Source organism: Zosterops lateralis (genome assembly GCF_965231275.1).
Source record: "Zosterops lateralis genome assembly, chromosome: 6".
NCBI classification, from domain to species: Eukaryota; Metazoa; Chordata; class Aves; order Passeriformes; family Zosteropidae; genus Zosterops; species Zosterops lateralis.
In genome coordinates this window covers 13,810,115-13,882,203 of record NC_139761.1, presented here as the reverse complement: position 1 = coordinate 13,882,203, position 72,089 = coordinate 13,810,115, and the positions used below count along the sequence as shown (strand labels likewise).

The 72,089-nt window shown below is 37.2% G+C and overlaps 1 protein-coding gene across 1 annotated transcript; it reads left to right on the top strand.

Annotated features, from left to right (window-relative positions):
* The first annotated feature begins 22,699 nt into the window (after nt 1-22,699).
* On the top strand, nt 22,700-58,332 carry VRK1 (VRK serine/threonine kinase 1). Its single transcript, XM_083864180.1, has 13 exons — nt 22,700-22,787; nt 30,067-30,225; nt 31,670-31,725; nt 35,946-36,015; nt 36,413-36,500; nt 37,901-38,009; nt 38,151-38,243; nt 39,276-39,408; nt 40,605-40,725; nt 41,597-41,655; nt 42,503-42,681; nt 46,570-46,663; nt 56,747-58,332. Exons 2-13 carry the CDS (start codon nt 30,072-30,074, stop codon nt 56,827-56,829), a joined length of 1,239 nt encoding a protein of 412 aa, XP_083720306.1. The 5' UTR covers nt 22,700-22,787; nt 30,067-30,071; the 3' UTR covers nt 56,830-58,332.
* The last annotated feature ends 13,757 nt before the right edge of the window (nt 58,333-72,089 follow it).

Here is a 72,089-nt window from a genome sequence, read left to right as displayed (position 1 = left end):
AAAAAGTTTTGCTAACCTGTTTATGCAGCTAGCTGGGGTGGAAGAACTCTGGAGGGTTAACTGGACCTTCCAGGCAGGGTGTCTGGCCAAATGCTCCTGTGGACTCTGGTGATTACAGCTCTGAACTACTCCTAGGAACTACTCCTAGATACATACATATATATATATATATATACCCACATATATATACACTATGCTGATTCCTTGCTGTTCTCCCTTGGCTCATGTGCAGGACTGTGCTGATACAAGTGCCCACAGGGCAGCAGCACTAGCATATGTGCTATACAGACATACCCAGAACATTGCTAAAAGGCTGTGCTTCTTCCACCATGAATGAGGATATGGCCACTGAAACAAGTCTATCAAATCTGAAGTGGATCAGTTTGCATGCAAAGCTAAACACAGAGATTCTGGCACTGCAGAGTACAGTGGCCAAGGTCTCCACCATGACAAGTATGGAACATGTAGCAGGGCTGTGTACAGCCACTCTTTTCTCTAGGACTGTGTTTGGCATCAGCTTAGGCTTTGATCTGTAAATTCTCAGCTGATTAATGCTCCTCTATATGATTTCATCTTGGGGAGTGAGAGCCATGCACCTCTTCAATCATACAGGCAACTGCTCACTGGATGAATAGCAGGGGAAATGGACATAACCATTCTGGGTTATGATGAAGAACCTCTATCCCAGGACAGAACAGTTTTCCTTAGCAGAAAGTCTCACTCTGATCATACTGCAGCATGCCTTGTGGCTTTTTTACAGATCAATTATTGCTTGATTTACTGTTATAGGTAGTGGGAAACTGGGAGAAACACTGGGAGGTTTTGTGACATGGTAAATCTTGGAAGCTCTTTATCATAATTTATAAACTTTTTTTCCCTACTAATTGTGCACATTTCTTAGCTGCAGAGCTCCTGTCTGCAATACAAGCAGTGAAAAATGTTACCTGGATAAGAATATATTTACATAATCATGAGCTAATTACTGTTTGTCATAAGTAAAATCAAGGAATTATTACCATGCACAACTTGTTTAGTTGTACATGGATACAGTTGAACTGCTGCCTTGTCCTACCCTAGAACTGGTTATATTTGCAAACAGTGTGCAAAAAATCACTCTGCTAACAGCCAGATGCACTTTCTGTTTCAAGATGTGCTGCTCTCTCTCTTCACTCTGCTTTTTTTAGGTGGCATTCCTCCTGATTTAATGTAGTTTTCCTGTGGGTGGAATCTGGCATAAAAAATATGTAAAGAGCTTTATACCCATCTGCATCAAAGGTGCTGTATATATACCAATTAGCAATAATGACATTCAGGCACTTCAGGTGTATTTGAAAACAGTTGGCAGTGCTTGATGCTAGAAACACAGAACGACTCTATCCTCAGTTAGGTAAACTGGGATAGCCCTACTTGTTCCAGCTGAGCCATACCAGTTTATTTTAGCTGAGGATCTTGAGGATCTGACCCCTAAACTCAAGTCCCTCCTCAGCAGCAACTCAGGACCCAGCTAAATGCACACTGTAGCTCCTTGTTTTAATTAAAGAAGTGGAAATTATTTTCTGTTTTGGAAAGTTGTTGGGAATGATGTATGGATAACAGCTTGAGAATTCAAATTATGCCACAGATCAGCATGACCTGCAAGAAGCAAAAATGTTTTGACTACTACTCTAAGCAAAATCAGGATGGATGTCATAGATTATCCTTGCATGCACAAATCCATAGCTGCGTGTTTTATGCTGTTTATAAGTAGCTTTATTAACTGAAGTTGACTGCTAAATTTCCATGCTTGTTTGGGAAAATTTCAAAAGTAAACAGTGGCAAAGAGCACTGTGCTATTTTTCCACAGTTATAGTTTTGCACATTTTTTTGCATTTCAGAATTTTTTGTACCTATGATCAAGGTAAAAGAACAAATCTAAAAGAATTACAGTTAGTCTTTGACTTTCGGAAGCACTGTGTTATGTACAATGCACTGAAGCATCAATCACGCTGATATGATAAGAACAAGACATATAAAAGGATGATGTTCTCTGAGATTTTCTTAAATCACAGTGCTGCTAACTTCACTACATGCTTCATGTACATTATGAAAAGTCCCTATCAGCTGTATCCAAGTAACTGATATGTGTTAACACAGTTCTCTTGTCTTCTTTTCTTCCCTTTCTCTTCTTCCTTTCCCCCCCTTCCTTATTAAAGGCAATTTCTTTCCAGCTATCTGCAGGTTGTTATTAGAATCTTACCTTTAGCAGATTACAATTGCTAGAATCTGATGAGTTTTGATGGTCTTGGTTGTTTTCATGTAATGTCAGTGTCGTTTGAAATTAAAAATATTGAGACTGTTTCATAGTTACCTTGATTACTCTAAATGGACAAATTGGCAGTGCTTTACTTATGGTAGTGTAGATATAAGGAAAGAGAGCTCCACAAATTCAAGAGCTGTTCTAAAACAGTTGAAGATCTGATTATGCAGCTGACACATCTAGAGGGAATAATACTTCATTGCTGTTATTTCTCCCAGTGTTTTGTGTGTGGTAGAACTACGGAGATTTTTTATACTTGTCAAGCAACCAAAACCACAAATTCTGTTTAAAATTCTCTAATGCAGTTGATATGCTACTGGAAATCTAATCAAAGCTACTTTACTGAATATAGTTGGAAGACTTTTTAATCTAGAAAGGAAAAGAGATTCAGGTTAGGAGGCTGGGGGAAACAGGTGTTTTCCATTATGCTGCAAATTTTGTTCCTAAGGCTTCTTATGTTTTCTTCTGAGTTGTAGGACACAAATATCTCTCATGTATATATTGGTCACAGTTATGAGTATTTAATAGTGGTTCAGGAGAAAGCACGACACACAACTTCTTTTCAGGTCTAGTCTTCCTGTCAAAGGCATTACAGTGTTCAGGCTGTATACCTGCTTTTTTCCTAACAAGAAAGATTATTTCTCAAGCTAAGTATATATATTTTTTTCTGTGACATTATACAAGTAATAGTATTCTTTTGTACTTGTACAACAATTATGGGAACAAAAGCCTTACTAAGCACAACCCTCTTCAGCGCGAATTTGCTGTAGCACACAAAAGGAAATCAAAATAAAAGAAGATATTTATGTAATCAGTGGTAATATGCGATCAGCTCTGTGCCTCTGTGTTTTTAGGCTTCTGTTTGACACTTTCTTATGAAACAGTAGGATCACTTGTAATAACATCTTTGCCTAGCCATATTTGTATTGATATGTATAGAACAGCGTGTTGAAACTCCCCTCTAAGAAGATGCTTGAGGTCACATAAAATAAACAAACAAATAAACAGACAGACTTTTCTTCCTTAAGCTTATCTTGTTATGATCATGGAAGGTGGGACGTCCTTCTCCTGTTTGATTATCCTAGACTATTAAAATCAAAAGCCTGATATGTTAAGTACACATGTCCATTTAAAAATATGGGGCTTTTTCTCATAGGCGAGACACTTTTGGGAAATTATCCTTTTACTGAATATGTTTTCATTTCCTTGGAAAAGGTATTGGGGTGAGGAATGGGGTAGGGGGGAGGGAGAAAGAGAGAACCTTTTTTGTTAATCCTCTGCAGGAAACCACAACAATCAATCCCCCTTCGGCAGCTGTTTTGTTCTTCAAATATCCTATCACTTTTTAAACTGATGGTGAAGGAAAGAATGCATTAATTTTCAGCCAGATTGGGCTTCAGGAAAAAAGCAAGTTCTAATGCTGAAGAACAACATGGCATAATGTTGTTTTTCAAAACACCCCCAGATTTGTCTTTCTTTTTAATGTTCTTCACTTTGCTTCTTAGAAAAGGGGTTAAAATTAGTAGGCACATTTCATATTAGCGTATTTCATGCAATAAAGCATAAATTATTTAAAATAACACGACCTTTTATCTTGCACCTTTTGAAGGAAGCAAATTAAAAATGTAAATTGGGAGCTAATTAATATGCAAATGTATTCATTCGCAGTTAACAATTAGCAATTAAACCTGCAGTGTCTACAAAGAGCACGGACAAAATTAGTAACTTAATTTATCATTAAAAAATGAAAACGTACACAAAATTTTAATTGACTTTCAAAATATTTCCCCTGCTTTTTCCCTTTATTTTTAATACAAAAAATCATATTGAGCCTTAGATATATAGATGAAACTTGCTACCTACAGCTTTCTATTGAAGTTCATTACAAAAGACTGAAAGGGAATCATGTTAGGAAAAGTTTGGCTTTTACACGAGATGAATTAAAAAGACTGCTGATTTGTGTTAGTCACTCTCCAAAATGTAAGTATTTTGGGACATATAGCACATACCCTTAGTGTCTAACTAAGCACACAGAAAGTGTGTGTGTGTGTGTATTTATTAAACATGCAGAAGCAGTTTGAAGGTTTGTGCTTTGGTGTTTGATGCTTCAATAGAAGAACAGGAACACAGGATATTAACAGACAATAAATAGCTGAAAAATCTAAATAAGATACTGTGGACAGATAGTCACGCATGTTTATATTTAATGCTTGGTTTATTCCCCTTTTACCAGTTTTTCATTCCTTTTACTTTTAGAGGAGTTAAAAAAAACCCTCTGCATATATTACTGCATTTTATGTCCATTTTCTGTGTTTTCTCATAATTAGCGCTGCTCTTTCTGCAGATGTGAGCCTGTATTTTTAAATATTCTCTTTCTAATGTCATGCAGTGTATTATAAACAAGATGTGGTTAGTTTTACAGAAATACTCACAAACATTTGTTTGTGTAAGAGCCACAAGACTAGGATCACTCACATTTTTGCCCTCTTCTGTACATTTTTCACAAATACTTTCTCACCAAAATTTTGTTTGAAAATGTTGCTCGGAAATTAATATAGTGTGATGTTTCTAGATGTGCATACATGGAAATCTTCAGCTCTAGCAAGTCAAAGATCTTTGTGTGGCCATTTTGGGAGTCCTTTGTGGTGGAGAACATTATCCAACTGAGGGGCAGGAATAACAGCATATGGCCTAGGTGGCCAGGCATGCAGTGTGGTAGCACGGCTTCCAAGCCAGGCAGGATTTGCCAGCACCTTGGTTCAGGCTCTTTGTGAAGTACAACCAGCACATAATCAAATCAGCAATTGTAATAACGAGTTTGCAAGCAAGTCAAGAGCTAAAATATGTACGTACAAATTAATCATCATATCATTTTAAATTTCAATCAAAACACAACTTTGAATTTGTCAATCTGTATATGACAAAGAGGTAAAATAATCAAATAAATTAACTGAGAATGTGTAACTTTTCGTTTCCTATTAATCCCCACAAGATCTGTATTTGTTCTTTGTTTGCAGCGTTTTTACAATGTTATTTAAATAGCATCTGCTATATTCCACTTGCAATTACTCTGTTTTAATCAATTTAGAGTTAACTTTTTTTTTGTTAAATTCACTTTTATCGACAAAGCCCTTTGGTTGTTCCCTTCCTCTCGTTCTGTTGTTTCTTTTCAAAATACTCAGATTACAAGTGTTTGCACTTGTTTGAAATAGCCTCTTGTTTGATGAAGCCAGGTTTTGCTGCCAACAGGACACCTTTGTGTGCCACTGTAAAGCTGACAGGGAATTGTTGTTACTGGGATTTGTTCTCAGGCTGTTTGGTAACTTCTGGCTGCAGAGCTGGGAAGTGGGGAAGGCAGCAAGTGGGCGAGCTTTGCGAGAGCTGCCCGTGATAAGCGTGAGGCAAGAGACTCCCTTTTCTTCCTGTGCTCTGTCCTCGAAAATACTGCTTATGCAAGGTAACAATAAACCAGTTAATTTGGTTCGATGGGCAAAGGGACGCCTAATTCCATGTAGATTTCAGCAGTTCAATGTGCTGAATATTGTCACAGCTGACTTGAATTCTGAGATTGTTATTTTAACCCTTTACTCATTTTTGCACTGAGATTTTACATATAAGGAGTTAATCTAAGAGAAATGGTTACATCTTGTCTAGAAATTTGTGTGTATATATATTTGTATTATCCATTTTCGTATTTGTGGGGAGAAAAAAAAGACCATATAGGATGTGTGTGGAACAACTTTTTGCAGACCTTTCTAATAGATTCCAGTCCTTTCACATTAAAAAGATCAAAACAAGGAGTTTTAACTAGAAACATTATTTAGATTAAAAAAATATTTCAGGAACAACTCTTCCTAGCTTGTCTTGATAATTATATATTTTTTAATTTGTAAAAAATATCTACATATATATCTAAGTTGGAACATTATTAAAATGAGAAAAAGTTAGGAATTAAATGAGATGCTTTATACACACATGCAGCAATAGTTCAGGCATACTGCAAGGTTCCATTATTATAGACACTTCAGAGGCATGTATGTGCACACACTCACTTGCTCATTAGAAATATTGCATTTATATTTCATGTGATTTCTATTGTGTTCATGCGTCTTCTGAAACATTTATATTTATATGTTGGAAAAATATGAACAGAATGACATAGAGGACTATTTAAAAAAATATTTAAATATGCCAATGGACCTCTCATGGGTCTTTACTTTGCAGCTTCTCTAACTGGTAAATTAGCAGGGATTTTTTCAGGATGCACTTGTAGGATTTGAACGTATTTCTCTACTGGAAAAGTTATTTCATGGAAATAAAAATCTGAAGATAGCTGCACCTTTTTATCCAGTGCTGGGTTTTAAAGAACTTAATAGCCTCTCAGTATTTTTAATGCCTGTGATATTACACAGCTAACAAATAATTTCAGAATTCAGTTACCACAATTAGGAATTTGAAGCAGGTGGCTCAATAATGGGGCTTTTTCATTTCATTTATTAGAAGGGGGAGGAAAAAGCCCAGCAACGCAGAGCTTCATTTATTTTCATCAGCTCCACAGTAAGAGCATGGCAATTTGCAACACCAGAATCATTTCAAGTACAGCTTTGCATACATCATTCATTTCTTTAGTTTTAAAAGCTTCTTATCGTTCAACCAAAATTTGAAAAGATAATTTCCTGTCTAAAGTCCAATCTGGTCTGAGCATCCTGGCTGCTTTTTAACACTATGTTGGCTTTCTTGGTGAGCAGATGGAGTGTCGGTGTTACTGCTGCGTGACCCCCAGGTGAGTGTGACTTTGCCTGTGCGTGACACATCCGCAAGCGAGAGCCGCGCACGGCGTCCAATTTCCAGCTCCAAGTTTGCCTCACCTTCCCGTTCGCTGGGAAGAGAGTTTAATTTAATTTCGCTGCGGTCCCCAGGCCGGCAGCAGGAGCAGCAGGCTCCCGGCAGGAGGATGCGGTGTTCGCAGCCGCGGGTCGCACGCAGGGCAGCGCTCGGCGCGGCTCCGCCAGCTCGGGGCGCGCAGCATCCTCTGCACCGCGCCGCTCCTTACCCCGTGCTCTGTGTGTGTGTGTGTGGGGGGGATATGGGGGTCCGCACCCCGCACACAGCCCCTCTGCCGGTCAGGGAACGCCGCTCCTGATGCATTTGCCGGCCCAGGAGCCACTTTGCCGGGTTCTCCACTAACACGACGTGTTTATGCTGCTTTGAGAACAACAAAGCCCTGTTGTTCTTGTGCCAGAATAAAGGAGTTTCACACTGCGTGGAGGTGCCTCGATTTCTGCACGTATCGTGAGGGGTCCGGGCACCAAGGAAATGTGCTAATAGTCTAAGGCCAAGTGACAGGTCTTTCTTACAGTGCAAATAGCAGTTGCTCGGGTGTAAGTAAAACAGAGGCCTTAAAGTGGCCCCAGGCGCTGCCAGCGGTAGAATTTGCACCCTCAGAGTGTCTCACAATTTAGAGATCAATTCAATGCTTCAACCACCACTATATGCTCTGTTGCAGAGCATGGGTGGGCTATTGCTGTCCACTGTCTGTCTGAGAACATGCAGCCCCTTCTATCCTCAGCAATTCCCATTAGAAACCGCCCTCTAGTTTGGAATACAGGCAGAAACTTTGTTTGGAAGCAATCTCTCTGAAGACTTTGAAGCCCCCCTGCACTGTACCATGGGCCCTGTGAAGCTGAACCAGCTTGTGTTTGCTACTGGGCTTAGTGCCCAACAAAGAGCCCCTTACCATGGCAGAGAGAATCTGTTACACACGATACCATATTAAGCAATTAACAGGGTTGTGGGGCTGAGCCTAGTGCCTATCCTCTGCAGTTTAATCGTTTCTCTGTTTGCAAGGTTTCTAGCAAATAAGACATACATGTTCCTCGCATTAGCACATCAACAGTGTCTATGGGAAAGGCAGAGACACAATGTGCACTGCTGATCTGCTCAGGAACAGGGTCATATTGGGCAATACTAATCAGAGGAGGTGCAGCTTCTCAGCTGACTGCTCCTGTTCTGATTGCACAGTCAGCTGCCTGCAGACAGGATGCCTTCCTGGTAAGACCTTGTCCAAACACGTTCAGCTCCATGTGGAAATTTTGCAATTCCTTGTATGAATATGTTCTTGACAATAAGCATTGCTGAAAAGATTCTCCTTTTGCCCAGGTGTTATTGCTTTCAGATCAGGTAAGGAACATTGGTGATAATTAAAAAAAAAAAAAAAAAAAAAAAAAAAAAAAAAAAAAAAAAAAGAGGACATATGATTCTTAGCCTTAGAAGCTCTCTTCTGCAGGGGCATGGGAGGGCTACTTGGCTGCACAGGCACAGCCTTCAGGGCTGTTTGAACCAGCAGTTTCAACACAGCTCCACCTGCCCTTGCAGTAGGAGGGTGCCTCAGCCCCAGTCTCAAATTCTGCAGTCCCAGGGAGCAGTTGCCCACCCTTGGATCTCCTCCATGTAGTCACTCCTCCCACTGCTGGCACAGCTATCTGCTCTTTGACAGAAGCTCCATAATCCTGTATAAAATTGTTCTTTGCCATGCTGGAGGGAACATGAACCCCCTGATGTTTCAGTTTAGATTGACACAGTCCACAGTTAACATCAGCCCAGGATACTGTATGGTACTTCAGTGTAGTTCGCTGCAATACTCGGGGTAATGGTAGGATTCCACTGAAATGGGAATTGTGCAACTATGAAACTGGGAGACTGGATCAGTCCATTTACATTGAGGTATCTATGAATACCTTATATGCTGAATATCCAGAATAAAGTGAATTGACATGAAGAGGCAAACTCTGTAAACTGACTCACTCTGTGTACAGCCCACACAAAGAGGTAAATAGGGATCAGATAGGGAAAGATGCTGTAGAGGGTAAAGGAAGACTGTGCAGTGAGTGGAGAACTACTGCAGAAGGAATGGACACTACAGACTTGAGCCCCAGTCTGAAGGAAACACTGAAGCACTCCAGGCCTTTCATTTGCCATATATAAATGGAGATGATTTTATCAGTCATCTAATGAAATGATTTCTGAGTATAACTGAAATAGGGAGATATGTGTCTAAGATAGATGAATGGACAGATGGTTTACAGTCTCATCCTGCCCACCTGCTGCAGAACACAGCTAAGCCTACTACAACTGTGTCATTTCTGAAGCATAGGAACTGCTGGTCCAAAAAAACCCCAGTGAAAAATGCAGTGGCAGCAGTAATGAAGGCAGCTCTCACATTTGCACAACAGTTCATATTTCCAACCAGCTAACAATTACTTCAAAAAGATGTATCAATGTTATTTTTTTGCAGACAAAAACTTGAAATCCTGATGTGATCTATGCTACTGGTCTCTTCCAAACACTGGTTGCCTCAGTAAAACAGAGATCAAGACTCTACATTGTGACATGGAGTAAACCTGCTCCATCATCTGGACTTTGAACTGACTTGCTTACTTTAGAAAGGGAAACATTGACTAGTGCTTAGTTTGTTTCCAGAATAGAACACTTTTCATTCTTTATGACATCCTAAAGTAGCTATAGCCAGGTTCTGCAATGATCTATTTGACAGTAGGGAGTCCCATGAAGTCTACAATAGTTCTTACTGACTTACTACAATAAGTAGTATTGTGTCATGCCATAAATTTTACTAGAATGATAGAAGACTCACATTGCTTTTGTGATCAATGAAGCATTTCCTTATTAACCAGGGACACCAGTCCTGTCTTTTCTGAAGTTAGTGAGAAATAATATTGCTTACTATATATATATATATTATAAGGCCATACTACTACTTCCAGTGAATCAGTAATGAGTTAAATATTGGCATTAAAATTGTTTACTTCTGTTGAAAGGTTTGTTGGTTGCTAGAACCCAGATTGTAATTTCTGGCTATTCTCTGTTGTTATTGTTTCCCCTCAAAATTTAGGAAGAGGAATGTTGCTACAGCCTTAAATTTATCACTAAAAGCTGATGCATGTTGGTGCAATGGAAAGAGGCTGGTTTTATTTAGGCATTCAGAAAGTGATATCTAATTAAATTTTGAAATGAAATGTTAAAACCAGTGGGTGACAGACTGTCTGTAGGCGTGTCCCCTGAGGTGCTCCCTATTTTATTTGTTAATGATCTTTCTTCATTGGCCACACTAAGCCAAGCTCTACCAACAACTCCTATAGCACTATTATTCAGCATTTAATTTCTTACAATCTTTAAAAAAATTAAAATAATAAAAAAATCCACACTGTATTTAATTAGTTGCTCATTTAAACCCTCAATGGTTGGTTCTCTCCTGTGTACAGATACTTACCTCTACCTATTTAAAATACTAAAGTATTATGTTGCAATCACAAGATTCTGGCATTGACAAAAGTGAAGTGATATGGGATAAATTAATGAACTAAAACTGGTATGACAAGAATACGCAGGTGACCAAAGACTGCAATCTGATTTTAACTATTCTATTTAGAAAAGCATAGATGTGTAAAGAAATAACTTGAGGGCAGATATGCAGCCTCAACCCAGATTTTTAAACTTTTACTTTTTGCAATTTTTCATTTTTTCTTTAGTTTTTCCCTGACTCCCTTCTCTGTTAAATCAATGTCAAGAGGCTACTTCTGTCTGATCTTAAATGAATAGAAATGTTCATTTCCTTTAGGTCTTTGCAGTTATCACTAAAGAAAATATTTAATATTTTCTTCAGTTGCATTTTTATGTATTTGTTTGCTTGGATTTTTTTGGGGGGTGAAGGGTGTTGCTTTGTTTTGGGGTGGTTTTTTTTTGTCATCACTGATACATCTCTGATATAAAGCAAGGCACTGGAGAAATGCATTAAGTACATGCAGTAGTCTTTTCAGCCTGTGCCACTGGATGGCTCAATGTGTCACAAAAGAAATCTCTGTTAGCAGCATAAGTTAAATTCAGTTATTCAGTTTGTGAAGAAGATACTTCTCAAGGAGGATCTGAATATATTTTGCTAAAGGTATGAAGATCAGAGCAGCCATGGTGGTCATGTTATTGCAAACTGTAAAGTTTCCTTTATCTACAATTCTGCAATACCATTTTCAAAACCTCGTGTAAAAGATGGATATAAATTCTTCTCCACAGAGAGCAAAAATGGTGTTGGGCAGCTGAGTTTGTTTTTTGATACTAAGGAATCAAGAACAGTAGGTAAACACTAACTTGGTGGCTCAAAATTTGCCTGTTCATGGACTTGGTAAGAAGTGTTGTTTTGGCTGTTCCTTACCACTGGCTTAAACAGTGACCAAGTTAGGTATATGTTGGACCATGTGTCTGTAATTAAACCATAGAGACACACTTCAGAATAGTTCCCTGCTTCAACAAACTCTAACAGTTTGATGCACTTCTGTCTGCAATAATGACTTCAAAACACATGCAGCTATTTTTGTTATTTGTACCCTGTTTTTCTCTAGGAAATGTACTGAAAAAACACAAACTTTTTGCAGTTGCTTACATAAGCTGGCAATCATTGTTTTTTTATCAGCCTTGATACAGATCAATAGCTCAAATCCAGCCCAAGATTAGAAAGTAAAACTATCCATGTTCATGTCCCTGAGCTGTCCGGTCCTACGTGTTTTGGTTAGTAATGATGGCAGGAAAAAGGAACCAAACTCACTCTTTCTTGTCCTCTGCTGTGGATCTTGAAAAACATGATGCAGCTTGTTAATAATGCAAGTCTTTATTTAAGATATAGTTTGCTGTACCAGCCTGAAATTTCAACTGCTCTTTGAATGATGAGGTATTAAATTGTCTGCATTATAAATATGCTTTTGGAGCTGCACTGTTTTTTGTGATAACTGTGTTGGATTCTGAGTCATAAAGGTTATAAAACAGATACAATAGACTATATTCTGCCACAGAGGTGGCATAGTTCAGCATGACTGAGTCATTGCTCTGAAGAAAGACAGCACTGATTTTTATGCAGGGTATTGCAAGTCAAGCCTGAAGTGCATTGGCAGAGCTGCATTGTAGCAGGCAAAAAGCTGCTCCTTAATACATACCTAATTTTACTAGTACAATTCTCATTTTTCCAGATACTCATCATATAACATTCTAAACTACATTTTGATGCAAGTCACCCAGGATCATTTCAAGCAGTGAGAAGGGAACAAGTGAAATTCTGAACCATTATAAATGGTCAACTTGGCAGATGCCAAGAGTAGCATGTGTGACCATGCTAAACAAACTTGGCTGGGAAACTTGAAGTTGGCAAGTATCTTCTACCTGCTGCCTTGTCTGCTTCAGTTTCCCTCTTTCCTCAGCTGGAAAAATCTTACTTACTAGAGTAGTGGAAATCTTGCAAGAGTAAGGTTTTCCTTTTCCTCCTCCTGCCTCTGCTTGTCCTTTGCTTTACAATCTGTGTTGATTTGAAAAGGTTTTCCAGTTGGCCGTGTCTTCTCTCCAGTAACTCCAGTTTTGTTCCCCTTGCCCTCTTTTGTCTGGACTGTCTGCCCTCTTTGTGCTTTATCTATTTCCTGACAACTTTTGTGCCCAGAATACCAGGTGCAATTCTTTTCTCCTTGCCACCAGACCAAACCCCTCAGCTGCCCACTCCTACCTGCTGTCATCTCTGTCACTCATCTGTTAAATCCCCAGGCTTCTTTTATTCCTAGGCAAATGTCCCTTCTGGTTCTTTCTTGGAACATCTCCTATGGGTTTTCTGAATATTTTTGTGTGTATATTTCTCATTATAGTTTTGATATTTTTTGGTGTCATTTCCTCTGTTAGTATACAGTGGCGAACAAGACTATTTTAATGTTCTATTTTGTTTATTAGTACCCTGAAATGGTTTGCAGCTCATTATTGATGTAAAATATAAACTCAAAATGCATCAAAGGTGAATAAAATACTATTAGGCCACACCTTTAATGATTCATGGATGGATTCAATCCAGGACAATATTGCTCTGGTACAAATGACCACATAAGGGCAGATAGGTTGATTTGCATTATGCTATGTTGTTAATTTAAAAAAAAAACAACCCTTCATCTAAAAATGGGGTTTCACAAGGAACTCTTCAGATGTTCTATAATAATCTGCAATCCTTACCTTACGTTTAGCTTTCCATTGAGGGAAAAATAAAGCAACAACCTTGAGGCTGTGAGTTAAATATGTCATTCTATGAAGAAAATTATCCATATGTCCTTTCAGTCTTTTATGCTTTCCATCTTTTGAGTGTTTAGTAACTAAAGATTATTATACATAATAAATTAGAATCTTAATCAGTCATAAAACTTCAAATACTTCTACCCAGTATATTATACCTGTAATGTGAATTAATTGCTCACAAATGGCTTGTTTTAAAGACCAGGTACAAATTTTCAGGATATCTCTAGGAAGGTAGATACCTACACACACACACCTCTTCCTTCCATTCACCTTTGTGATTCTAGGATGATATAATAGTTTTATTATTTCCAGCAGATGCTCTGGCAATTCAGAGATGTGACAAACAACATTTGCAGGAAAAGGTTATGTATCCTATCTGACCAATTGCATATAGAAATGGCAAACTACCATGCACATGATTTCCCCTTTCAGTTTTTATATGAGAAACATTCCCAAACATAGCCTTTCTTTCTTTCATATGCCACAAAAATTGGTCACTAAAATATTACATTTTGAGCTTAATCTAAACAACAGAACAAAGATATCAGTGCTGAAGTGGCAGCAAGTCTATCTTTAGCTGCTTATACAGGACTATATTGTTTCTGGTTATATAGGTTATATTATTTGGGGTTTTCTGAAATTTCTGGAACAGTTGTTTTTTCATGCCTGGGGTGTGAGTGCTGAGTGCCATACCATGGGGTCTTGATTAAGAGTGAGAGGCAATGTAGCATCAATGTTGAATAGGTACTCCATGATAGCTGACTACAGGAAGGGAGCTATTCATTCCCAAACAAGAGCTTGAATAACATCCTACATGAGCAGGAGAGATAGACAGCATGTGCACTTTGGGATAATTCAGCTCTGTCTGCACGCAGGGTCGAGCAAACAGCACCAATGATTTCAAGCCTGTGCCAGGCAGAACTGTCCCTCTGCTTAGAAGGCTGTCTCATGCACAAACAATAAAAAGCCAAGTAAACAGCAAGCACTCGGGAAACATTTTCAACTTTAAATAAATAACTTAATAAAAAGGGTAAAACACCTCATCAGGCAATCTGCTGCTTTTAAAAGTAGTTGTACCCTCTCAAGTTTTTACAACTAGAAATGCAGGCAAAGCAGGCTCTATTTTGGGGCTCTGCAGAAAAATTATGCATTAAAAACATGCTCCTACTGTAATGATCATTCTCAAAAGGCTCTTTGAAAATGAAGGAAAAGCAAAGTTTACTTTGGTCAAGGAGACGGGACACAATTCTAAGAAATATTCAAGCATAAGTTATATAAAATTCATGAAGCTGAAATATTTACTCTTTTACCCATCAATTTTGACCCAGCTAAGTTACTTTCATCAGGAGAGATGGAATGCTTTATACTTATGGCCTTTCTAGCAGTCAATATAGTATTGACTGTATTGCAGCCAATGTAGCCAGTGTGGTGATGAGATACTGTAGTTTTCACAAGCTTTCATTAGGTTTGCTATGAAATGCCATGTTCTCATATTAGTCATCCTCTCTGCTTTATATCTTAGAAGATGCATTTCAAAACTGTTTTTAAAGTACATTATTATTCAGCTGTTCACCAAAATAGACCAATATACATTATAATATGTTTACGAGGTGGCAGTCTTACAATTCAACAATTTAAAACTTACATTCCATCTGACATAGCTACAAAATTGTTTCAAATGGCAGTGCTTACTTTTTGGAGCAAGCAGTTCTAAATGAAAAGGTTGATGGCTTCAATTTGATTATTAGCAAGTAAAAGAACACTGATAGAAATATTGCAGTCAGTATGTTGATATTCCAGGGAGAATGAAAAATGTTTAGTGGACAGTTTAGAATACTGTCAGTATACAGTGTCATAAAAACTGCTGAACTTGCTTCTTTATTTATATCATTGATGTAGGTTTAATACCATTTAAATATCTTCAAAGCCACGTCATTACTGAAAAAATTAGCTGCTTCAACAATAGATGGTAAACATTCCTAGTATGCTTCAACCAAATATGAGCTATAGGCAGCTGGAGAGGGACAAAGCTTAGCATCTCCTGTCAAAAAGCAGCCAGTCTGCAGGGAATGCAGAACTCCTCACCTCCACCATGAGACATGCAAGGTCATCTTTTTGTATGTGTGGATGGAGTCAGGTTCAAGTATGTGAAAGGAAAGGAGGTGGAGGAATGGAAGGAAAAGGCAGAAATTTAACCTATTGTCCCAATAACAAATCATAAAACAGAAAGCCCATCAGATTCTATACAGTTTTTCTCTGCCCTGGTAATTTCACTGTGGCAGAGTAAAACTGATTATCATGTTTTCCTAGTTGCTGCTACTACATTAATTAATTCAATGCTTTCAGCAGATGTCTGCATGAAAATACAGTAACTCAACTTGAAAAAACAGATCTTAAAAACAGAGGTCTTAGGAGGTGAGATAATACTCAAGTAAAACAGTAGTTCTCTGAATAACAGGGCCAGTGCCTGTGATATGGAAAATAAGCAAATGAGACCTCGAGGACAGAAAGAAGATGGAGAGGAGGAGCAGAGTTATAGTGTGTCTCCTGAAGTCGAGGTTGGAAAAAGTGCTGAGATTGTGTGTGAAGCTACATGTGTGTTTCTTCAGCTTCTTAAAAGCCTTGCATAACTCTTCAGTAAAAAATATGTTTGCAATTTTCCCCACCTACCACTGGAAAGAAAGCAATAATTAATTTATTATCAGACAAGAAGTTGTCCTAAGTTATCTAAGCACATTTGCATCAAGTTATTATAGAGGAATACCCATCTACAAATATCCAAACAAGTGGCCCTCAAAGCAAAGAGCGCTGGTTGCACAGATGATCTCTGCACTAACAGGACTGCACACTGAAAAGGCAGCACTGTCAGTGGGACTGCAAACATCCACCATCCCCACCTGCCTCTGTTTAGCCAGAGGATTCTCTCCTGTCTCCCTTCCATTCATCCTGAGCCTGTGCTGCTGCCAGCACATGTGACAACCATTGCCAACTGTGACAGTTGTTTTTGTGAAGGGGGACATCTGTCTACATAAAATCAGACTGGGGTCTGCAAACTCATTCACAGAGGACACGAAATAGTCATCAGATGGTAAAAATTACCTTCTTGGTTAAAACACAAACTGCTGTCCCAAAAGTGAGAAAGACTCTATCTGACTAACGCTCACCTGAGCCAGGCTGAAGTTTGTAACATATGTGTTCAGGGGAACCCTTGTAATTGCTGACAGATGGATCTCCACCTAAAGAACCTTCCACCTCTACTTGCATCTCTCATGTTTTGAAATATTAACAACAAAAATTACCTTCTCCACCATACATCAAAAAACAGGAACATGAAATTCTTGAAAAAGCTATCACTATATACTCTACATGTCCTATCAACGAGGTGTTTACAAAAGGCAATGAAATGGCCCATTGGCTTTGTGGCTTTTCATAGATGGGATTGTCTCTGAGGAATACCAACATCAGCCCAAGTCTCTCCTTGGCATCTCCTTTCTCCTCTGATTGTTTCTCTAAATCTTTTGCTGTAAGCCTAAAAGCAAAAAAGTTCTCTGTGCAGTTGGTTCCAATTAAGAAAATTAAAGTTATATATTTTTAAGCAAAAATAAAAATGACACAGACAGCATTTAAACATTTAAAGCATAAGAACAGTGAATGGGCAGGCAGTTATATTAACTCTTGACAATCTACCTTATGCAACACATTTCCAGGGTAAATGGAGTAGCAGTTCAGTGTTTCTTTAATTTTTGCACAGAAGCATCATTTTTTTTTGGGTCAGATCACATTTTGTAACACAATATCAATCCTGCCATACCCGTGTTCTAGACGGGCTGTAGGGACTCTGCTGTAATTATGTCAAAAAATGAAATATTTCAAAATCTGATTGACAGCTTGATTACAATAATGCATCTGATTAAATCCAGGGTGTGCTGGTGTAACCAAGGAGGGAATGTCAGTGGTAAGTAACTGTATTTTTGCTAAATTTTGTTGAGCATTTCTTGCTCTTAGGTTGTGGTACATTGAAGCCAATGAGACACCTAGTGGTAGCATTTTTTTAGAGTTTCTTAGTACCATTAGAGATTGGGAAAAACCAGTTCTTATGCAAATGACATATTTTGTTACATGTCATGTAAATTTAATGTAGATTAACATGGTCATGGACACCAACACTATGCAGTGCAGTGGCATGACAGGATCCTTCCATGCAATGCTCAAGTATAGAATAGCAGTTCTGTAAGTACTTTTTCTTTTCCAGACAGCTACTTCTGTATAATAAAGCTTGCCAGAAGACAGACAAGTATGAATTATAATGAATTGCAGTAGTTTATTTTTAATTTTCATTGCATTACATCTTCTTCCTAAGAAACAGTCAATGACTTCTGCCCCTTTTACTTCCTCAAAGAAAGTTTGTATGAGACAATTAATTCACCAAAAAGAAAAAATATGAATATGGATGAACTTTTGATATTAAAAAGGAATGAAATGTGCTAATTTTCATTACCTCTAAACAAAAACTCCTTTTTGTTCCAAACTTTATTCCAAACTCCAAACTTTGTCTGCTCCTCAGACAAAAACTGCTGTCTCCAATCTAATAAAAGATCTTAGATGTTTTAGCATGTAATTTAGAAATAAAAATGTTACCTAAATGATAATTTTTTAGTGCTTTCTCTCATGAAACTGATGGATAAATACAGAGATGAGAAATTATTATTTCCTAGATTTAAATAATTCAAGGTGTCACACAGTATAATTGACTCAAAATTGTTCATTCATGGAACACAGTTCCATGGTAATATCTGCTAACCTTGATATTTTGCCTGCACATCTCTTCCACAAGTTTTACTGTCCTTTCAAATGTGTCCCTTACAACTGCAAAATCCATTCCAGGCCAATATTCTTCCCTTGACCCAGATTTTATTCCCTTTTAACAGTCTGTAACCACTGACTTCTCAGAAACCAGGTTACCTATATTTGCTCTATTTTGGGGAGTGAGGAGACACAGTAGAACAACTAACAAGGCTTTTGAATTTATTTGGTATTTACTGACTGTAATATCTTTGAACAAGTGCTATGTTTTCCTCTGTATCTGGGTAACATTCAATAAACTTTGCTTCTTAGCAAGGTATAGATGGTAAAAATATACAAATAAGATTCAATCTGACATAATAAAGTGAAAGATAAAAAATACATAAAGCTGGCACACTCATTTATTTTCTGTGAAAAGAATTGAAGAGATTGCTAGAGGAAGTGACAAGTACATGGTGATTCTTTATTTTTCCCAACACACAATTACATGTTCAAAAAGTGGGCCAAAAGATGCTATTTTTTCTATTTTCAAGCAAAAGAGTAAATACTGCATTGTTTAAGAATCCACTGTAGAAAACATATGACAGCTTGGTGACCTTGAAAGTGATAGTGATGTCTTTAAGCAGTGGGAAATATGGAACTGTAGATAGTGAGTATAAGGCACAGAGCTCTCCCTGTTTGCATCAAAAGAGGCTTTTAAAAAATAGAACCTCATTCTTTCGTGTATTTTTCTAGAGCCTAATTACCATAAGAAATCACTGTTTGATCAGTAAGTCCACAGCTAAGTATAAGCTCACCTCATTCAAGAGATCTACGTCCTCTGAGCTACAAAGAATAGCAAATAATAAGTTTATAGAATTCTGGTTTCTTGTTTAAATAGCATATAGTGACAACACTACTATTTAGCAGAGAAGTGTTTGGAGGTATGCTAATGACCACAAGAAAATTTCAAACCTCCATAATGTGCTTTAATCACCAGCTGGAGATCAAAAGCCACCATGTGATTTTATACAGCATGGGCAGCTTCCAGAACTGCCTTACATGGAAAGAGATCAATGGTAAAATTGGTAGATACAGCAAAGCTTTGCAATAAAAGCGTTTTATGTGTCTTGTTCAAAGTATTCAAGTGCCTTTTAGATCACTGATTGAACCATAGACATTATAAAGTGGAACCTTTTAATACCAAAATAAATTTGCAGAGTAAAATTCCATTACAGGAAAAAGCATTGCACTGCAACAGGACAGATAATAATTCTTTCACATGTAATGGGATATATGAAATGTTTGATGATAAACAGAAGTTCTTTGCATCATTACAGTTGGATCTATGCACTGCTGCTTGTGTGCATGTGAGTGAATCTACAGTGTAGGATATAGAGTGCCCACAGATAAAATGCATTTGTACCTATTAATATCACTCTAACTGGGATGGGAGAGACACTTCACAGTCAAGACAATTCAGTCATTTAAGTAGAGAAAAACTGCCCATGCATATGAGTTTGGACCTTGACCAAAGAAAACATAGAAATGCTTTAGAAACTCATGAAAGTCCTTTAATTTGGATTAATTTAATGCACTTCAAACAAGCTCTAGTCTTAGAAGCTTCAACTTATTTAAAATTATTTCCTTTAACAGCTTCAAATCATGTGCCTGTTAGCATCACAAAACTGCCAGAAAAGAAGTGAAACTTCCAATGGATCTCACTGTGTAGCTTTTCTTCCACAGTGTTTTCATCAATTCTTCTAATACTTCATCTCCTTTCTGTGGAATTATTGGGTACTCCACAGAAACTGGATCTCTTCTATCCCATATTCCATTCCTCTCTTTGACAAATTAACTACTCGGGGAATGAATACAGATGACATTTTAAAAGAGCTGCAAGATTTAAAAATATTCTTCCTGCCTTGGCATCTTAATTTTGAATTTAAAATATTTTGAAGAGTACAATTAATAATGTCTTTTTAATTCATAATATAGAAATAAGAGTCAGGTAAACCAGGTCTTACTTTGAGATTTGTTACAAATTTCCTTTATCATTTCAAGCTAAACAAACTTTACTCAGCATCTCTGTGTCTGATTCTTCATTTCTAATAAGGGGTAAATATTTGCTGAAGTGATTATTTATTAAGTTCTTTAGGAAGATGACCCTAACAAAAACCAATATTGTACCTTCCTTTGGTGAGGAAAACTTAGATGACCACCTTATCTCATGGGGAACTTTTTAGACAGATGTGTAGTAACTGCACTAAGTAAATAAATGGTCTCATCAAAGGGATCCAGTATTCAAAATAACAGTTTCTTATTCACTGCATTCTGAAGGAATTAATAAACAAAATTTTAAATTCCTTCCCAAAAATACAAAAATTAGTCTAACTGGAAAGATTGGCAACATCAGTTTTGTTCCTATCTGTCTTTTAACAGCACTAAGACACAATTGGATGTTGTACTGGTCTCCTAAAATACACACAAGCTCTGAGGTTTATCACTTTAAATTCTCTTGAAATGTATATTAATGGACAAACAAGACAACTCTGGAGTGCCATACTGATATACTCAGAGAATAGTGATTGCCCTTTTAAAGTTTAATAAAAGCACATTAGATGAAAAAAGCCACAGCCTTAATTTAATTTATATAACCTCTTTCCTCTGAGGAAAATAGTGTGAAATGTAAGACAAAAAGCAAGTTTACAGTAAACACATTTTCCCTTAGTGTCAGTATATTGCCACTGCAGGAGAACAAGTGGATATGAGGGAAAGTACAATTCCTTGTACATCAGAGTAGGTGCGTGGTGGGTGCATGGCAACAAAAGGTACTGAATCACAAGATTTCTCCTTGGAAAGTGATCATACCACTGTTCTTTTTCAGACTGTTTATGGACTCTGACAACAAGGTTTTTAACAAAACCCTTTTGTATTCTAACCATTCATGAGGTTTGCAATTTGAATAAAATAACCATGATGATTTTTTTGGTACAGTAACCTTAATCTCTACTCTCATCTGTGGTCCTCAAGCCCCAGTTAGGACAACTGAGTGCATTACATGTGTACTCTTTTATTGAGTATCTGTGGTGGCACAGTCTCCCCATTCATTTTAGAATTGTCTGCAATTTTATTTATTTTATTATTTATTTATTTATTTGGTTTCAATCATTGTGTGACATGGTGTTTGAGCAATGTATATACATTTTTCTTCTCATTTTGCAAAGTAGAAAAATAAAGAAAATTGCAGAAAGAGAACACATACTGAAATTACAAGACATTTAGTTCTATAATTTTTGGAAGAACGGAAATGTGAAGAACATAATTTACTTCAGACCCTGAGTACTACATTCTGTTAAATTCAAATGTGATTCACATGTAGAAGTGGAATATTTTTTAAATTTCTCATTTAATTTTCTCTATCAGCATCTTAAAAAGACTTCATGATCCCAGTAATTCAGTACTAAAGAGGATGGTGCTGCAAGGGAAATGCTGTCACGTCAGGTAGTGTTCTTCACTTAGTTCAAACAAACATTTGGTCTTTCCTACAAACAGGAATACCCTAAAACATTTTGAACAGTTCAGATTCTTGAACATCTCTAGTAGTCCCTAGTATTTCAAAAATACATTTCTATTATTCTTAATGTAGCCCGGGTGACCAAGGAAATCCATGTAAGTACTGTCATGATGAGCGTACTACAGAATGATAGTTCTTTGATTGAAGATATTTAGTACCTCTAAAACTGCAGCATGTGGAGACGGTGCCCATGAAATCATAATGCTTTTTTAAATGTTTGAAACACCCAGTAAATTAACAAAATAAAATCATTGTCCTTTTATTTTCCTGCCTCATCCCCTCAATTCCCTGGTTTGCCATATATTTTATCTTCTGCACCTCTGTCACTCCACAGCTTGGCAGAAGCAGGTGAGGATGTGAGGACTTTTGTAGCTGACAATGAAAGGAGGAGGAATCCCTGAAGATGTTTAAGGAAAGGCTGGACATGGCACTTAGAGCCCTGGTCTAGTTCACCTGGTGGTGTTTCGTCACAGGCTGGATTCGATGGTCTTTTCTGACCTAACTGATTCTGTGGTATCAGCTTGACAAACGATTACTACAGCATAAGAAACCAAGGCTTCTTGTAACTCTCAAAATTTTTTCACTGAAAACAGCTGCGAAGCACTAGAACAGGCTGCCCAGGGCAGTGGTGGAGTCACCACCCCTGGAAACGTTCTACAAACGTATGGATGTGGCACTTCAGCAGAATTCTGCGGTGAACTTGGATCTCAAAGGTCTTCTCCAACCCAATCGATTCCATGGCAGTAAAAGACTCCAGCTCTTGCCCCATCTCGGGCCGCGGTGCCTGTTGGGAAGTGTAGTCCATGTTGGGCCGCACTGCAGCCACTTGCTGCGGCCATGGACTACTCTTCCCAGCAGGCATCGCGACCAGGGCGGGAGGGAGGTGCAGGGCCGTTCTCGGCGGACCAATGGGCTGGGGCGATGCTGGGAGGTGGCGCCGGGGCGGGCGGGCCGCCTGGGGCCGCGGGCAGTGCGGGAATTTCGGACCGGGAGGAAGGAGCGGCGCCGGGCCCGCTCGCGCAGGAGGTACTCGGAGCCAGCGGCTGCCTCTGGGGTGCAGCTGTTTGGGTTTTTTTTTAGGAAACGAATTCTGGGGCACTGCTTCCTATCCGCTTCGCCGTGCCGAGCGTCCCCGGCCCTTCTGGCGGATTGTGGGCGGTTTTCCCCGCTTCCCTCGCGGAGGAGGCCGGTGATACCGCCGGAGCCGGGCCCAGCCTTGTTTCTTCCCAAGGGTGGGGAAGGCGCCTTCCCTTCCCTGTCCCGGCTCAACCTGTCGTGCCGGAGGCATCTCCCTGGGCCGGCTGGGAGGGAGAGAGGTGGGGCAGAGCTCCCTCAGCTTCCCGTGAGGTCTGGGGCCGCTTCCCCGCCTTCCCGGGCTGTGGGCACTAAAGCTGCCTTCGGTGGCAGCGACCTAAGTTGTTTTCTTTCCTGTTTTGGTGTTTTTTTTTTTTTTTTTTTTTTTTTTTTTTTTTTTTTTTTTTTAACAATAAGGGTAGGTGGAGGAGGCTGAGTAAAAGGTAAAAGCTATACTCTGCCACTTTAGAGGTTCGTCACCTTCAGGATTGTCTCAGTGTGGCCTCACCTTGGCTGGGAGGCGTTCCTGAGTTTTGCTTTAAAGTAATTTTTTTTTTTTTAAATACAGGCCTACAAATCGAAAATCTACGATTTTAGGATTAGGTAGGGCCTGTTGTGAAAGAATTGGGCTAAGCTGGTTTGTGTCGTTCGTTGTTGGTTTTTTTCAGTTCCTGTTTCTTGCTATTTGACTTCATTTTTTATGATTCAAGCAGTCGCAGGAAAATCTCTGTTGTTCTCTTTGGTTTTCAAAAAGAACTCTAAGAACTATAGGCTTTTATTAATTTATAGGGAATCCATGGACCCTTTTTATGGCTAAGAAAGGTACAAAAGCTGTTGTGAAGCTTCCTGTAACTATTAATGTGACAAAGGGCTCGTGCCTTCATCTGTAGGAATAAGCTGTCCACTAAATTCTTGGGGATAGTCACCAGGTGAGGTAGGATTCCTGGTGAACTTCAGAGCTGATGATTTTTATACAGTGTGCTAAATGATCAAAAAATTATCAAATTATTTTAAGTATCTCACTCATATGTATCAGGTATTTGCAGCTGGTAAAGAGGTGATTTGGAGGGACACAGTTTGGTACCTTACAGTGCTCACTGTTTTTTTATTGCAATAACAGAGCAATGATTAAGATTTTTCAGGAGAACCTTAAATAACCTTAAAAGAAACTTAAAAAAGGTAATGTATTCTTGAGGAAGCAATTTAAAATTAGTAGCACATTAATTCCTCTTGTAAATGGCTGTTTCCTACCTCTGAACAAGCTGCATTCTGAAATATTAAGTCATCTAGGTTTGTTTAGCAAAAATAGAAAAAGGTCATTTCCTTGGTCCACTGTGGTGCTGTGGTGATTACATATTTCTCAGTAATTCTGGCTCACCAATGTTATTTATTCATTTTGTCTAAAATATATATATATATATATATATATTTAAAGTTTCTTGGGAGAGAACCTTAGTGCCTCTTCTTCCATAGTTGCCATTAACTGTCTGGTATCTTAATCAGGAACTTAGATTGGAGAGGTTTTCACACAAAATGATCAGCCAGTCACAGAAATGTCCAATTTATGCAAGAAAATCTTTGTTCACCATCTACCTCACTCGGATTTGTCACACTCAGTGTGACAAATCACTGATACATCAGTTGTTTTTTGTGTGGTCCTTCCCATAAAGCAGCTCTGCAGTTTTCAGGAGTCTTTAGGTGTCCTGTTCTTTCTTCCCCACTCCTTGAGCAAAAATTTATTTTGCTTTTCTCCTTGTCATAAGTTGTTTTTTTTTTTTTTTTTTTTTTTTTTTTTTTTTTTTTTTTTTTTTTTTAGGCAGATGTAGATTTCTTGCTTTGACTAATGAGCAAGTTTTAATTATATATAGATTTCAGGTCTTGCTGGACCTACCTGCTAATCTAGGAGCACAGGTCACCAGCATGCCTTCTCTGGGTTGACAATGAAAATACATCCTGCTAAGATAAACAACTGTAAAAATTACAATTTCCAGAGAATAAAAGAGGCAGATCAGGAAGCAACCAGTTTGACTTGACACACAACAGAAATTCCTTCAAAATAAATTTGTTTTGTATTCATTTCAGAGTTTTGTTGATAATGAATGGCAACAAGAATTGAGAAGTGGCTATTCATATTTATTGTAAGAGTTCAAGTATCGTTTAAGTAGCAACCATAGCAGACAACGTTTGTAAAGATAACACCACTGATATGCAGACAATTTTGCACCAACAGTGCTATCTCAAGTACAGTGTATTCTGTTTCTTCCAAGATGTTTTATTATTAGGTAGAAGCCTTTGTACTAAGAGGCTTCTAGAGAGAGTTTAGACAAATAGACTTCTGTTATTCATACTTCTTAGTAGGAAAATCTTTGTTTTGAGCACATTGTAGCAACATAAAATGCTGCTGTTTACAGTCATGCACCTTGAAAATTGTTCTTGTCAGGCACCTTAGCTAAGTAGGGTCAGGTCTGACACTTGAATACTAGTACAGTACTTGACATCCATGGCACTCTTTCCAAGGACTTTAGCATGATTGCAGGAACTAATGAATTAAACTTCACAATACCTGTGGGTAGAAAATATTCCTTTTGTTGATGGGAAGAAATATTGAGAGGAAAGTTTCAGGGTTTTTTTCTTTGTGGAGGGATGGTGGTGGTGAATTTTTAAAGATGATTTTAGGGAGAGGTAGATGGCTTTATTCCAGTTGTGCATGGACAGCTCTATGTCACGTTTGTTGGTGCATAAATTTCCTGACAAATCCCTTGTGTTTACTGTGTTATGAGTTGAAAAGCACATAGAGTGATAGAATTTGCACTAAATTTAAATTTTAATTGTCTTTTTTCTTTTTTTTTTAAATCGTAGTTTTTCTTTCTAGTCCTGTCTTCATGTAGAAAATTTCTGCTGCGTCCAGGTGTCTTTGGTTTCAATCAATGGAAGATATTCAAATGGATTTACCCAAATAAATGTGAAAGCATGTGCAGCCATTGCTTAAATATTTCCTTGGGTAACAGCTTTTTTGCAAGAGAGTGAGTGCTTAGTTTTGTGCATGCTGCCCATTGCAAGCGATCAGTGTTTGGCACCTATGGCCCGCTGATAGTTTGACCAACTTGTAAGTAGGCACAGTGCCATGTTAACAGATGGGTATGAATACAGACAGCCAAGAAACCATGTATGTGTATCTAGTGTATTTGTTAAGGGCAGGGTTCCCAGCTGGGGACGTTCAAACTTATGTCCATTTTGAATTTTTGCTTTTATGGATAAAGGGAAGTTGTCATTAACAATTTTTTTTAAAAATAAATACCTTCAGGCATACAATTATTGACCATGTTAAACAAAATAAGCGGGGGTGTGGAAGAAGAGGGAAGCACCAGCTCTTCCTTTGATACTCTTGAGGAGCTATTTTAAGTAAATTTAATTCCTTTTTAAGCAAGGCTGCTATCAAGAGCCTCGCTGTGAATGTCAAAGATGTGGAGTGTATCAATAGGTTTGTTTCACAGCCTTACTGTAAGAGAGGCTACAAATTTTTCTTTTATGGGCAGCAATCTGCCCAGCATCCAAGCACCTAAGTGCCTCTGTCCAAATCTTGCCCGAATTACTTGTAATAACTCAGAGATCAAGGGGGTGCAGTCCTTGAAGCTCTTTGCATAGTTCTTGTATTGGCAATAAGTTGTTTCTTAGCTGAGGACAAGTATGCTCGTTTTGGATGCATTTTGGTATCCTTTAGATCCTTTAGGGTGTGTGATCTTGTCCCACATCTGAGTCACTGGGCAGTGCTGCTGATTTTTGCACTTTCTTGCCTCATCTGAGTCAGCTTTGGGGCTCCAGACTTCTGATTTATTTCTTTAGCACTCCTACTAATTTCAGTCTGCCCTTTGTTTTAATCCATTTCCTGACTTAGATGTTCTGTGAAGCTGCTTAAGGGTCTGCAGTGATCTTGTAAGTGATATCAACATGGAGCCTTTTCTACCTCTCTGTTCCTTCTGACACTTTGACACCGTTGCTTCCTCATTGCTGTGGTCTTATCTGAGCTGGCTGGAATTGTCTTCGGTACTTGAAAGTCTCATTTTTCTCCTGTAGAAAATCTGGAGGAAGGATCTTCCTCCAAGACAGTAAGCTATGTATCACCTTGAAGATTAAAAAAAAAAAACCAAAAGAATAGCAAAGAGAGGAGTTTCTTGAAGACACTGTGGATAATGATGTGGGTAAAACTAGTTTTAAAATTTATGTGTAAGATGTGTCTTGATAGTGAGGAAGAATATTACTGTATCAAAGTAGAAATATGGAAAAGTAATGCAGAATTAAAACATCCTGTTTTGTGATAATGAGGAAGCTTGTGCAAGATAAATATCAGTGTCTTCCTGTGATGTATTTCATAAAAGTTCTGTTGAAATTACTTGTTTAGATATAAGTAATATATTCAGCAGGCATTCAGATGTGGTTCCATGACATAAAGATACTTCTCAAATTATCAAGGACACTAAAAAGGAACAGCTTTGGCCTGGAATGATGCACCTTCTTTTCTGTATTTGTGCACATATTGAGTGACTGTGGTATCTGGAGACTGCTTCCTGCCAGAGTCCAGGACTCTCTGACTAGGTTCTTTTAGATGTTCCATGTATAAAGGATGTAGTGTTTAATATCAAATTTACTTCTTGGAAGATAGTTGATGCTATGTGGGATTTCTGATTTAGGAGAGTGATATAAAATACATTGAAAACAATACAATTGTAAGTTACACTTGGCAAAATACAACAATTGCAATGCACAGTTCAACCGTGGTACTGGTGTGATTCTCATTACTGGTCTCTGTAATATGTTCACTGTCACATTACTGGTGTCCCCAGCCACTGGGAAGGAATATCTGGATTGCAACCAGCCCAAGCCTATTGTTCTCTTCAAAGTTATTTTGCTAGTTATTTAGGTTTTGCGTGCTTGTGTTGGACTCTGCCTCCTATTCACTGTCCCCAAGCTGGCCTGGCTAATTTGGGGAGACATTTACACCTCCATTTGATCCAGTTAGCAATTCTGAGCTCCACTCAACTGTCATTTAACTGTTTTCCTAAAACAAAGGCCACCCACTGTCACCATTTGTGTTGAGCTCCTGTGAGTTCCTTTGCATTATTGCCAGAGCTCCTTGGGCACATCACCCTTCTCCATCTCCAATGAGTGTTTTATCCACTGTTGGGCTTTATTCAGTCTCATTCCACTTAGAGGAGTTTGGTCAATCACAGCTGTATATACTTCAGCATTAGTGGACAGAACAACATTTTCAGGCAACTTGACAATTATTCTTGCCTTTAGTAAATAGAGAAGTGGCTTCTTTCTCCGGATGCTGGTTGGGTGACAAACGTCGTTTGAGGAAGAAAATTTGTTGCAGATACACCCAGTCAGAAAAGTATTGTAGGAGGGGGAGTGCTTTTGGAACAATTGTTGCAGTTATGCAGTTTTTCATTTGGGAAATTAGAAGAAAACCTAGAGGAACATTAGAAATGAAAGAGGAAAACTGATGCTAAATAACTGAGTTTGGCTTAGGGTTATTGTATTGAGTGGCTAGACAAAAAGGAAAAAGTTATTTTGTTATCCAGAAACTTCCTGAATTGTGTATTAATGTTGCTTCCTGCTTCCAGCAAAATAATAAAATCCCACCAGTGAGAATGATATCTTTTAGAAAATAAATGACTTGTTTGTATGACATTTATCTTCATAAGGTAGAGGGAAAGATCAGTTTTTTGTAAAACAATTTATGAAGACCTTTCATGTGAAGAGACCTAGTGCAGTCTTTGCTGTGTCATGGCTGCATATTCAGTAATTTCTTCTAGTGCAGCAAAATCTGACTCTGCTAAAACCTCCAAAGATTTACTTGCTCAAAATGAGGCCTTCTGCCAAGAAGGGCTTGAAGGTGATGGTGGATGAGAAGCTGTACAGGAGCCATTAAGCAGTTCAGAAAACCAGTTGTGTTCTGGGCTGGATCCAAGGCAGTGTGGGCAGCAGGGCAAGGGAGGGGATTGTGCCTGTCTCCTCTGCTGTGGTGAGATCCCCCTGGAGCACTGCATCCAGCTCTGGGCTTCTCAGCACAGGAAGGATAGGGACCTGTTGAGGCCAGTGCAGAGGAGGAACATAAAGATAATTAGAGGGATTGAACACTTCTGCTATGAGAAGCTGAGAGAATTGGGATTATTCACCCAGAGAGGAGAAGTCTCCAGGAAGATATTTTTGCAGTCTTTCAGTACTTGGCAGGGGTTCTGTAAGAAAGATGGGCACAAACTTTTTAGCAGGGCTTGTTGTGATGGGACAAGGGGTAGTGGTTTTCAGCTGAAAAAGGGTAGGTTTGGAATAGACAGAAGTTAGAAATCTTTACAAAGAGTCTGGTGAAACAGTAGAAGAGGTTGCCCAGGGAGGTGGTGGATGCCCCATACCTGGGAACATTCAAGTTCAGGTTAGATGGGGCTCTGAGCAACTTCATCTGACTGAAGATGCCCCTCCTCGTTGCAGAAGGACTGGATGACATTGAAAAGGTCTTTTGCAATTCACACCATTCTATGATTCTATGCTGCAGGAAGAGGCATATTCCAGTGGGCTCTTATGTTATTTCTGGAAATATTGCTTATCTGAAACCTGGGGTTGTGAGAAGGCAACAGGAATACTTTCACACTTGGGATCTCAAAGTAGGTAGTTATGTATTAGTTTTTGTGATGACCTACTCAATGTTGCCCTGTAAAAAATACCCAGATTTTCTTTTTTTCTTGCTTGCAGTTACATAGGAGAAAAAATAAAACTGTTTGACTTTCTTTTTTAACAGTGAAGAGGAATTCCTCATGTTACTACTGAAAACGTGCAGTTTTTCAATATGCAAGTTTAACTCTAGGAAAACTAATGAGCTTTATTTCATAAGTTTACTTTTTTCTAAGTTTAGACTGTGATTGGTTGTGATTGATTGAATGTGATAGATTCAGAGATTTTTTTAGCATGTATTATACAAGGTCTAGTAATAGGTTTCTCTTCTGAAGATTTTTACTGTCAAATTTTTTGTGATGCCTGGGAAAATTAGTTATTTCTCACTTTTAATTTGTGCCAATGAAACTGCTTACTACAATTCTTTTCAAGTATCTTTGTGGTAACAAATTATGACTTAACCCATTCTTTTTTGTGTTTCTTACAGATTTCTATGTAAAATAAGTTGGATTAACATGTAACGTATTTTTTTATTATTTTCCCTTCCCTTCACTTTCTCTAGGGAAAATGCCAAATAAGAAAACAGTTGGAAAAAGAGCCCCTGCAAAAAGAAAACTTGCTGAAGTGTTTGGTGTGGGGGAAGTTCTAGCAGATACATCAAGAAAAGAATGGAAATTAGGTGTCCCTATAGGACAGGGAGGCTTTGGACGCCTATACCTTGGTAAGTGTAGCTATCTTTGATAATTCTTTAAAATGGAGAGTAAATATTTATCCCTATTCAAAACAATGAAAAGTTGACCCTAAGTTAAAAATGTGAAGTGTCTTCACATGATCCTTTCTATTAGAACCTTAGCTTGGGTCATGGTGTTGGAAAAAAATGACAGAAATAGACAAATGGTCATTTTAAGTACTAGTTTTATGAGTTTCCAGTGGTAGTTAATTCCTTTTAAAAATCAAGCTCTTTATTAAAAAGAATTGAATTTTGGTCTGGCTGAAAGACTGGATTTTTCATAGTGTCTTTTCAATGATGAATTCTGAACTGAAACTGTCAGTGCATATTATCTGGAGGCTACTGATCAACCAGTACTTGGACTGGTTTTGACTTTGGTATTGCTTTTATTTTATCATTGCCCTGCGAACTTTTGGCATGCCATATACTTTTTTCAATGTAACCAATGCTCAAAACAAATCAAAGTGTTGAACTTCAGGTTTAAAGCCTCAGTTGAGGTCTTGATTTGCAATTCTGTTACAAGGAAAACTTAAAGTGAAGTAATGTTCCATACTTAGTATCTTTTTTACTTGGACAGATGAACAGATAAGAGCGGTCTTGAGACTTCTCTGCGTCATTGCCCCTAGTCATTTTTCAAACAATTCTGCAGGGATGAAAGTTAATGTGATCATTATAATATAGTCTTCCTCATCCTGGAGAAAAGGTTGTGCTGGATTCATACTGAGTTGGAAAACAGGAAAAAAATCTGTCCTGCTTTTAAAATGAACAGACTGCAGCTTAAGTAGGTTAAGGAGAAAAACAGGACCAGTGGGTGGCTTTTTGCCAAAGAAGCTTTCAACCTTACTCAGCCTCACTCAATGAGCTACTAAATTTACTGGAGTTCCAACTCACTCAAATCCCTGCTTTGTTCAAGCCAAAGCTTGCTCTCTGCTTCCCCATCATTTGCACAAAGCTGTGACCCTGAGTCTTCCTGTACTTTCTACTTGCCTCACTTGATGTTCTTCATATCTGTGTCTTCTGTAACAAATACCAACAACTTAGTAGCAACAGAAGGTCACTTTTGAATACGTGACATGGCAACATGGAATTTACTTTTTTTCTTTATGTCTACAAATGTGTATGTTTATAATAGTCCTAGAAAGCAAAAGAAACACTATTGAATGGGAAAAAGTTACTGGATAAAAGAAAAAAGAGTGCCTTCGTTTAGTAAACTGCCTGTACTCCTCAAACAGAAGGGAGAATGCAAGAGTGCAATATCTGTATACAGTAGCCTTCACTTATGGGGTGATTCTGTTATCAAAGGCTAAGGTACTGGTCTGTGTTCTGTCTGCACCTAGTGACTTTGCTGTATGTTTGTCCATCCTGCAAAACAAGTGAGTTTATGCTGTGTGACAGTTTCCTCTCCTACTACTAATAAAAGCTTTCTTTTTAACAGCTGATGTTAATTCTTCAAAGTCGGTTGGCAGTGATGCCCCTTATGTTGCAAAAGTGGTAAGAGAGCATTTGAATCTTTACTTCACAACTTGAAAATATTTGTTTTAGGATAGAATGTGTAATTTAAAACATCTTCTGAAAATAATACAATTGCAAAGTGCTGTTTAAAATAAAAGTGTGGGGATACAGAGGAATGCTGCTGAGAATTGGGACTCCTGTGTATGAGGAAGATCATAATGGAATGTCAGTGGAATTGAAAAAGACCCATGAAAGTGATCAGATTCTGTTTCATTTGCTTCCTATAAACAGCACAGGTATGACCAAATGAATGAAATCTATCTAGCTTTTGGAAAATTTCTATGATTCAGCAGTGAGTCTCTGAACTGTTGCTCACCACTGGATGTTGATAAACTGACAGCTCATGACTAGAAACAGCAAAACTTTAATTTTTGAGCTCTCCACAAAGTTCTTTAGATGTTTTTCTATAAAACACATGCATGTTTTAATTTCTATTGAACTAAAATAATGTTGCCATGTTAACTTAATTTTTTTAACCTAATGATTAGAGAGAAGAAAATAAATTATGGATAGCTCATTTTTAACCCATTGTAGCAAATCAGCAAATTCTTCTTATTACTTGAAATTTTCTTATGGTTTTAGTCTACAAAAAGAGTTTTTTACTTGGATTTGGCTATTTCTCTTCCTAAGGTATAAAGTTTTTTTCTTAAATTTTTCCCAGAGTATTGTATAGATCTGGTACGATCTTACAAAGTCTTAGTAAAAAACCAGGAATATGGGAATAGTCATAGTAGGGCCAGACCCTTCATTTTCTTGGTGACACTTCTGTTCCTGCAATAAAAGTAAATACCAGAAAACTGTACAAGAACTCCACAGTGTAAAAGATTAGTTTTTCAATGCAGTTCAGAACTGCAATGTTTTAACATTTTATTTATTAAACTGTATGATGATACTGAAATACCTTGCCGCAGTAGCCAACCACTTTGTGTACATGTTAGTGCTTTTAACATTTGTTCCTGGAACTATAACGTTAGGTTAAATTAGAGTAAAATACATTTTGGTTAGTATGTGCCTTTAATCTTGGTATTTATATCTGCCGACTAAAGGGAAATTCTAGAATACTGTTTTTGATACTGTTCAGACACCCCAAGGTACAGTTTGTTTTGACCCACCCCTCAAAATGTTGTCCCTTGCTGAAAAAAGCAGTGCTTGCTAAGCAAATGTCAGACTGCCACACTTTCAACATCAGCCTGCTGCTGCTGTCTTAGATGTTCATGGACAGGAATTCCAGGCAGAGCAAGAGCCCCAGCCTGCAGCTGTGTGGTGACAACCTGTGTTATTGTGTTCAACCTGTCCTCTTGGGGGTGAGGGTGTCCACTGTGCCTCTGTTTTAGGGGCAGAAAACAGCAGTGGCTTGGCTGGGACAGGCAGTGGCTTCTAATTACTGGCTCCTGCTGAGTTTGGACTGAGCAGGAAGCAGAGCAGCATTTAACTTTCACAGAAGAATCTGATTTAACTTGCTGGGAAAACCATCAGAAATGCATTACTTTATTCTGTGTGTAATTGCTGTCACCCTCTTTTCCCGAGTTTGAAACATGTCCATCATCTTCTCTCCACTTTGGGCTCTTAATATAAAGAGTTGCCCCAACTTTTGGGTTGCTCCTATGCTAGATTCACTTTGTTGGAGCATTTTGTAAATACCTCCATTGCTAATATCCCAGATGACTACTCACTTTTAATTTGACTTTCATAATTTTGTCTTTATGGCAATAAAGAGTAGCCCCAGTCTTTGTGCTAGCCTCACAAATGACCCATAACATGTTATGCCTCTACAGTCTGCTATAACACAACTATGGATAAGAGCCTATTTTCTGATGCCTGGGTGGATTCTAGTTTTTCCATCAGCTGAAGCAAAGTGGTTAACAGCTTTGAACAATTATTAGTGTTTAACAAAATATGTGCTTCTATAGTAATGTTCTTCAAATTAAGCTATTAAAGCAGGATGGAAATTGGCTTAGTCTTTGACATATCCTCATAGTATTGATGTCTGAGCAGTCTGAAATGAATCACAGTTTTTATTAGAAAAAGAAATGCTTTTTAACACGTGGACCTTTCAGATGTCATTGTTCAGGAGTGGTTGTATGGTTTAATTGCACATCATTACATTGCTGACTGGAAAAGATCAGAATTCTTAAAACACTACTTGAAGTTTGTTGGGTTTTGACATGTACTCTATAATCTTTCATTATGTTATCTTTTTGAATAAGACTTTAATTTATGTATTTATTATTACTTTAATATATGTATTTAGAATGACCCTGAGCATAAAGCTGTAGAAATTTGTGCTTGCACTCCTTCTGGACCATTATGTCAGATATTGCCTGCTGTGTAAGCTTTTTTTAGTGTTATATATGCATTTATTTATCTGTAGGTAGAATTAATGCTATTGTGGGAAAACCCCTTCCTAGTCAACATAAAGATCTTGTTTATAGTTAAATAATTTATCCATTCTCTAAGTATGAAAAGATAGCAGATTTTTCTTTCTGACCAGAGAAAGATACACATTTTCAGCACTGAGGCATAAATTTTTGTGGAATAATTTATTTATGGATAAATACTGTAAGAATTTTTAACATGTACTTTTTTTGCTGTATTTTAGTAGGAAAACAACATTGTTCAAATTTATGTAAATTAAATGAAAATTATATATGAGAATTCATATTCTAATAAGTTAGGATATTAATAGATAATGCTACACAGGATTGAGTGAATTGGTCAACTAATGTGTGTTTGAGGTAACTGCAATACAACAATTAATCTATTTAACCCTTCTCCTCTGCATATATAATCTTTATATTGCTAATTTCTTGTCCATTGTGGATAAATAAACTAACTGTGAAAGTAAATGTTCAGGTACCAAAGTCTGTGTGTGTTGATCAGTTGGTCTGTCTTTGGTTTTGGTTTTTTTTGTTTCCTCCTCCCAAGGAGAGGCCAGGAAGCTGTGTTGGCTCCATTGCTTATCGGGGCAGTGCTGCTGGAGAGGGTGAGGTGCAGACAGGCAGTAGGTTTGTAATCAGGTGTCCAGGCCTAGGAGTGGTGCCCAGGCTGGGGGTGTCTGTCCCCAGCCATGTCCCGTGTCCCAGCCCAGGCTGGGAGCCCACAGGTCAGAGCACAGCGGTGCCTGTGCCAGGGGAGCTCTGGGCTCTGCATTGCCCCAGAGAGACTGGACTGCACGGGGCCTCCCTTCGCCCAGTGCTGCACTCTGCCCCGTAGGAACTTCTGCATCACTACATCTGCATTTAAAAGTTAACATTAAACCCATTTAAGATTGATGTGTATCTAATGCCACGTGATTGTATTATTCTTGTGTTTCTTTGCAGTAATTGCATACATTTTATTACTTTTTAAGTGTAGGATATTCCAAAACAGGTCTTTTCAGAGAGATAGAATGGATTTGGATATATACGAGTAACTAGACAAAAATATATTGCTTAAGCTTATCTCAAAATCGATTACTCAAAATTTACAAGAATTGAGAGAATTTTTTCTTTCTTTACCAAGTTCTGGAAATGTAAAATCAAGATACTTCCCCATCTGCTGTTCTTGTGGTATTTCAAATCTTTTCATAGGAATTTCTCTCTTGAACTTTACTTTTAATACATGGTTCCAATAGATTTGCCTCTTGAAAGTGGAACTGAAATGTATTAAATGCAAGGTAGATTCTAAAATTGAAATAGGTGTAGTTCTTATAATTTTTAGAAATTTTGAAGTCTTCTGTGATTTTTATCTTGGTCAACTAATGTATGAAGGGAACAAAATGCCTTATGTTCAATAAGAATATAACTTTTGTTAAGACTTTTTTCATTGAGTCATTTCAGGTGTTATTTTAAAATCACTAAAGGCTACTACAACTGATGCAATCCAGCTGTAATTTGGAGAATCTAAGATAATGTTGTTTAATGTTCTCTGCTAAACTGCCAATAATTATTAATTTTTCTGTACATTTCAGTTAATTTCTTATTCTTCAGTCTTCTGCTGTGGGACAGTATTTTTTGATACCCTTAATGTCAAGCCATTTATACTAAAAATAGCTTTTAGTGTTCAATTTCTTTTATAATATGAATATATTCTATTGAGTTTATCGGCATCAGGTAGAACATTTGAGGGAGAATATGATTTTAAAGGGTGAATGTTTCAGCTTTTAATAATTATTAGGCATTAACACAGCAGTTTTTAACGAATTTTAAATTGTCTTAAAGGAACCAAGCCAGAATGGACCTCTTTTTACTGAGTTAAAGTTCTACATGCGAGCTGCTAAGCCAGATGAAAGTAAGCAGTCTATTAACATGTTTTTAATGAACTACAAGCATTTATGTAAATAGAACCTGTAGAAGTAAAATAAGGTTGGACTTTGGGAATCTCTTTAGGTAATTTTCAAAATTATTTTCAAATTATTGAACTTGAATTCAGATATATAGTAAATTAGAGTGTTTTGGTAAGAAGTGCTTTGTAGTTCTCTTGGTAGTATTGTCTAAATTTAAACTTGAGTTGCACCTCTGTCCCTACAATGGATACGTGATTAACTATCCTGTATACTTTGCATATGCATTTCCATGAAATAAGCAGCTCACAGGTACACAGAAACTCTAAGTGATATGACTACTCCCTTTTTATGTAAGTCTCTACTCATGCAAATTCATGAACTTAACTTTATTTGTATTTTCAGTTCAGAAGTGGACTAAGTCCCATAAACTGAAATATTTAGGTGTACCAAGATATTGGGGTTCTGGCTTGCATGAAAGAAATGGAAACAGGTGAATATATCTTTTGTTGACATATATTGGAATTTATTTCATCCAAAATCATTATCTGTTTCAGCCTAAGTTAGGTGTATTTTCTGCTTATCTTCGTGTTGTTTACTTCTGCTACAAATTTTCATGTGCATGGCAAGGGTGTGTTTAGGGACTATATAAATAGATACATTTTGTCTGTATTCTGTTTGTTACTCCTATCTGTGTTTGTTACAGTTTTTATATCTGATATTTGATTTGTTGTGAATGTTACTGCAAAACGATGCTCTTTATGTGTGTGTGGTTTACAAGCTTTTTATATTTTAATTAAAGAAAATCAATTTCTAAAGTACGAGTCCTGGAATATTATGACTGAAGTTTTTCTTGTGTGCACTGAAAGAGTATTTTCACTCACAAATATGAAGGACTTTGTGCTCTCTCGAATCTGTTCTATTTTCCCTAGGGATGGGGCTTTTTCTGGCTTACTCTGTGAGCTAGAATAATTGCTAGTCTCATGTTAAATTTGCTTTAACTTTAGGGATAGTTTTTTTTAGTATTGTTCCATGCCAGGAAAGGTTTTTGTTGCTTGGTCTTTAACGTTAATGCCTGCTTATGTAATTGTCCTTGTTTCCTAGTGGCCGTTCTCTAAACAGCTATGCTGCCAAGGAGTTTTAGTAGTTTTCTGGCAGCTCACAGTAGGTCAGGCTTCTTTGGGTGACTCACTGCATAGGCCAGTCGGTGTGGATGTCTTAGCATGTCAGAAATATCAGTGTTTCAGTGGTTTTGACTGTAAAACTAACCTAATGTAAAAACAGCATTCATTTTGAGACCAAAAGTAAACGTAGCATTTTTTTTTTTAAATCCTGCAAATAAAAGTGACTTTGCATTCAGCGTTCAGTGCATGAATTTCTTTAATATAGCCACTATAAACACTTATAGTTCTAGAACCAGTCTGGCAAGTAAAAGGTTTTTGTTTTTAACAGTAGGTCAAAAAAAGTTTGCAACAGATTTCAGTAAAGGAACACTGTAATTGAACATGTTAAATCACTTAGCGATTTATAAAAACTGAGAAATGTGTTTTTGTAAGTAGATGATGCTTAGTTTTGCCTATAGTGAGTTACAATAGGAATATTTTCCTCTGTGAGTACTTGTTATTTTGTTGTATAAGTAGAATAAAGAGCAATTATTTTTTTCATGGGTGAACATTTGAGTAACTTATGTAAAAAAGGTAAGAATTGATATACAGTGTTCAAAAAAACACTGTATTTCAAGTATTTCCCGTAGTTTCTTATGAGAGAGATGTATTCAATCATATTCAATCAAAGTAGTTAGTACAGTTAGCACACAGATAAAATACTTTCCCTAAGTATGATTCAGTAACTTTGCTGGTTTTTTGGCTTTTTTTTTTCTGTCCTTGAATTTAGCTATCGATTTATGATAATGGACCGATTTGGCAGAGATCTTCAGAAGATGTATGAAGAGAATGCAAAGCAGTTTTCCCATAAAACTGTACTACAATTAGGCCTGAGAATAGTAAGTTTAAAAAATGCATTTTATTTTCTCAATCTGTCTTCCCTGTGTAAATGCCTCAGTTCAGTCCCACTTTTGTGCCGAGCCCAGGTCCTCTGGTGGGCAGACCTGGGTACTGCATTTACATGACTTTTGTTTTGTCAGCTTGATATTCTGGAATATGTCCATGAGCATGAATATGTGCATGGAGACATCAAGGCCGCAAACCTCCTTCTGAGTTACAAGAACCCTAATCAGGTATTTATAATGCATTTTACTCCTCATGTTTTAAACCTTCTATTTGACAACAATGAAAGTGCTTTGAACCTGTGAAATCTAGCAGAAGCTCATTTTTAAGAATGTATACGGCAACATTATTTCTGCTTGACATTTATATCTAGTTAATATTCTACGATTTTTTTAATGCATTTTGCTGGACAGTTATCAATTGACTATTTGGCCTAAATAGTATTCTAGAGAAATTCTTGAGATTAAAAAAAAAATTGACTCACAAATAGATATTTGCAGGTGGAAGCCTAAAATTACATAGCACACTGATAAATTATGTTTGCCTGTCTGCATTGTTACCTCTTTTCTTCGTTCAAGAACTCCATCAGATAAGTGTTCTGTTACTTGGAAAAATTGATCTTTAAAGTGTTGATTGTTCCACTTGATTTATGGAAGTCTTTCATTTTTCTGCATTTTTTACTCTTTTTACTATTCAAACAATGCATATTAGAGTTTCAAATTATGCATTTGTTCTTGCCCAAATGTTTTAGCTTGCAAAATATATAAAATAATAAGTAATTTCAGTTCTCTTGAAGTACCTGTGTTGTTAGTGAGAAGTAGTAGTATGTAGTATTGCTCAAATGGGTCAACTGACTTTAAAGAGGGTAGCACAGGGAGTGTATTTATAACTCTATGGACATTACTTCTTGTTTTGCTTGTTATTTGGGGTTTTTTTTTTTTTTTTTTTTTTTTTTTTTTTTTTTTTTCCTTAACCTAATTTTACTGGTAGTTACTATTGTCCTGTACTTGCCTTCTGTATCAGCAAGAAATGACTTCCAGATCAGACTGCTTTATGGAAAACAATAAGACCTAACTGACATACTGTTTTCAAATCATACGTGTTAAGATTACTAAAGTACTGAGAATCATTCAGAGTTGAACAACTCACCATTCTTAATACTTTCAAAGAAGTTATGAGAAGGGTTGGGAGTTGCATTTATTATTTGTGTATGTTTTGTATTTATAGTTCTTTAACCTTGGAATGCTTTGTGGAATTACTAGGTGTACTTGGTGGATTACGGACTTGCCTACCGATACTGCCCTGAAGGAGTTCACAAAATATATAAAGAAGATCCTAAAAGGTGCCATGATGGAACTATTGAATATACCAGTATTGATGCTCACAAGGGTGTGGGTAAGGATGTAAAACTCAGCAATAGGCATTTGTATATCCTTTTTTATAAATAAAAGACTTAACAAAACTCAGTGCAGCAAATAAACCAACCAGGTTTCTGATTCTAAATTTTCTTTTCTTTATGTGCTATGCTGGCATTTTTCTTCTCTTTACTAACTTTTACTAATTGTATTTTTAATGTAACTTTCTTAAGTGCTCCTTAATTTATAAAGATAAGAGGTTCAGTGTATCACTTTTTATTAACCAAGTAGAAATTGAATAGTGCTTCTGAGATCTTGATAGAAAAATAGGTCCTGGTTTTAGAGAAAAATAGTTGCTGTTATCAATGTTAATATATTTTTTTATTTTAACTCTAAAAATTTCAATTAATTAATTAATTATGCCTACAGTCGCTGAACATCAAAAAGCAAGAATTGAGAAAAGGTTGAATATGTAAAGGACAGGTTTATGTCCGATTAATCGTTGGGGATTTATAGTGAATATCAACTTCATTTTCTTCTTAGATTTTGCTTTATTAGCATACGAATGTTTTCTGCAAAAATAGCGGTTGTTGAAAATGATTATTTACTTAAGGATTATTAAAGTTGAACGTAACCAAAGACAACTTGATCTGCCAATTTAGACTTCTAGTGTAGTTTGTGATCATTGTACATGTATATTGGTTTTGTGCTTTTTTTTTTTTTTTTGTGGTTGCTTATTTCTTGGTTGGGTTTTTTTTTGTGAAGGCTTAGGGATCTGATCTCATGCTGTCCTTTGTTCAGTTTTCAGGCCACGTAAAATAATTCAGCATTGTAGAATATTTTTGGGGGGAGGCGGGGTTTCAGCACTTTTATCTTTTTATAGATGAAGGGAAGTAAAAACTATTTTGAACAGAAAGTCAATCACTTCACTAACTTGTGCTATTTTTTCCACAACCTGAGTACTTAAAAAGCTTCCCAAATTGGGATAACTGTAGCATGTCATGTCTTTGAATAGGAGAGATAAAGACTTGAAAATTAAGTGATCCTTCCAGATGTAGGAACAATATTTTTTCCTTTCTAGCTTTCATGGTAAAATAAAGACTTAAGTAACAGATACAGTAGTGTTACATTGTTAGCATTATCTTAACATATTTATGAATTTTTACTGTTGTTAACCTGTGTGTGCTTTATTAGCTGATGTTATGGTTGGTTTTTTGTGTGTGCATATATATTTAGCACCATCGAGACGTGGTGATCTGGAGATCTTGGGTTACTGTATGGTTCATTGGCTTAGTGGCCATCTACCGTGGGAAGATAATTTGAAAGATCCAAATTTTGTCAGAGACTCAAAAATCAGGTGAGAATGTTTGTTTTTATTCTCTTTTGAAAATGAAAATGTCTTTCTGTAGAAATGCTTTGTACTTTCAGTATGTTCCCTTTTGGTGAGTAGCTATTGTTTTGTATACCCTCCATTTTCCTTTTGTGTCTCATGTATCCTTGACTTGTAATTAAAGTTCACTCGAACTATTCTGCTGTCTCCTTTTGCGTATGTGAGATGTTTATTTTTCCACCACAGTATTGGCACTTTAGGATTGCCATGGTGAATCCAAAAGCACTCTTAGCAGGATGCAGGTAACCATCAGTCATGCTTTACAGGAAGAGAAATGTGAAGTGTGAGTCCCTTTAACACCATGCTCTGATGCATGTGGCAGAAGTGAAGGCTAAAGGGGAATCTTAAATGTCTTTGAGCATCATTCCAGCTATAGCAGTACTGTTAGGGGATTTAAAAATTGTTTTTCATTTTGTCCCTCAGCCTCAATGTCAGTGTGCCTTCATCTTCCCCTCAGCCCAGATCAACCTTCTCCTGTCACATATTTAATGTGAAGAGAGCTGTCCCAGCGCAGCAGTTTCTGTCTCATTAACAAGTATTTGTTATTTGGCTTCCTTAACATTGGTATGTGAGGGTTAAAAATGGACCAGTTCTTTTCTTCAGTGTTTTACTTACTTTTAAGAATCAAAAACTGTTTGATATGGGCCATCTGGCATTCATCAGGTTCTCAAATGTGCTGCACACCCACAAATGGCTGTACTAAGTAATATCAGGAGTTTATGCAGTAGTGCTTCTTGTATCTGACTGTGGCCCAAACTGGGTGCGTAAGTAGTTATCAGAATAGGACAAGATTAAAAATTCAAAAGAAAGAGTAATTTTGACTAATTTTGTTTTTCAGATGTAGAGATAATATTTCCATTTTGATGGACAAATGCTTTCCTGGGAAAAATAAACCAGGTAAGAGAAGCTATTTTAAAATACTTGTTTACTGAACTTTTTACCTATTTTAATTCTTCCTTTCAATCAGGAACAACAAAGTGGCATGAATTAGATTGTTGCTTAAGAGAAGTGTAGACTCTTCATTTTGGCTGCAGTTATGTACACTACAGACACTGTTGCTTCTGGTTAAGCACAGCAGTATATTTCAAACATGAGATGTGTACATTGATTTTTCTCAACTCAATTTTAGATATGAAAATTTAAGAATTAATGCAAATTTGAAGTATAAGTTGTTTCTATTTGGCAGAGGTGATTTGCTGAGTACATTATTAATTTTTTTTAAACTGACTCTATTAGAAATACACTTCTTTGCGATCTTAATATTTAGTTATTTCCAGCTATTCCTGGTGATCAGGAGTTTTCTCATTCAAGTGTGACTTGTTTGTTTCTTCGGTGATTTAATGTTTCATGTATTATTTAATATGTTTCAGTCTTGAACTGATGAAGTTCTGAGATAACATTGAATTTCCTCTTCCATATTCTTAAATGTAGACTTAAAAAATGCCATGTAAATAAGCATTCATTGGTGAACATTGGCCTATTACGTTTTTTTACAACTGACTGTTTTCTTCATTGCAATAAACGTGTAAAAAACAGTGATGCTGTCATCACTGGGTAATGAACCTTGGTATAATTTTTTTCTAAAATGTGTAGTAGTAAAGACATAATTATTATTATGAGTTTATAAATAACCATTTCAAAAATAGCATAAGTAGTGCATGCATAATTTCTGTCTCTTTTGTAGTAAAAGTGAATGATTAAAATGTTTTCAAATAGAAATTAATTGGAGGTGCCATTTCTTTAGATGAAATAGCCAAGTATATGGAAAAGGTGAAGCTACTCAGCTATGAAGAGAAACCTGTTTATCAGCAATTCCGAGAAGTCCTTCTGCAAGGCCTCAAGGCCATTGGGCAGAAAGATGACGGCGTGCTTGACTTTGGCTTGGCAGAGAATGGAGACTTTCAAAGAAATCCCCTGCAAAAGGTTTTGCTCTAAAAATTAATATCATCTTTTATTGTATTTTGTTGACTTAAGTAAGAGTTAACAGTGTTGGAAGTAGGTGTCATAACTTAATCCAGTAGCAAATAGTTAAGTAGTGAAATGTAGAAGTTGTAGTTGCACACATTATTTCTCTAATTCAACTTAGCTAGTTGTTAATAAAACTTAATAGAGAGTGATATTCATACAGGTACTTTCATAGTAGATAATACCTTGTATAACAAAATTTGTATACCTAGATGTAATGATGTTTCAACAGATGAATATTTGGTTAATTTACTTATTTCTTTAAATTGGTAAAACTCCAGATGGATCAGACTACTTGTAAGATTAATCTAGTTTTTGTTTTGAATTAGTTTCCTTTCCATGATTAGTTCAAAGCTTAGTTTTAAGGAGACACCTTGCTGCCAAGCGTTTGATTCTGGAATTGACATATTGATTTCACTGTGATCTGTTATTTATGAGTCTTAACTGTATTGGTAGGCTAGGGGTATTTTCTTCCTTGTATTAAGAAGCCTTAAATTCTGCACTTGAATTTCAATTTGAATATAGCATTAAGGACTGTCTAAGTTTTAGGGAAAGTGTATGTTAAAACAGCTTATACCCATTAAAAAGTAGTCACATAATGGGACAGTAATTATCATCTTCTACTTCAAACTGCATTTATTACTTCTTTATTTACATTTGTTAGTAGCAGGTGGGCAGTTTATTGGTTCCTTTAGCAGGAACTGGAGAACTGAGAATTATAATACAGTACAGTAATACAAGTACATTGCTTGCTTAATGACATGATCAGCAGTATGTTAAAGATGGGGAAAAAGCAGGAAAGACCACAAAACCATAGGATTCTAAAGTCTTCTGAAGATATATGTTCAGCTTTTCTTAGATCTTTTTGTCCAGTAAATAGTATTTTGGCTAAAATCATACAGCTGTGGTCTCAGTAATAATATTTTCTGCTGAACTGAGTGTAAAGGTCCCTCCAAAAGGAGAGTTTGATAGCATAAGTTCTGTTCCCCCTGTGGTTTGATATGGCTCGAGACCTGTATTTTGGGGAAAAAATAATCTGTCTTTAATGGTTGGCTGGTTTCTTTGCTGAGTAAGTTGGCCTGCTGCAGAGCCAACATCTGTGACCTTTAATGTCCTTGTCCAACAGAGATGTCTGGTGCACATTTTCAATGGAATAGAAACTTCAAAAATACTGTTTTTTTAACCTGTATCAGTCAAGACCATTCCCAAAAGTTGGGATAATCCTTTTCCATAGGGCCTTTCCTTCTGACATCAAATAGAAGTAAGCCTTTTCATTGGATTTCTTTTTTTTAATATACTTTGAGAACCATATGCATGGTCAGCCTATTCAGTTGTCACAAATAAGAAGCACTTAGATAAAACAGGGAGTGCTACTGGCCCACTTGAGTAAGTGTTTTCAGCTGCTTGCTTCATATTTCAGTGGACTTGATGCTACTTCATGCCAGACACTGCTAAAGAGTCTGGACAGAATAAGATTGACATCATAACCTTCTTGCTTTTGACCAAACATCAGGACAGATGACTCTTCCTTCTACATTGGGTTTTTTTAGGCCTTGGAGCAGCTGCAGTATAGACTAGGGTAGGAGATGACTTAGTGTTTTGTAGCATTTTGCCTCTGAAAGCCAGGATCTTCTATCATCTGCTGAATTTTGTTTGGCATGCTTAATGCCTGATATGGAAAAGAAAAAAGCAGTCTGGCATCCATCCTTGAGAAGACTGTGACCTCTAACACAAAATATCTACGACATTTTGGCTCTACTGATCTTTTAATCACAGCAAGTCTTTAACACCCCTATTCTTCATTTCTTTTGGTGCGATCTACTGGAATATTTTCTTAAAATAGTGTTATTTGATGTTCTGAAATTATGCTGTTTCATAGCTAGGAAATATTTCTAGCTTCTGTGTAAATACATTCTTTGAATATAGGATTCTCCTGTGCAATCAGCTAATTGAGTCATGGTGGGCATTATATGTTACATATAAACATGATTGTTCTAGAATCTCAGTCATTCTCCAGTACTGGTATCTGGGTAGAAGTCACAGATGTCTGCTATATTAAAAGTTAGCATTTTATTTTCTATATCATGGCTCAAGTTTGCCCAGATGTATAAGTAAATGAAACATAGCCCACAGCTGTCCTCAAGGTTTTTTCTTTTTTCTTTTTCTTTTTTTTTCCCTGTATAGTAAACCTTCTAGTTTGCGAGTGTGGTATTCTCTAGTAGTTCTAGACAAACAAGAAGCTAGCAGTACCATGTATTGAAGGAAATATTTCAAGCTCTTTACTAAATTATTTAGAGCAAGGACCACATTTTACTGTTGTTCAGTGCTGAAGAGTGCTGGGAAATATTGTGAGTAAAGTAGCCTGGAAAAATACAGATCTTAGTGATTTGTGGTTCCTTCTAATGTTCAGGTTCAGATGTGCAGGTGTTGCTTTTGTCAGATGAATGCTGCCTGATTTCTACTGCTATGTAATTCACCTGCATCAAGATTAAGAAACCACTTTTTATTAAATAAGCTTGGAAACAAGATAAATGTATTTTGCTTTTGTGTAATATGTGTATCTGTTATGTGTATATATATATGTATATGAATATCTGTTTTTCTGATGAGCATTTAAAATGTTTTGTAGTACAATTGGGAGGAATGCATTATCTCTCATATAAAAGCAGTACAGTGCTGAAATAGTCTTCCTTAATTTTGGTCAGAATGAACAAAAGTGTCTGTGTTTATTCCTGCCTAATGCATCACAAATCTGCTGACATGCTAACCTTGGAGTCTTGGCTGGCGGTAATCAGGCCTGTGCACCGGCAGGAAAGATGTACCTAATGCACTCCATCAGTGCAGTTTGCATATGGAAGTTCTCACAGGGGAGCTGCCCTGTGCCAGCTGAGGGTTACCTGCCCACTGCAGTTATTGTATGTAATTATCGAACCAATCTGTTCAGCCCAGCAGGGTTTAGATGGTAATCATGAAGCAACACTTTGGAAAGGAAAGATGTAATGCACTCTCCCCTTCTCCTGTGAGCTGTGTGAAGTTGGAGCCACTTTTAAAGCAGCATTAGTAAAGCTCTAGTCTCTCACTATTAAAAAATAAATAAATAAAAAAAAAGAGAAAAGGTAAACCTCCTCCGGTGTTCAGTGCTTTTCATGTATGCCTGATGCAGGTCAGTTCATCTTTTGCAAAAATCATGGCTTTAAAACAATAATTTTTCATAACTACTTCAGGAATACTTTGTAATAGTTTAATACGCAGATAATAAGAGTTCTATCCATTTAGAAGTTTTAAAGTAATGTACCTTGAATAGAGTTCAGATTTTCCAAATACCTCTCTTTGGAACGGAACCCAGGGTTGCTATTTAAAAAAAAAGGAAAGTATTATCAGTGAGTATTAGCTGCCTTTAAGCTGTGCAAAGAAAGCCTTAAGAAGCAAGGATCCAGGTAAACTTGAATTTAATGTGATATAATTGTTTTAGAAAAACCCAATTAATATGAACTTGAGATAAAATGTTTTTATATGTTCTTTAAGTTTTTCAGATTTTTCCTCTTGTAATATTTATTCAGAGTGAGTTAAAAAAACCCTCAGGTTATGATCACAATAACTCATGTTTTCCTACATCAAAATTTCAACTACTAAAGTGATCTGCAGATTGGAGGACTGTTGTTTTAAATTGTGTATGGCTTAATACCAGTATTGTCTTAATACAGGAATAAATCTTCTCCATGAGTGGACACATTTTATAATATATAATATAAAATAAGGGAATGCCTTGCGAGGATATTGTCTTCTTTACGGTCTTTCCTGCTCTTGAATTCAACTGCTATTTTTTGTTAATTTTTTTTTTCCCAGAAAAGAAGAAAGGCAGCAGCTGCAGCCAGTGAGAGCACTGAGGTGGAAATGGAAGATACAGGAAGTCCAAAAAAAAAGAAAGCTGCAACTTCTAGTAAGTCGAAAGATTGTTCTGACAGTCACATGTACTGATGTGGCAGGATACCTTGGCTAAAGTCCAGACCCCCACACAGCCACTCGATCCCCTCCTCAGTGGGACACAAGGAGAAAATAGGATGAGAAAACCCATGAATTAAAACAAAGATGAGGAAATTTATTACTGTTTACTGTTTTGGGCAAACCAGACTCAGCTTGGGGAAAGTAAATATAATATATTGCAAATTTAAAATAGATTTGGATAGTGACAAACATTAAAACAACACCTTTCCTTCCCCCAGCCTCAACCTAACTACTTCACGTTAAACTCTACCACTCTTCTTGTTCAGTGCAGGGGTCCTGGAGGGGGAAGTGTGCTGTGGTCTCTGCTACTTCTTCATCCTTACATTTTCCCCTTCTCCAGTGTGGGCTCTCTCTTTTGGGTTGTGGTCTTTCAGGGAAAAGAAAAAAAAAAAGTGGCCCATTTTTTTCAGGAAATATCCATTTCTTCCAGGTTGGGCTCTCACATGAGTTGCAGGGGATATCTCTTCCATTCTGTGTCCTTCCTGAGCTACAAGGAATATGTGCTCTGGTGCAATGGAGTGCCACTTCCACCTCTGATTTTGGTGTTTTGTCTGTCATTTCCTACTCTTCTCCCTGCACTGCTACTCCCTTTTTACCTTGCCAGTGATTTTTTTTTTTGTCCATTCTTAAATCTTTCCACAGTGATGCCACAAACAAATTTGGCTCAGCTTTGGCCTAAAGTGGGTTAGTTTTGAAGCTTTGGCCTTCAGTGGGTTTGTACTGGAGCCAGCTGGAAAGGGCTGTCAGGCACAGGAGAGCAGCTGGCCTCTCCCCACAGAGGCTAGCCCTGGAGCTGACCTCAGCTTACCAAAACCTAGCCACATGGCCATAAAATACCCAGTAGAACCTTCAGCAGTTCAAGTACTTTTAGATTTTATTAAAAAAAGTTAAAATACTTCAACTTTCTATGTAAGAAAGGATTATGCTCCAATTAAGTAGTGCCAAGAGCTGGTGGAATTCCTAGGTGATAAAAATTGGTGGCTGGAGCTTGTTATTTTGCCATCGTTCATTCTCTGCTCATTTTTGTTTTTGTCCTCCTGTCTTGTCCAGTTCAGTGTTAGAACATGCTGACTCCTCAGGATTCCTCTTCACAGAGTGTTAAAGCCAAGGGCTAACAGCAGCAGCTTCCAAAAGCAAGCATGTTTAAAGTCAAGGAAAGGATTAGCTATAAGGATAGAAAATGCTGAAGCTATTATTTCAACATAATTTGGCAAAGTTTCAGTGCAGTATGGAAAAAGTCATGGATAGATAAAGTGGGATTATTGAAAATCCAATGTGAGAAATCTTCAGTAGATCTGTATAGGGTAAGCTGATGGTGAGTGTCCCATCAAGCTGCTTTATGGATCTGACCTTGTAATGCCTTTATTATTATTATATCTGTAAATGTGAACTGAATTCAAGTACTAGCAAATATATTTTTCTTAATTTTTCCTAAATAATTTTATTTATAATTTAAAATAAAATACCAGATGTTGTCTGTGGTCAAATAGTCTAAAAACAATAAAGCAGTAGGACTGAAGTCTACCGCAAAGCAAATCTCCTTGTTTAAAAATGATTTGATGAAGGAGTATTGCAGGATGGAGAACTGTAACCTTTCAAAGACAGTAATAATATTGGTGAGTTTTGGATTTATCCTTGCTCAATCTGCATGGCACAGAGTACAAGGAATGAAGCTAATGTTATTCCAGGAGGTGACTCTGCTTTGCTTATTTTCAGCTGTTTATATTATAGAATTTTAATCATTAAGACCAGTGATTATTTCTCTTTTTTGAATGCCTAATTACTTATAGATTTCAATTTATTATAAATTCTCTACTCTGTCAGTGGCTGAAAAAGTGTTAATTGAATTATACTTCCTTTCATAGCAATAGAATTATTTTATATGGTGCTGACACAGTTTTAGCATTTTAGATACAATTTAAGACTTTTAAACAAAATACTTAATACAGTTGACCATTTCCTGGTTGTGATTTGATACATATGTGCAGAACATACTTTCTTTTCTTGTAATACATTACACTACTTTTTCCTGGGATTGTAGATTGCAATTCTTATAGAAGGAGATGGAAAAGAACTTAAGAATTGCAATTCAGGTGGTAACATCAGCTTTTTGTAAACAATGAGGTTTTTTCAGGCTAAGTAAAGGTATTTGGGAGGCTGTATAGATTTTCAACATAAGCTTAAATGAGAAAAACTTCCTCTTGCTAGTTCAATAGAGTTACAGATGAAATGGCTTTAATTTCACCTTTTTACAGTACTCAATTTAATGAATACCAAGTAGAGGGAGTATATAAAATGCTTTCAGGTGAAATGTGATACATGTACTTACTCATTTGGTTCTCTCCAAATTTGGAATTAAAAACTTTACCAACTATTACGTGATTCATAAACCTGTGTTGAAGGAAAGGGCAACTGTTTCATAATCTTTTCTGATTCTGATGCTTTTATAGTTTGAAAAGGGCTGACTATTACAGAAATACTTAAAACAATGTTTCCAAATGTGACTAGTTTTGTGTAACCATGGACTTCTTTCTCCATTAAATGATTTTTCTCGTGACTAAAAAAAAATAATCCTGAAGTTCACTAAAACTCTATTTTCTTGATACCTCTTAGTTGTGTAATTTGAGTCATACAGGAATGTTTTAAAAGTTGTTGTAATTCTATTCTATTGGTTTCTAATGGGCATAAATGTGGTGGAATGGTGTCTCCTCTTCAGGTATTCAAGCAACATCTCATAAGTGTTTGAACAGAAAGCAATAGCCAGAGCTGTGCAGCCTCTTGCTGTTTAGCTTGTCAGCATTAACCACATCTGATTATGCAGTTTGTCTTGTCCACTCCAAAAGATTAGGTGTCCCCAAAAGATCCTGATCAGCTGTGTGGCATTTTGAATACCCTAAGGAGCTCAGTGGCTATAGGAAGTCTTCCTGTATTGAAATCTACTAGGACTGGGGAACCCCCAGACATGGAGGAGGAGGAAGAAAGAATGGCACTGAGAAAGGACAGTCTTGCTTCTGCTGTCAGCTGCCCTTGGTTGTTCTCAATGTAAGAGTGGCCACATCAGATGAGGTCATTAAAGGCCTTTTCTTCCAATCCTGTCAGGCATCAGTGTTTCTAGAGCAGTCAAGTGACTCTTTGGAAACAGAATTTCAGAAAGCCCCTGAGAAACAAGCTGTGTTGGACTTCCAAAATAAGTTGCATGAAATTTGGTGAAATTCTTAATTTTTTTTTTTTATTTATATTAGCATCTTATCAGCTTTTTCTTGTGGTGTTTTTTAAATTTTTTTTTCCCCTGACATAACAAACCCACAGGCTTTCCTGAAAAGGGGAATTTTGCAAGGTATCCTTTTTAAAGTAATACGGATGACGTTGAAGTATTGTATTACCCAATCTATCTCCACCAGGAAAAATGCTGTCAGAAGAGGTGATTTCTATTTAAATGAGAACCTTTCCCCCCTCTGTTGCAGCTCCATTTTCAGTGTTAGTTGCCTTCATGTACAGTAGTAAAATACTACTTATAAATGATGATACTTATAAATGGCTTATAAATACTTACAAAAAGGCTTATAAATGATGATACTATTAAAACAGAATACCAAACTTTGGCATACACTGAACATATCCACCAACGCTCATGCAGGGGTGTTGTGCATAATATGATAGGACTAATAGGCTTATTTTTGATCAGTTTGATGGAATAGGCAGATAGTATAGGCATCTTCAGTGAAAATCTCATAAATGCTGGAAAAACAAGAGTTTAATGAGAATTTGTGAATAATCTTAGGTTCAAATTTACAATAGAAATAAAACAACCACCCTGGCAGGTATTTTTAAATCACGGGGTTGATGAAGATTGGATTAGAGCAAAACAGAATTTTTAAATTTTCTATTCTGAATTTTTTAAGACAGTTTTATTAACTAGGACATATAAAGAAAAATATTGAAGTAGCTATGACAATGAAAGTACTGCATTTTTTAATGTGCTTTTAAAATATTCAATGCTCCTAAGGCGAGGAATTCTACAGGTCTATATTGCTGGATGGCATCTACCATGTTAAGGCCTTAACTGGGGTCTTTGGTTACTCTTGCAGTATAAATAAAGAACTATGTGAACAGCTCCAATAAGAAAACAGTCTTACTGATGGATTGCTTAGGAAAACATTCCAAAGAGGTGGTTTAATATTATTTCTCAATTAATAGGTACTTAGCTTTTTGTTTCTTTACCTTGCATGACTTTGCATAAATCATTATCTGGGTTATTGTCTTAAATATCTTTTTTCTTTATTCAAGATTTAATACTTATTGTCCACTGAGGTGCTTTTTTACATTTAGAGAATTATTGGCCTTGTCACTAAGCTTTAGGAGAAAGCAAGTCCTATCTTTTTTGAGCTTCTTTATGGTGCAACTTATTACTTGTCTTTCTATTCTGTACCAATGCCCACATTACAGGTAGATTTTTTTATCTCTTAATTTTGTACCTTAAAAAATTTATTTTCTATGAAATTTGTACTGCTCAATAGTTCTAATTTTGTAGTACATCTCTTCCTTCTTGTGGAGATTTGGTATTGACTACTATTTGTTACAGACTCCAGGAGGAAGTAGATACAAGTTTTAAAACTGTGTATCTATTTCTGTGCTTAGTGACTGAAAGATCTGTCTTTCTGTGCCCTCTTAGCCTTCCCTTACCTGTCTCAGGAATTTTGCAAATAAAATGTTTTAATACAAGAGTTAGGTGGTCTGGTTTTAGAAGTTAAAAGCATGTGCTGCAATATTGTATCTAGAAATTACCAAAAAGATCCGGGTTTTAAGCAGAGAAATGCTGTTTTCAGTTGCCTGAAATACTGACAAACTCAGTATATATTTTTCTATATTTTGCATTAAGTATATTCAAACACAATATGAAGTGACCTGACTTTTTATGCCTGCCCCAAGATTGTTGAGGATCTTCAAAAGCTATTAGAAATTAAATTAGAAAAGGTGTGGTAGGATGTGCTTTTAATTTTAAAGATTTTATTGTTATAGGAAGGTTAAAACAGATTTGCTTTACATTTAATTTATCATTGTGGTTCTTCATGAATAGTAGGGTTTTTTTGACAATTTGCAAGTGACAAATTCAGTGAGAATTACGTTAAACATGTGCTACTGATCATAATAAAGAGAAAAAATGAGTGTCCAACATGTAAAGTATGGGAGTATTACTGTGTACTTCTGTATGTGCTTGGAACACAGTTCTTTACTTGATCTACTTTTATATTTTAGGCTTATTTCTGTACAATATTTTTAGATAATTTCTAGCACTTGAACATTTAAAATAAGTAATTTAGGTTCCCTTTTTACATTTCATGGGATTTTCTTGTGTTTTCTGCTAATATAAAGTATTAAATTAAAATACCTTGTAACAAAAATTTTCTGTGTGTAAAGTTTTGTATAATGACTTTACATGTAGAGCTAAGTAATTTAAGAAAAAAAAAGTTATGTCTACTTTTTTTGGTTGTTTTTCTGTGACCTGAAGATGAATTGCAGTATGTTGAACAAGTATTGCAATTCAAACTCAGATATAAAATTTGCAAGTGAAATTTTTCTACAGGAAAGAAAAATTGTACTGCAGTGACTCAGATTTTTACAGGGAACTAACCTTTTCCAAGATTGCAAGTAATGTTTTGAATTAAACTGCCTGCTTCCTGCAAATTGCTGTGTGGTGAAGAGGAAGGTTAATTTCAGACACATGCTGCATGGGAGGAATGATTTCTGTTTATGTACAATTGTGTTTTGAAATATCTTCAATGCAGCAATTTTTGCAAATAGAAGTAAACCAGTTTCAGTTTCATCTGGAACAATTTTATATTAAAATTTTTAAAAGAATACTCATGTATTTGTTATTATCTATAAGAAATACATAGGCATAAAGTCATAAATAATAGATTCTTGTGTTCTGATGTTTTTCCTTGTGAGAATATGAAAAGTATTTGCTTTATTTGTTGCAGGAAAAGGAGTACTTAGCGTAACAGAGTAGCTAAAGCTAAGCTCTATTCCACAACTTCACTGATTTCTCTCTCTCATCTCCACCTCACAGTCCTATATTTACTGGAATTCAAGTCCATATTTGCATTCTTCTGGTCTCTTCTTTTTTTCCTGAGTTGTATTTCTGAATTCTTGTAGAAAAAGACCTGCTGTGAAAACAGAAAAAGCCAACTAACCACGACTAATATTTGTTGCCCTTGTGATTTCTTCAGCAGCTTCAGAGTACTGAGAAATGCTTGTCTCAAGAAGTGTTATTCACCAGGTTTTTTTTCAGTTATGCAGGGGTTCCATAGGTGAACTGGGAAAGAGCTTATCAGAGGACTCTTCCTTAAAACAAGGAAGAATCTTCTTAAAAGAAGACTTCATCTTCTTGCAATCTTCTTAAAAGATTTAGTCTTTTATGCTCTTTAAAAATATCTCTTCATTGATGCTATATTCAAACTGCCCAAAGTGTGGAGAATGTTGGTGTTTAACACATTAAATGCTGCAGCCTGGCCTAAGTTCCCATTTGATGTTTGCAGCAGGTTGCTGAATGTAGTCTTCAGCTTCCAACACTATTTTATTTTTCCTTCCATATGTAAATAAATGTATGGGTTCCATTTTCTTATTTCCTTTTTCAATCTGATGATTGTAGAACCCTTTTAAGGGGCAGTTGAAGGAAAAAGGTCTCCTAGAGACCCATCTAGCAAAATGGCTGGGTTATTTGATACCAACAAAGACAGCTGAAATACACCTGAAGTACATTTTACAAGAAAAAAGGGATACTGTGATCAGAAAGAATTTTGAAGAACTGCAAATTCTAAATTTAGCTGCTTTGGAAACCACAAATATGCATTTATTACTTAAATTAGTAACAAAATTATTATTATTGGGAATAATTTGTTGCACTGAGATCTGATGTAGTAGCATATGTAAGATCATAGATTAGGGAGAGTCTCATTCCTACCTTATCACTTCTCAGGTTAACTATGGCAATTTCACTTATTTATGTGTGGAATAATTTAATACAGGCATGTACTTGCCTGTATTAAAGCAACATCAGTCCTAACACTGTCCTGCTGTGGCACATGGGGTGTCTTCACAGAAATGATGATTAAACTTCATTTGTCTGGATACCAGTTGAGAACATGTCTTCCAGAGAACTCCATCACATCATCCACCATTCCTGATTTACTGACCTTTGTTTCTTAAAGAGGTAAATGTAGAGCAAAATGTGTGTTTAAGATTGTGCACACATATGCACAGGCAATAGGTTTGGGATTCCTTTTGAGAAAGGAAACCTTGTAGTGTCTGATCAACATACTCCACCACTTCTTTTGATGTTAGGTGTTTTATTCAATGATGATGACTACAAATTTGGTTTAAGAATTACAATTGCTGGAACTCTTCAGCCGATTACCTGGAGACTGGCATGTACTTAGCCTTTGTCAGGTGTAGATTGAGCATATGGAAGTGATGCAGTTGGCTCATTTCTAGCATGTCTGCTATTAAATATTTTTCACTTACCTGGTGTTTGCTGACACTCTAACATCTCTATGTAGCTCTGTTTTCAGATATTCTAACCTATGATGTAACTTAACTAAATCCCACCTGATTTTATCTGCTCAGTTGCTGTGTTTTCATGTTTCCAAATCTCTCACTGTCATCCTTGTCATCGAAGAAGGCAATTTAAACAGGAAGGTTGTGACTGTTTTTACCAAAGGAACTTCTGTAATTTTATAGAAACTTTAATTTTTTGACTTGAGCACAGTTTTATTTCTTAGTCATAAGACTTGTGTGTTTCTGAAATAGTGTACATAGAATTGGAAGATGAGAAGGGACATCAAGAAGAGATCTGCTGTATACATCAGTCTAATCAATTTATGTTGGTGTTAGTCTTGATACATGCTAATATTTTATCTTGAAACCTGTATGCTTATTCTCAAACTCCCCTTGGTGAACACTACTTGTAATACTTAACCATCCTTACTATTACAAAGGATTTAATATTGGGGAGTACTTTAATATTTTTATTACCTGATATGAATTTCCCTTAAGTTTAGTAGCTGTCCTAGCGCTGTGGACATGAAAATCACACTCATTATATGAAGCAACCTTTTGCACATGCTATGTCTCCCTTTTTTTTTTTTTTTCTACTCTCTTCAGATAAACTAGTTAAATTCAATGTTTTCTTCTTGTTGTTTTTGTTAAAGAGGTGGAAACCATTTTTTCTCCCTGTTTTTCTCAAACCTTTTTTGTAGGATAGAGCCCAAAACTATAAACAGTACTGCTGGGTTTCTTTTGTTAAGCTTTGTTTTGCATTGTTCTATGTCTCCTTGATTCACCCAAGTTTACTCACTGAACTTGAATGATCAGTGACTCCCACTGCTCAAAAGCTGTTGTCTTAAGCGAGTAGCTTTTTTCTTAAGGACTTCCATGAAATTCAGTTTTACTTTTCTTTACCTGTACACTTGATAAGGATTGTGGAATTATATATAGTTTTACAAGAAAGAACTGAAGTGGTTAGGCATGCTAACTTCAAGGAAGAATTTAGGATTAAGAAGAAAGAAAAATTAAAAATTACGTGAGTAGGAGATGAAACATATTTCATTGTTTCTGTATATGCAAAAAGGTAGAAATTTTTATTACGTGTAATATTTTTTTGTCAAAGTGACTGCAGTTGAATGCAATTCACAGAAATGAGCAGTGGTGTTTTGTTTTCTTCCTTTTCCCTGGTAGTAAGCAGACAAGAATCAAAGTGCAGGGAGGTTTTTATTATTGCTTTTGTGTATGGTCTCTTTGAACAACTTGCCTGCCAGGTTTACTAAGAATCTTATTTAGATGGGATTATTCCTACCTTTGTTAATAAAATAATTGTCAAGTGATAGCTTGAATCTGTGGGCACAGTTGCACTGATAGCTGAGCTGATTTAACAGCTGACATTGCCAAAGAGAAATCTTCCTTTCTTTTTCACCTGTGTGCCTTCCACCTCCCCTTGTATAACTCCATTCAGAAGATTTCACATTTCACTAAACTGTCAGAATACCAGACCAAAATTATTTTGCTAAGTGTCCTAGTTTCAGCTGGGATAGAGTTAATTTTCTTTCTAGTAGCTGGTGCAGAGCTGTGTTTTAGATTCAGTATGAGAATAATGTGGATAACACAGATGTTTTGGCTGCTGCTGAGCAGAGCTTACCCTAAGTCATAGACTTTCCAGTTTCCCATGCTCTGCCAATGAGGAGCTTCACAGGAAGCCAGGAGGGAGCACACCCAGGACAGCTGATCCAAACTGGCCAAAGGGATATTCCATACCATGGAATGTCATATCCAGTATATAAAATGGAGGGGTTGGCTGGGAGGGGCCAGTTACTGCTGAAGGGCTGGGCTGGGCATCAGTCAGTGAGTGATGACCTCTTGTATTGTGCATCATATGTGGGTTGGGGTTTTTTTACATGTGTGGTAATTCATCTCTTTCTTTTTACTTTTGTTATTATTGTAATTATTAAATTGTTCCTATTTCAACCTATGGGGTTTTTTTCCTTTTTCCAATTCTCCTGCACTTCCCAGTGGAACTGGATGGGGAGTGAGTGAATGAACTCTGCATGGTAGGTAGTTACTGTCTGGGGTTAAACTGTGATCCCAGAGCTGGATGAGCTTAGCACAAGGTCCAAAAAATGGCTTAATACTGGAAAGCATTATAAAACAAAAAGTTGGCACATGGAGAGGAAGGTGGGGTGTAGATTTTGTAGATCTAGTTAATTTGATGAAGATGAGCTAATAAAATGACTCAACTCCATGTGATGATACACTTGGAGAAGTTGAACTGTACATGTTTTTTGGAAGGTCAGTGCCCAGAAATAATTGTAGATTCTTCTCTGTCCATGGCATATTCCCCATCCCCACTTAAAGCTCAATGAATGATTTAAATTGAGCTGTCCTTTTAAAAACTAAAAGTATTTTCTTGTAATCTGTTTTTGTTATTTTATTTAACACAAAGTGTGTCTTTTTGTTTGAATTGCAGATGCAATTGCTACCAGAACCCAGAAGATGACCTCACCAAAACCCAAGAAAAGCACAGCAACCAGAAAGAGAGTCCAGAAGTAAATAATATATGGAGCAACAAATTAAGTTGCTCTGTGGCTCATTTCTGGATTTTTTTTGTTGTTTTTTTTTTTTTTTCTGTAGCACTGGAATCTTTTTCTTTCCTTTTTAAATGATGAATCCTGTAAAAACATGGACTGCTGTTTGTACCTGTTTTTGAAGAATAAATGTTTTATTAAAATATTTGCATAATTTATGTATACTTAAATACTAATGCAAAATTTTGCCAACTTTTGAAGTGGGGATGCATTTTTATTCTTTATATACATGAATTCATGTCTTAAAGGCAAACTAAAGAGAGTGCTTTTTTTCCTGCTTTGTAAAGTAGAGATAAAGCCTTATTTAATAGTTTCATTATGGATACTGTATAAGAAACAGTGTTGCATCTGATTTCTCACAGTTTTGAGTAAAGTCATATTGGTGGTCACTTAAATCCACGCGGAGATGAAGTCTGAAAAAGCAGAAATAGCTTTTAAATATATTTCAAGTGTTTGAATTAAAAACAGAACATAAGGCAAAAATCATGTCCTTCCATTCTAGTTTGTATAAAATGCATTTAAACAATTCTTTGGAAGACAGGTACTGAATTTTAGCCATTTTTTTGCATAGTATTTGTGTTTGTATCACATTTCCAGTTCAATTTCTCTGGAAAGAAAGAGACCAAAATTTCAGATGAAGGGTCCAGGGCAAAGAAAAGAACCAACCAAAAACCAATGCCTATTCTCAACCACCCTTCGGGTTTTCTTTTTATATTAGTGAAAAGACTAGAATATAATTGTGAGTAACTTTGTGCAGGATCTAGTTCCAGTGTAATATTGTCTCACCTGTGCTTCTCATAGCAATAATGGTTTACCTTTGAGAAGCCTGTAATCTTCCAAATCCTTTTGCAAATGTAGTTCTGTGGTTAGCTTTAAGTCCTCTCTTCAGAGTTATAAGTCAAAAAATAGAGTGTTGAATTCCAGTGTGAAACACTGCTACTTTTCATAAATCTACTGCAATGTGCACATAGTAAGGCATGAACCTCATCCTTATCAGGGCAACTGAAAGTTTGGCAAACCGAAAGGAGTCCATATGAGCCAGTGAGAGTGTATTCGTATGGATGTCCAGCTTGCTTGATTGTATAATGTCTGAGTAGCAACTCACAAGATAAAATAAATGTGTTGTAGCATGAAATGTTGAATGAATGAATGAATGATGAGGCTATGTTTTGTAACAAGGCAATCCATTGTTTTGAAATAAAACTGGAATACCATATTTAAGAGGTGCTTTCTCATTTCTGTTGACTGTTAGGCTCGTTTTCCTGAGTATTAGCAAAGTGTGGCTGACAATGTTAAGTGTAGCACACTGTTCATTTCAGATGTAAAAATAGGATTGCTAAAGCCTCTCTCAAGTTTAAAACTCCTTCAATCAAACTATCATTTTAATGATTTCATTTAATCATTTTGTTCAGAAAGTGTGTTACAATGTTCTGAATAGCTATTGTCAGGAAGGCATACTGTACTCTCTTCCTTGTCACATACTCAAAGTTAATGTCATTCTTTTGTACTTCAGTTGTTTGACATTTTATTTTTTTAGTAACTTATTTACCAGTAAACTTCCTTTGATTACTTCCCAAGTTTTCAAGCGGTACGTTTTCTTTTGACATCACCAAAGCCAAATGGAACAAACAGTAATTTCCATATATTTGAAAAGGATGTTTTGAGGTGCGAATTTCATAAGCCACCCCTACCTCCTCCCACCCCAAAAATGTCCTGGAAAAAGATGTCCTGGCAAGTGTTCTGTGAAGGGAACAGGTGCTTTTTATTCAAGGTGAATGCTGTTTCAGGGCTTGTCTCTTCTCACAAGGCACTGTAAAAGCCCAGGCTCCGGCTCACTGTAACTGCAGTAGTGTTTAAAGCGTGGGACGGGCAGGAGGAGCGGAGGGGAAGGCTGCGATCATCCCCGCAGCGCTACCGTATGGATCACATACAGTGTGTGCTTGCACACACGTGTTCCCCCTGCTTTGCAAAGCACTGAGGGGGAAATGCAGCACTTCCAGAGAGGCGGAGGGTGCAATTGGATTTTGTTGACATTCCCCGTTTGAAAGTAAAGCCCCTAACACAAAAGAAGCAAGCTGCCTTTAGACTGCATTTACTGCTCTTGATGACTCCAGTTGTGTGTAAATATTAGAAAACAGCAGGGTCCTGCATTCCAAGAATCACTTGAGCAGTGCCATGAAGACAAGTGTCCTTACTAGTATTGTAGTCATACTCCCAAGCTCTCCTGCTGTTTCTAATCTGTGCGTGCAGCCGTGAAAAAACTGGACTGACATTTACAGGCACAGCAGGGAAACACTTGAGTAGGGAATGTTAAAGACTCCGCTACCTATGTTTCAAAGTGGCCACCATACAAGATAAATCTTCACAGGAGAACTAGTCAGCACTTCAGCTGATGGTGTAATGAGGATATTGATAATGAAGTACAGAATGCTTCTTTTAGTGCTTGAACATTTTGCAGACAGATTGTTTATATTTTCCCCTAATATCTGGAGCGACAGTCAAATTCAGGATGGATATAACATATTTTTTAGATAGTGCTGGTTTGATAATTTTTACAGGATTATTTTCCAATAAGTTCATATAAAATAATAATTCCTAATATTTGCTGCAGCTAACATTAAGAAGGGGGCCAGTTGCTTTCTTGAGTAGTTTGACAGACTTTTCTCACTGTTTTGTCCCGGTGAGCTGCCAGATTTGGGATGCCATAATACCAGTAATGCAATTAGGTTTTCTGCACGTTGTCTGGTTGACTTCTCAGTTAAGAGTTTCTTTCCCTTTGGGAATAAGACTAGACAGACTGTCATTTGCTATTACTAATTCTGCTTAGCATTATCACTGGAGCTTTTTTGTAATTAGCTATCTTAGTTGGCTCTTAAATTTTAATAGCCAATTGAAGCTACATTTTAGCCAAGTTCCATATCTAAATTGCATTCAGTCCATTAACAAAGTTGGTTAAAAGGCTATTAAAACAAAAGCCAATATATGGTGGTTAGCACTTACATCTTTGCAGCAGTAGTAGTACCAGCCTCCAATGAATATTCTCAAGAAATGGCGCTTCCTTCTAGAAAGGAAGTGCACGAAGAATGACCAAAGTTTGTTTTGGGAACAAAGGCTGAATATGCAGAATACTTGTAGAAAAAGTAAATAAATTGAAGTGTGTCGTTTCTGGAAGAAGGTGGAAAAGATGGCAGGGGGAGATGTAGAAGGGGGCAATTAATTGTTCTGCCCAGATTTGACAGGTTCTGGAAAAGCCAAATAAATGAAGTGATGTTTTTCTCCATTACAGCTGATCAAAATTATTAGCAAAACCATCTGAAGCACCTTCTGGTGGAATTGTCATCTTGCTGAGTTTAGTTTGTAAAACATCCTGCCAGACATTAAAAAAAACTGTAAGCATGCCAGCAGATAGGCTCAGAGCACCACTTCTCTAATTGATAGACCCTATAATTTTCTTTTTTACTGAAGACCATGGCTGGATACCTCAGCCTCCAATTTAATGTAACATCAGACTGAATTTTTTTATCCCTAATTTGTTTAAATTAGCTTTTTCTCCTCTTTTCTTTCTTAAGGTGCAGACAGGAGATTAACTGCCTTTGGTTCATCCTGTGACTAATAATGCCTTTCTCAGACTTTTCTGCTTAAAAAAAAGACCCAAAAAACCAAAAAACCCTTTACTTTTGGAAAGACATCAGATATTAGTGCTGCTTTGGCTTTAATAGAGAGTCTACCAGTTGCTGATGAGCTGTTTCAAGGATGGGTTGCAGTGCCCTGTATAGGTGATGATAGGTGAGTGTCAGTAGCTTCATTGTAGGAGGTGTGAGGCAGACTCCAGATTGTGTCTTAATAACCAGTATATATCCGCTTTTACCAGTGGGACATCTAAATTAGAGTTTCCATAGTGTACCAGTTCTGTTGTAAAATAGAGCACAGAGCTGGTGCTCTTTGAACAAGAGTCAGATCCTGTTGCCTGTAGTTGCACTGCAGCATCAAACTGGAAAAGCTCCGTAAGAGTAAATACCAATTCCTTTACCTCTCATGTTGTTTTGGGGGTGCTGGGCTCTTTGCAATGATGAGGTACTTAAAGGGAGAAGGAATCTGCTCTTTGTGAGGAGTGATTTTCATTATGTCCATTCTCAAAGGCAGAGAGAAAGCAGATGTGGGATCAACTTTTTTGAAAAGTCTTAGAGTCGTAGTTAGTATCTCAGCTGGTTGCAACTGCGTGCTAACTCATAGACATTTCAGTTCTCTTCACTGATATTGTCAAGATTCAGTAGCCAAAGATTTAGAAAGTTGATTCCATGAATTTGATGCTTCATTTAAGTCCTTTATCTCCGTGAATGGTACATCTATAGCACCAGTTTGGAGTTTAGAAAAATGCAACAGCTCTAACTGGCTGCTACAATTCGACTACTTTTCACTGCATGGATGTGCCATGTTTTTAAACGTGAAATCACAAACAGTATTGCACTTGTACTTCTTTCTGGAGTCTGTGTTTCAAATTAACCTACCAAAACCTGTCTTCTTCCAGACTGGTGCATATCCTGCCCATGTTGTCTTTCATGCCAGATTTTAATGCCCTTGCATTTAGTTCTGCATACGAATACCTGTAATTGTCAAATGGGCCTGAAGTTTCACAGCTTCCTAAGCTGCTATAAGTGAAGCTTTTTCTTCCCCATTGAGAATGCTGGAAGAAGTCAAAATTGAGGCTTTGCATTTTCTCAGGAGTACCCCAAAGAGTAAAAGAGTTGGGGAGGAACTGTCATTTGATAGGAGAAAGATTGGCTCCCATATTTCTACCCCTTGTCTTGGAAGGTCAGCTTTCCAACCCTGCCGACCTTTGCTGCTGTGATAGGCTTTCATAAGTATACTCAAAAGAAAAGTGATGAGAACACAGTGAGACAGCTGTGAAGTACAGTAAAGTGAAAAGAAAATATACATTTTTATGAACTTTCCTGAACTAATTCCTTTTGCCAGACCACTCCAGACAGGAAGAAGCTAGCACAGTGGGGATCTGCATCTGCAGCTTCTGTGAGAAGAAAAATTCTTCCTTGGCAAATGGAGCTATAAACCCAGAAAATTAAGGATTAATATGTTCATTTATACAGAGCAGTGAGAACACAATAACATGAAATTCAACCAAGGAGGATGCATTTAAAAGACAAAAGAGCCCTGGAAGGGACGGTACTTAGCTTTGTTCAGAATGCAAACTCTAACATGCAGTTCTGGGAATTGGTGAATTGCACAGCTTAATGTTAAAAGAAATTACTTCATACCACAAGAAATACACGATCTGTGCCTTGAAAACCTGAAGGTACTTTCCTTTTTCTTTCTGCCAGGAGAGGAGTGGAACACTGGATCTACTTGAAAGTAAGTAACCCTCCAGCTAATTTTGTCTATCTGCTGCTAAACCTGAACAGAAATAATAAATTGAATTCCTTTCTGAAAAGAGATATATCTATAAAAAAAATAATAATGCCTTTATTCTTACATTGTCACTAATCTCATTCTGGAGCTGTTTTCTTTGGATTGGTGAGGGTGGATCTGCAGTTGTAAATACGCAGTCCCTGACTCACATCTAACAATATTTGGTGATAGCCACAGCAAAAAATATACAGCAAAGAGCACCACATTTAGAAGACAATGTAGTGCTGAAAATATGTGTGGTATAACAACTGGTTTCCTCTGTCACTGAGAGAGCTGATCATCAGTAATTTGTCAGCTTTGGGCTTTTTTAATCAGTGTGGTCAAATGCGGAAGGAGGCAGAATTTGAAAATCATCTCTTATCCAGATCAAGTATCACCTGATAAATCTCTTTGGAGACTGACAACAGTTTTTTACCTTTATTATTCTCATATGTGAGATGGTTTATGTGTGGCAGTGAGTTGTGTCACTGATTGCTTGTTTTCTTTCCTCACGGCAAAGTCCTCCTAAAAACAATTTTGAAATTTGTCATCCATTTCTGGTGAAAGCACTGCCCAAGATTTTCTCTAAATCTGACCAGAATACTTTTCTTTAAGTGCATGGAAACTATTCTGTTTTGGGGGTGAATTCCAGTTGTTTATATTGAGAGCCTGACCTTTCAGAGGTAGTAGCACCCAAAATATTTTCTGTTGGCAGTAAGGGCTGCAGGTAGCCACTGTCTCTGAAAATCAAGTTTATGTTCCTCTAAAAGTGTATCCTTTGCCTGCTAGGAAGATAATGATATTTTTTGCTGTCAAGCACACTGCTGAATTATCTTTAAAGGTTAGGGGTAGGAGCAAAATTACAAGAGAGGCCCCAACAAGGAATGAGTAATTCAGAAGTGAAATTGCATACTGCAAACCAGTAGCTTGAGCTGAACCACAGAGTTTGTGCTTGAACTTGACATTCCTTGATTAACTAAGGGTACTGTGTCCAAGGTAATGAGGAACTAGAGGAGTGAGAAAAAATGTATGTAAATGTATATGCATATTTGCTGCATTATTCACAGTTTTTTTCTGTAATGTTTGTTACAAGCTCTTTCAAGATGTGGTTATCTTATTACCTCTCTGCATAATACCTGCTATACTAGAATGTGAGAAATTGAGTGCCTGTGATAAAATGAATTTCTTTTATTCGTTATTTTGTTTATTTCATGCCAATATGCTTCTTCCTTCTGCCTTTCAAGGGAGTATTTTGATTATTCAACAAGTATTTTAGCTTTATTAGACTAATTATTTAACCTCATTAGGTTAATTATTAGCCTTAATGAAATTCGTGTTGCCCTGAAGAGCATAAGAAAATGAGGGGAGATATGAGAGACCTGGGACACTGGGAGGCACTGGAGTAGGCCAGGGCACAACATTGTGCTTATAGGTGAGGAAATGGAATGGCTGTTCTGGACAGGCTGTCTTGCCCAAGGCCAATTATTCAAGGTGTGGGCATTTCTTACAAGTGTGGCTGCTGTGCTGCTTCCTCTTCATCACATCTGCCTGGTGAAAGCAAGACAGAGCCATCTGCCTTGGGTCTTTCCTTCATCTGTCTCTTTCAATCCTACACATCTGATTTCTTCCCCATGTCAGCACAGACAATGCCATTTGCTGCACTGTTCTAATCAATCACTCTTGCAATGTTCAGAGTCCTGGGACCAGAAGTCTGACTCCTGCACAGGTTACTAAGAGACCCACTAGATCACTGTGGGTCACCTGAGTTTCACAGCTTGGCAAGGGCTGTAATATTGCATGGAGCTTTTAGGAGACACAAATAGTGCATGAGAGTTTCCTCTCTGTTCTCCCCTAAACTGTCTCCTTTTATTTATTTTTTTTCCACAGTAGCACCTCCTCAGATCTTTAAGGTTCTACAGATGTTGTTCTCTCTGTTATATCCATTTTCACTCTACTTCTCTCCTACAGAAACATCTGACGACTCATCAGAGAAGCCTACACTTACTGTGTTTCCACATTATCATTTTGCCTTTGACAATCCTATTAGTTTTTCTGAAAGACCATCAAACTGGGAATGAAATGTACCAAGGAAGAGATTTCTTCTAGAAAATGGTTTTATTCAATTGTATGATGTTCAGCTACCAGAGTATTCCTTTACTTCATAGGCATGATAATTTTCTGTGTATATGGCTCATCTAGGTAAAGCTTCTCAGGAGTGCTTGAATTTCTTTATATATTAATAGTCCCCAAGGGAGAGCCCCTACTTATCTCTTCAAGTCTCAAGTATCTAGATCAAAAGATGGACAAAGAATTTCGTGTCTTATCACATTCCACTGGGAGTGTTTTTATCCCTGAATGCATGGATAGTCCATACAAGTCAGCAGCAAGCAACGGACTATTCAACTAAAAATTGCAAGTTATATTTCTAACTGCAGGACTTCTTCAGACAAGTGCCAGGGGATATTATGTGCCCAACAGCTGATCATTCTAGTAGAACACCAGTCAAACAGGGGTCTAAACCTCTGGTGGCAAAGGGAATGGCATAATTTTCTGTCTTAAGAATGCCTGCCTGTTCAAAAAGTAGAACTTTAACTGGAACAACATTTGTTAAATAAACGTCCATAATTAAAAAAATTAATGTCTACTAAGAGATTTCCATTCTTTTGTTTCCTTTGTTGTAACTTGAAGATGATATCTTTGTCTGAACTGGTAAATTTCAAACCCTGCCCCAGTAGCTGCATTCCAGTAATGGGCAAGAACACACCTGCCCTTGTATCACAAGCAGTGACACGTTTCTAGTATATGATCTGCTGGCAATTTATTTAAGCCATCAGCCCACAAAAGACTATCAAACTTGCATAACTACACACCTTATAACAGAATTTGTGAGCACTGCCAGTTAACTATGTTTGTACAAACTGTGGTGCAGCTGTGGTCTGTTCTTCCCCTTTCCTGGTGACATCCCAATGTCTGAAGGAGACATTAGTCAAGAGAAAGGGTAGGGAAAATATGATGGGTGGGTGGGAAAGGGGAATTTTAGCAAAGCTGCTCCAGAGGCACTTGTCTCCAGGAAATCATAAGTCCCAGTTCCACGTACACTTGATAATCATCACTTCTGCCTTTGATACCATAGTGTATTACCCAATTTGCTGTTATTTGTTGTCATGGGATGTCTAGAAAGCTTTTTCATTCTGTCACAAATTCTTCCAGGTCTTATTCCAGGATCTGGATTTCTTGCTTTGTGTTTCTCTGAAGGAATCAATCAAACATGATGACTGCTGATTTTTTGCAATAAATTTTAGTGGTAGATTAATCCTGATAATTAATGAAGCATTATCAAATGTAGTAAGGGAGACTTTTATAAAAGTCCAACAAGAATGTTGTAAAAGTTAGAAAAGGTTGTAAAGAATTAATGTATCTCTGAATGGAGCACTTCCTTCCTTTTTGAAAGCCTGGGGTGTTTTTTTGTCTTTGTGGAGTATCAGCCCAGTCTAAACACTGAAACAAGGTGGGTGAATAAAACTTCAACACATCTTTGATCATTCAGACTCTGCAGAAATTCAGGGCAAGTCATTGCTGCCTAGTTCTGTTTTCAGAACAAAGGTTTTTAGAGCAGTGAAGTTCAGCAATTACTATTTTTGAAATTTTAACGGATCACTAAGATACATTAATCTTTTTTTGCTTCCTCTTCATCAAAGTATTTGATTACCATTTGATGGTTGGAGGACATCACAGTCAGAAACCCTTTATCTCTCACTACTGCGTCCTTTGCAAAGCAGCAGCCGAGTTCAAGACCTGCCCCAGAATTCACGCCTGGTTTCTACCTCCTTTTGAGAGGTTGAGTGGTGTTAAGAGTTGTACATAGCTTAGAGAGGGCATACACATAAGTGATACCAAATGGAATTGAACTATTTCTGAAATGTTGAGGAATACCTCTGATGCAGAGCATGGTTCTTTTAAGAATTAGGGCATGCTATTCCTCTACAGTTCTTTGCTGTGCCAAAAGATGGCTAGTCAGTAGATTATTTATATAAAAGTTAAGTATAAAGCTTTTTTTCCTACTAATGATGAGGATAGCATGAGTAGAAATTTATTTTTACTTTCAGGATTTCTTACTGTCATTCTATTTTACCAAGGTTAAGATTCAATCCATTCTCCATAAGACTTTTGTTCTTATCAATGATCCTGATATTATATTGATGAGATAAAAATATGAAAGGGAAGAATCTACAAGCTCGAAGTCAGAAAAAGAACTTTTTTCCCCCCTTAAGCTATTTTGTTCTTCCTACCCTGCAAAACATAGGCAAGCACTAGAAGAGAAAAATTAATCAACAGCAAACCAAATTACATAAAAAGAGACCATGAGAAAACCAGTTATTTTTCACCTATCCTTTTTAGAAGGGTAATTGAAAGAGACAGAAGTCAACTAAATTTAGCACACTAAAACAATGTACAGTACTGTGAGTACTCCAACCTAATGGATCAAATATAGTTCTTTAAATCCTTCCCATTGCAAATCCAAGGGGAGAGAATTAAAGAGGCTTTATTTTCAGAGTTGTTAGTCAGTTAACTGTAAAATAATTTCCAAAGATAAAAAGATGTCCTTAATGCTTTATACTGTGTGGATTCAGGTTGGAATATTTTTGTTGTGCAAAGTTTCCATCACTAGAATCTCTTTCCTTCCTTGTTCAGGCATTTAAAATCCACACTCAGACCTGTCAAGTCTTATACTCAGAGAATGAGACTCATTTGATTCATTCCTGTCTCACGTGTTTCTATAGATGGGCTTGATATCAATCAGAGAATAGATTCACATTTCAACCAAGCCAATCTGGTGGGCACCTGGGGTCAGTGGCACAGTCCCATTTTCTTTTGCTGCTCCCTGGTTATGTGTTCCTGCCCCTTTGCAGTGATATTATTGTTGCTCATTGCAGTGAACTACCTAAACTGGCTGAGTGTACAACTCTTTGTTAAAATAGGGCTTGAGACTTTTCTTTGTTTGTTTTCTGAAGTAAAGTTTAAAGCCCCTTTTTAACTAAGAAATATTTCTATTCCCTGGCTCATAATACTTTAATATCATCCATTTCGGGGCTGGATGTAAATCATTCAGGTATTGGCCAAAAGTAGTTGTCAAACAGCTCTAAATACCTGTATTGCCCCAAGAGTTCCACATGCCTTTCTGAGAAATTCCCTTCTACCTTTGAACAGTGGAGAATTAGCCAGGTATCTGATCAAGCTGCATCATTATGCCTCATCACTGATATTTTCTTATTGAGAATAAGATATATATATTCTTATTGAACATATATATATATATATATAATGCATTAAGTCCCATTAAGTAGCACACTAAGTTACATGTGAAAGTCAGTTATGAAAAACAAACTTTTGGAGGTCAAAAGAAGAAATTAAAACCCTACAATTACCTTCATTTTCCAACATTGCTTCTAGTAGTGGAGCCTGAGGCATCACCAGGCATTGTCACTCAGTCTGGTGCCTGTGTCACATTTCACTGTCTCCTTGTCACCAATCTAGCAGGTCACAGGGTTAATTCTAGAATGTCCATTTCAAGCTATTAACTTTGTAATCAGAGTAAGTGTTGGTTTGGAATGTGATGAAGTGGTTTAGAGTAATTTCCAGGGCTGTCAAGATGCACATGCTAGCTCTGTGACTGCAAGAGACATGCAGTGGAAGATGAATGATTGGCAGGGACAAGTTGGAACCAGTTGCTGCTAGGCTATCCTGTATGGGTTGTTGCATTATCATAACGCCATGCATATACAATAGGTGGATTTGATTTTTCACAAAATGGCTTACCAGTAAGTCTATGACATTATATTTCACTGTAACATTGAGTGGAAACAAAACACACATCCTTCCTCGCAAAAGCAATGGCCCCCAGAAAGTCTCTTTGTGTTAGAAGGATAATGAGAGCCTTCAAAATTTTAGGCACTCACCTGAAATGTGCATGTCTGAAGCTTTGTGTGGTGTAATTATAAAGGGAAGGCATTCTTCCCAGCAGTATATTACCTGTTTGAGAGAAAGAGAAATTACAAAGAACGTGGAGTGTAAAATGAGTCTTGATGTTTTAAATAGTATTGACTAGGGCCTCTAAAGAATTCTGTGGGCTGCTTGATAAAGCAGAAAGAGACAATAGAGAATTTTCTACATGCTGGCTTTGCAGAGACATGTTCTGTGTTTGATTGTTTCATTGAGTGCAGCAAGAGAGTATGCAAAACATTTGGGATCAATAATGTTTTTGTACATCTTTTTTCCAAAGATGCTAAGTTATCCTACAAGAAGTGAGCATCAGTAGGAGAAGCTCATATCTAGGAACTAGGTACCCTCTTCCTTTTAAAGGGAAACAGGGGACCAGACACACAGTTCAGCTTGCTCAGCATCACACGCTAAGCCAGATACTAAATTGCATATAAAATTCCCAGACAGCACATGCCACTTCATTTCCTGGTCCTTCATATAAGACCTGAAAAGTGTTTGTTCTTGATTAATTGTCAAGCTAAATTATTTAGGTCCAATGTTAGTGTCCTGTGGAGGCCTTGTGAAGTAAACCAGCCTCAATCTATTCAGTTAAATTCAAGGAGCTATCTATCTGCAGTGGAAGCTATACAGGTTCTTCTCTAAACTCCTTTATAAGTCACAAACCAGGAGTAGTGTGTGATCTAGATTATTTCTCTTGTCCATTTGCTTTTAAATATGAAGGGTAGCACTGAACTATTCATCTGGCCAGTCCTGGGCTGGAAATTACATTAATCACCTTAAGATGGCAAATGTGTGTGCTGCACCAACCAAGCATTCGTGTGGCTGCCAATTCCCAAAGCCCTTTAGCAGTTAAAATATAATTACCTGTGTGGACATGAGATGGTTGACTGAATAGGTTATATCATCAACATAATTATAATGCTAGTACTCTGTAGGTGTTATGGGGGGCAGAAGTTAGCACATTTCTGCTGTTTTATCTGAGGGAAAATTCCTGATGCTTCCAGCAGGGAAGTCAACATGCTGCTGGATTCAGTGTCTGTCTCTGTTGCTGGGACTGGATTAGTTTTCAAGCCTTTCTCACCTCTCTTTAAGAAATGGTAAAACTCATAGCCTGCCTCTGAGAAGTTCTTTGCATTTGATAAACTAAGAATCCTATGCAAAAGCAAATTCTGATTGCTTAATGATTTACAACTTCTTGTGTGAACTCTCCCACTACTTTCCTGAAACCTTCTACTTCATACAAGTGGGCACACTAAACAGGCATAACTTTTTTTGCATTTTGAGGATCTCATCTTTTCAAAATGATAGATACTATTTTTTATAGGAAGCTTCTAGTATGTCATTACTAAAAGAACAGGTATATTTGCCTTTTGAAATAATTATTTACAATTTCTCATTTTTCTAGTAATTTCATGATTGTAATCAGGTCATCAGTTTGTAAGAAGAATTCTAAATATATTCATAGAGGGCATTTTCTCAGAAAGGGAAATAATGCACAACCTAGTGTATTAGAGCAGTAAAAGTCAGAAGACTTTTTTTACAAGTTTGGGTTAAATGTAAGGTGTTTTGTAATACTAGTAAAAATAGCTGTGCTTTACTTTCTGAGGATCATGAGGGGAGATAAAAGTGGTGCCTCCATCTTCTGAAATTTTGAGGGGGAAATTAGTTTGTCAGGAGATGGTTCGAAACAGGTGCTCAGGCAAGGTAAGGAATGCACACAACAGAGTTCAGCATTCTTAGTTCCATTATTGTTGAATATAGCCTCTCCAAGATGACATCCATGCTTTTTGGTATTGAGTGTAATTAGGTCATTACAGAAATATGTTCTGTCTTCCTCTTCTCAATGCTTGCTACAGCAGCCCAGAAGGAAGTTGACACTTCACATTACTTTGTGTTTCAATACCTTTATATGCAAAATCTCCATTGCTTGTTGGGTTACCTGCTGTGGCCTACCATCAAAGGTTATGTATCAGGTTTCAAGAGCATGTTATAGTGGGGTGGTAAAACCAGTAGAGCCACATATTACTGTGTGTGGTAGCCCGTAGAAAGGGGGAATCATATAAGGTGAGAGTTATTTTTTTCAGAAATAGACTTCTAAGATCCAGTTGCCAGGTTTTCATAGACTAGGGTGTATCCCTCCCTGTGGTTTTGCTCAAGGACAGAGCAAAGCTGGGAGCAGGAGATCTCATTAGGAGAAGTCCAGGGAAGTTTGGGGGTAGGATGTGGAATGAAAGACTGAAACTAAGGATAAATCCTGCATCCAAAGATAGTAGTGGACTTTCTGATACTCCATTCTCCAACTCCTCAGTGAGGTTTGCCACAATTCATGCATATCAAGGCCGGAGTTAAATCATGTACGGGGCCCTCCTACCTGGCAGAGGAAGACCATGGCCTTGGCACACAAGGCATGCTGGAAGTTGGAGGGTGGGCCAAGCCTGCAGCTCAGGTTTGTCATCATGTGCAAGGCAGTGTGGGCTGCAGGAAGGCCAGGGGGTTGGCACTGGGGTGGCACTGGGAGATGACAACCTGTGTGTCCAGTCAGACAGCTGTGGGGCTCTTCAGGTCCCCAGGAAGAGTGCACTTCCTGGGATCTGGTGATTTGAATGATTACAGTGCAGCTCAGTCAGGAATTTGTGGCTGGAGGAAAATTTTGTTATTACTACACAGAAGAAATCCTCTTCATGTGGGATACAGCTTCTACTTACCTCCACCTGCAAGTCCATAAAGACACTTGAAACTTCCCAGCTCATGCTCCATAAACACACACTAGACCTACACCACAGCTCTGGCTGACAGACTGCCAAAGCTTTTAAAACTTTATAAAGTTATAAACATATATAAATTATATATGTACACTGGAAACAATCCAAATTCAAGAAGCATCTGAGAAGCACGTGCTAAACACAAAGTCAGTAACTTTTATATAACATGGAAGCTACTGGTTTGCTTCAGAACTACAGAGCTCTGACCACAGTGGATTTGGAAAGCTGACTGGTGTGACTTAAGGCAGATCTATTTCTGTGCTGGAGAAGTGATTTCCCAGGGATTTGAGGGAGAAGTAGTATTCCCCTTTAGCTGAAAGTGCCTCTGTGCCTCTGACTGCCTTATGGACACTAAGTGCACAAAATATGTGGTTGTCATCCAGGGTACAACTGGATCTGAGCAGAGTCAATGGATTGTCATTTTCTCCTGCTACGCTAAATCTCTTCAATTTACAATTTCTTTATCCTTTGTTTTTCTTTTCCTACTTTCATGTTCTACAGCTGCTTGTAAACCTGTGAGCTGTACCCAGTTCCAGCTGCCTTCTCCACAAAGAGGAGTCACGAAAATGTAGCTGTGGGCTTTTGTCCACATAAACACATTTCAGCCATGAGTGCCTCTGTTGTTACTGAACTACTTCCTGAACTACTACTACTTTGAGCCTTCTGTGCCCCATTTCAGACAAAATTAAGTGGTGTGTTTATTTAAAAAAAAATCTGTGCACATATTCAGGTTTTATAGCCAGTACTTGCAGCCACTTACAAGCCCAGCCGTTTTCAGCTGCTCTGTGGCAACGAAGATGTAAGTAGGTAAAAAAGGAGCTGGAAACTCTTTTCAAAAGAAAAACAGCCTTCAGGAAAGGGACATCTCACTGTTCTGTCAGAAGGAGGAAGGCTCAGTGCTTGGCTTGCCCAAGGCCTGGAGTCAGGCTGCAGTCCCCTGGATGTCATCACAGGAGCCTCTCACAGCCCTGTACTTGTCATTATTTGAAGCTTTTTTTTTAAAAGAATATTCATGCTCTTGGTTAGACTTCTCGGTTTCTTGCTTCTCTATTGCATTACT

Excerpts from the sequence above, each read along its gene's own strand:
- VRK1 (XM_083864180.1), top strand. The coding sequence starts at position 30,072 with ATGCCAAATAAGAAAACAGTTGGAAAAAGAGCCCCTGCAAAAAGAAAA. Across the intron at positions 31,726-35,945 it reads CCCCTTATGTTGCAAAAGTG|GAACCAAGCCAGAATGGACC; the intron begins GTAAGAGAGCAT and ends ATTGTCTTAAAG. Across the intron at positions 40,726-41,596 it reads GTCAGAGACTCAAAAATCAG|ATGTAGAGATAATATTTCCA; the intron begins GTGAGAATGTTT and ends TTTGTTTTTCAG.